This window comes from Quercus robur, chromosome 3 (genome assembly GCF_932294415.1).
Source record: "Quercus robur chromosome 3, dhQueRobu3.1, whole genome shotgun sequence".
Taxonomy (NCBI): domain Eukaryota; kingdom Viridiplantae; phylum Streptophyta; class Magnoliopsida; order Fagales; family Fagaceae; genus Quercus; species Quercus robur.
In genome coordinates this window covers 63,968,279-64,040,149 of record NC_065536.1, presented here as the reverse complement: position 1 = coordinate 64,040,149, position 71,871 = coordinate 63,968,279, and the positions used below count along the sequence as shown (strand labels likewise).

At 38.4% G+C, this 71,871-nt stretch overlaps 5 protein-coding genes and 1 long non-coding RNA gene across 9 annotated transcripts in view; 4 read left to right on the top strand and 2 right to left on the bottom strand.

The window, feature by feature from the left end:
* Positions 1-584, bottom strand: part of LOC126719933 (uncharacterized) — an 825-nt gene extending 241 nt beyond the window's left edge. Inside the window, exon 1 of the mRNA XM_050422432.1 lies at positions 1-584. This exon is cut by the window's left edge and continues 241 nt beyond it. Within this exon, the coding sequence (XP_050278389.1) occupies positions 1-584 (584 nt within the window).
* Positions 585-30,275: 29,691 nt separating this feature from the next.
* On the top strand, positions 30,276-30,827 carry LOC126719932 (uncharacterized). The gene has a single exon (XM_050422431.1). The coding sequence runs from the start codon at positions 30,276-30,278 to the stop codon at positions 30,825-30,827; it is 552 nt and encodes a 183-aa protein (XP_050278388.1).
* Positions 30,828-39,375: 8,548 nt separating this feature from the next.
* Positions 39,376-40,286, top strand: LOC126716446 (uncharacterized). The gene is made up of 3 exons (XR_007652130.1): positions 39,376-39,441; positions 40,006-40,036; positions 40,159-40,286. It is a non-coding gene; the product is annotated as an uncharacterized LOC126716446 (long non-coding RNA).
* A 1,627-nt stretch (positions 40,287-41,913) lies between these two features.
* LOC126718869 (uncharacterized) lies at positions 41,914-44,634 on the top strand. 4 transcript variants are annotated; one of them, XM_050421228.1, is made up of 3 exons: positions 41,988-42,432; positions 42,638-42,820; positions 44,152-44,634. In XM_050421228.1, the coding sequence occupies exons 2-3, from the start codon at positions 42,699-42,701 to the stop codon at positions 44,618-44,620; spliced, it is 591 nt and encodes a 196-aa protein (XP_050277185.1). In that variant the 5' UTR covers positions 41,988-42,432; positions 42,638-42,698; the 3' UTR covers positions 44,621-44,634. The 4 variants fall into 4 exon arrangements, 3 of the variants coding, with proteins under 3 accessions (XP_050277185.1, XP_050277187.1, XP_050277186.1); XM_050421230.1 differs by lacking the exon at positions 42,638-42,820 and adding an exon at positions 43,365-43,426 and having other exon boundaries at positions 41,989-42,432; XR_007653126.1 differs by lacking the exon at positions 42,638-42,820 and having other exon boundaries at positions 41,914-42,432.
* Positions 44,635-45,090: 456 nt separating this feature from the next.
* On the bottom strand, positions 45,091-48,306 carry LOC126719931 (protein FAR1-RELATED SEQUENCE 5-like). The gene is made up of 4 exons (XM_050422429.1): positions 46,128-48,306; positions 45,861-46,022; positions 45,659-45,765; positions 45,091-45,171 (listed from the first exon to the last, which is right to left on the bottom strand). The coding sequence occupies exons 1-4, from the start codon at positions 48,304-48,306 to the stop codon at positions 45,091-45,093; spliced, it is 2,529 nt and encodes an 842-aa protein (XP_050278386.1).
* A 2,570-nt stretch (positions 48,307-50,876) lies between these two features.
* On the top strand, positions 50,877-53,855 carry LOC126718868 (uncharacterized). The gene is made up of 2 exons (XM_050421227.1): positions 50,877-51,007; positions 51,647-53,855. Exon 2 carries the CDS (start codon positions 51,655-51,657, stop codon positions 53,776-53,778), a length of 2,124 nt encoding a protein of 707 aa, XP_050277184.1. The 5' UTR covers positions 50,877-51,007; positions 51,647-51,654; the 3' UTR covers positions 53,779-53,855.
* The last annotated feature ends 18,016 nt before the right edge of the window (positions 53,856-71,871 follow it).

Genomic DNA, 71,871 nt, shown 5'->3' with positions numbered 1-71,871 from the left:
AGCCCCTTGTATAGATCAGGGTACATTACCTCTAATGCGCTGCCCGGGTCTACTAGTACCCTCTTCACATCGAAACCTCTGATTCTCAGCGTAACCACTAAGGCATCGTCGTGAGGTTGGATAGTTCCCCTCTTATCTTCATCCGAGAATCCTAATATTAAAGGGCTTCCCTTTTTAGACCTTTTAAATTCTCTTTCCCTGTCTCCGGCGGAGAGCCGAGCCACGGACAGCACCCTGGAGGGAAATGAGCCGGTTCTTCCTGGAGCGGCGAGGATGACGTGTATCGTCCCTGTGAGAGGTCTTAATAATGCATCTTTTCGAGGCTCTTGCATTGCCTGGCCCATATGACCGCTAGAGGGGTGTAAAAGGTGACATAATTTTCCTTCTCGGACTAGCTGATTCCATAGATTCCTGTAGTCCTCAGTGGTATGCCCATGGTCTTGGTGATAGTGACAATACAGGTTCTGGTTGCGTTTCGAAGGGTCCCCAGCCATTTTTCCTGGCCATCTGAAGAAAGGTTCGTTCTTGACTTTCTCCAGAATTTGCTGTACTGGCTCTCTGAACACGGCATTAACCGTTTGCATGTTGCTTTGTCCAGCCTGTCTCAAAAAATCTCTCCTCGGCTGGTTATGGTTATATCGTTCCGACCTGGAATCACTCCCTTTGGGGGGAACGATCTTTTCCTTTCCCTTTCCTTGTAGCTGATCTTCTTCCACCCTTTTGTACTTGTCAATCCTATCCATCAACTGGTGAACGTTGGCAACGGGTTTACCAGTTAGAGATTTCCTTAAGCCATGCTCGGTGGGAAGACCGCTTTTGAATGTGCTGATGGCGACATCATCGTGGTTTTCATCCAATTCGTTATACATCTCCCAATACCTATCCGAATACGCCTTTAGGATCTCTCCCTCGTGCATGGACAAGGACAATAACGAACTTAGGGGTCGAGGGACTCTGCTATTTGTAATAAAGCGAGAACAAAAAGCCTGAGTGAGCTGCTTATAGGAGCCTATGGAATTCGTTTTCAAGCTGTTGAACCATCTCATCGCTATTGGCCCCAAGCTGGACGGGAAAACTTTGCACATCAGAGCCTCATTTTGGGAGTAGATGGCCATTCTTTGGTAAAACTGGCTCACGTGCTCCACCGGGTCTGCTCGGCCGTTGTAGATGGCAAACGTTGGTTGATTGAAACGTCGGGGTAATTTAGCCCCTTCAATCTTATGCACGAAGGGCGATCTAGAGATCTGATCCAATGCCTTGTTCATGGCATCATTACCCAAACCCTTACTAGATGGGCTCTCATACCTCCGTGCAGGGCGCAACTCCTTCTCGTAAGAAAAAGTTTCACTTAAGGGAGTTCTCGACCTCCGTCTGTAATTGACGTCATCCTCCTCGTTAGAGGATGCATCTGAGCTAGAGGGAGATCGCTTTTGCCGTGCACGGCGCAATTTTCTTTTCAAGTCCTCTATCTCTCATTGCATGGCCTGATGATTGTTTCGCCTTCAGGATACACGACTACCCATTTGGATATGGCTTTGGCTGGTCTGGGTAGTATGTACGCTTCCCTCACGATTCCTTCCATTGCCTGGATTTGTCCCCGGGTTGGGAGGATTATTTTGCCGTTGAGACCCAATAGGTTTCGTCAGTTGAGGGTCAGCTTGGTGGAGATTCTCCTGGTGAGGACCTAATTCTGCCATGCTTAACCGTCGTACTTACTAACACTTAAGTTCTTTCCCACAGACGGCGCCAATTGTAGGGGCACAATTTAGTAACCAAACTCTTGCTATTACAAGACTTGGTCCAAAAAGCCCAACACAATGAATTCTTGTAGAGTATGGGCTAAAGAACTCGGTTTAAGTAAGTTTAAACGGATTGTTGCATGGGTTAAGGGAACACACGAACAAGAACAAATGCCACAGTCTCGAAGGGTCACTAGAAATGATAGGGCTAAAATTTGATTGATAGATACAGATTAGTGCGATAGGATTCCTCTTCATGCTACCGTATTCTCCTCTCTTTTTTCTTATCCCACTCTCTTGGAGGACCTCTACATATTATATAGGCCCTTTCCAGTCATCTAGGCTTTACACTTGTTGATCATCCAAACCCCCACTTGAGCACCTGTCCCATCAGACACCTCTCTCAGTTCTTTGTGAGTTGCGGTAGCCAAGGTAGCACTGTTCAGGGGTCTTCTCCACATTAATGCGGCCAGGAGAGCAGTTGTAATGCATTTAATGTGGTGGTGGCAGCCTTTGCTGAGATATTTCGGGTTTCCTTCCTTTCTACGTATTTAGAAGATGGGCTGTAGTGGCTTGGATGTACCTTTGCTCCGGATTTTCAGTATTCGAGGAGAAATTACTCCTCGAACATGTTTTCTTTTCCCCAGCGTGTCTGAATACGGATTGCTTGAGTCACGTTGGCTCTTCGGATGGGCTGGTGTCCTCGGACGGGCCCAGGGCCCAGCCTGTTATTTTGGGCCAGTCCCCACAAGGGTAATTCCAAAAATTGTGTTGAGGTAGTGACCAATAGATCCAAATTAGTGCACTGGAGAACTGTTAATTTTGTTGTTGAAGTTAGATTGCTACATGCAAGATTTGACCAGCTTAAGTTTGTCAAATTAAGCTGCACATGTCTAGGGATGGCAATTTTTGCCCGACCCACGGGTACCCGGCCCGTTCGACCTTAATAGGTCAGGTTTTACCCGGTCCGATTAGGAATAGGGTCGGGTATGGGTTTTTTTTTAAAAACCCGAAGCGGGTCCGGGTTTTATTAAAAAAATCCGAGACCCAACCCGAAACTCGGCCCAAATAAAAACTCGATACTGTATATTACAAAAATACCCCTCCTATATATATACCCCTATAATCTAACCCTAAATCTAATCTCTCATTTCTTCTGTTCTTCAGCACCAACTCAAAGTTAGAACCCACGCCTCCCTCCCTCCCTCAATCCTCACCCTCACTCCGACAGTGCGAGATCAGCCAACTCTCTCACCGCCGGTCCAACTCTAGCCGCCGTCCCAAGCCTTCGCCGCCGTCCCAAGCTCTCTGTTAGTGTCACCGGTCCCAAGCGCTCTAATATATCTCAACTCTGTTTCATCCTCACCGTCGCCGATCTCACACTGTCGCGCAGTCCTCTGCCCCTCTCATCTCATCTTCCTCGCCCATGGCCACAAGCGTGACACGGCCTCACTCCACCTCGGTCTCCATTTTTTTTTTTTCTGGGTTCAGTTCGCCTCAATCGTGTGAGTTTGTGTTTGTGTTTGTGTTTGTGTTTGTGTTTGTGTTTATGATTTCTGAAAGGGAAAAATGAAAATCATCGTTCTCCATTTTTTTTTTCTGGGTTCAGTTTGCCTCAATCGTGTGAGTTTGTGTTTGTGTTTGTGTTTATGATTTCTGAAAGGGAAAAATGAAAATCATAGATCTGAAATTTGTGTTTGGTTTGTAATTTTGAAAGTGAAAATCATAGATCTGATTAGGCCAAAGAGGATTCCTTTAAAAATAAGTTTAAAACTATATTCTATAAATTTTATTATTTACTCATCTCCATAATTTATATTTTGTGTACTAAAAAGAAAAAAATGCGCAGAGAAATGGGCAATGGCCATTCAAAAAAATTTTTTTTTTTTGGTTGGGCTGCGGATTGGGCCCAAATCTAGCAGGGTTTAACGGGGCCCGGCGGAGGCGGGTCCGGGCCCCGGGAAAAAAACCCGGTTAGTAAACGGGCCGGGTTCGGGCTTCGGGCTAAGACCCGTGGGTCGGGTCCGGATATGAAAAAACTCGGCCCGAACCCGACCCGTTGCCATTCCTACACATGTCTTAGCGAGATGGACTTTGTCAAACTCTTTTCCAAGTTATTTTGGAGAAGGGGATTGGTCCCTTAGGAAGAATTGTCTTGGCATGACTAATTCTATTGTATATTTCTTTCGTGGTCCCTATTTAATATTTTGCTTCGATTCATTTACTAGTTTCTCGAAGATGTTTTCACTTGACTAATGTAAGGTTGAATTTAATCAACCATTTTGTTGGCTTTATTCTGTGCCAAATTTGCTTGTATTTCAGCATTTAGTAACCCTGTATTTAGGTGGGTTTGTTGTAAGGGTAGTGAGTGAGATAGAGTGATTGAATGCTCAAGAGTGTGCAAGAAAACAGAGTCTCGCGGCTGGATCTCGTGGGTGACTCGCGGCTGCAAGCCGCCAGATGCAGCACACGTGCCAAGCATGCCAGAAGGTGAATAGTCATGCTAGCTGGAGCACTACAGGACAAAATAGGACAACTGGCCATACGGTTATCTCGCGACTGGATCTCGCGACTCAGTCAAGTCGCGAGGCCAAGCCACGAGCCAGCCCTGTTTTGAAAAACCTGATGTTTCACATTCCTCTCTCACCCTAGTATATATACCCCTTATACCCACAAAAGAAAGAGAGCTTCCAGAGAGAATTTTGAGAGAAAAACCCTAGAGTAAAACAAGATTGATTCATCTACAATCTTTACATAAGAGTCTCTTCAAATTCCTCAACTCTCTTCCTCTCCATTGTCAAACCCTTGAGAGGCATTTTACCAAAACCTTGTTCTCACCATATTCATTACTGTGAGAGGGCTATTTGGTGTTCTGGGAAGCAGTTAGGAAGGAACCAATCTACATTGGTTGTACTATGGTCAAGTAGCGGAATCCGGGAAACTAGAAAAGAAAAAGGTTCGGCGCAACCTCGTTGGAGCAAGAAGCTTGGAGGGCTTAGGTGCACTAGGTAAATTAGGCTTGGAGGGTCTATTGCTGTCCATGTATCCCAACTACATTTTCTAGTAGATTGTTTACCGCTTGGAAGGCGGCGGAGAGGTTTTATGCTGAGGGCTTTGGTTTCCTCTTCGATAACACATCGCATGTTGTCCTTGTGTTTGCATCTTCCTTTCCTTTTATCTTTGCCTTTTATTATCTGCTATGGGTTGTGATTTTAATTTAGCTTAGATAGTTTTTCCAATTCTGTTTTATAGCTTTTGTTCATTTTCCGCACACTAGTTGTTTGATATAAAGCTTGAATTGGTTAATTTATAAATTGGGGGTCTAAACGTTCAAGAGTGTTTTTACACTAATTGAACTTTCAACTAATACTTTCTACATTCGATATAATTGAATTTGAAGGATTATATAAAACGTAAGGTCCGCCAGTTAGATCCGGTGAAGCTTTTACAATGGTTTGGAGTTTGGATTAAGCTTTTAGAATAGTTAATTTGTTGAAGTTGATTAACAACACTATAAAATAAACCAAGGGGTTGAACAATTTTTTAACAGTCCCTGCCCCACCACACCCTAACCTACCTTTGCTCCCACCCTACTTGGGTCACCCATGGTCCAATACCATACCTCCCTATTGTTAACCTTAATCAAGTTGGTTTATTTTGTTGGCTTCCAATGTCTCCTCATAATTTATAATAATCACTCTTTTTACATTAAAAAAATCTCAAATTATTGTTGCAAAACTACATCATTAAGCCTTTCTAGTTTAAAGGGTCATTTTTCATTATAAGATAAAATATGTGAGTTTTGGCCGATAACTCTTCATATATTAAGAATCCATTTGGAATCTGCTTATTTTGCTAAAACTAAAAACTTTTAGTTGAAAGTACGGTAAATAAAGGTAAAAGTTAGCTGAAATAGTACAATGAGGCCCATGAATAGTACCAAAAAGTGCAATGGGACCTTTAAATAGCAGCAAAAATAAACTGAATAGAAAAATAAGTTGGCAAAAATAATCTTTTCCAAACGGACACTAAAGTGGATATCCCTTAATAGTGAAGATGACTTTTACTAAATGCTAACCACTAACTACATAATAGTTGTTTTGAAAGCTCATAAAAGAAACCAAGAGATATTATATATTTTTTTAAGGCAAAAAAAGAAAATCATTTAATTAATAAGAGATTTCTATCAAAAGTCACCATTTAGAATTAGATAGCTCTCCAATTAAATAAAACTTTGGTTAAAAAAAATTGTGCCATATAACTTTTTTTTTAAAGGCAAAAAAGAAGTGCACACAAAAAAAGCATGGGAAGAAGCCAAAGAAACAATTGTAAAAAAAAAAAAAAAAAAAAAAAAAAAAAAAAAAAAACAAGAAAGAGCATGAAGTTCCAATGAATTAGAGAAAGAGAAGAAAAATACCGAGGTTGAAAAAAGAAATGGAAAAGAAAGCATCAACCGTTGGAGAGAAAAGGAAAAATTCAAAAAAAGAACTGTTCATCTAATCCCTTAAGAATTGCTGCAAGGCGGCGAAACTTAAAAGCGTGCAAAGAAAGAAAAGAAGTCCACTGCCTCCAAGAAAAATCTATAGAATCAACCTATTGGGCCGCCCATTCTTGGGTTTGTTTGTACACTTGCTACATGCAGGTCAAATGTTTCTTTTCAAAACTTGATTGAAGCTTGTAACAATGGACTTAGTTTTATATTTTCAATAGTTGGTCCAACAAGACATGTTCTGGTCCTCATACATGCAAGTAGGACCAAGATGATGAACACCAAGCACCTCTAGTTGGGCTTTCCAATTAAGGTGATACTACGCCAGCTAATTGGGCCGAATTATTACAAGACAATTCTTTGATATGGGAACTGTCTATATGTGCCTACAGATTTTATGACTCGTTCCTATGTGCATGAAGTGGCAAGTGAAGTCTAGTATCATTATCAAACATCTGCAAGTTGAAGTTGTTAAGACTTAAGAATAATAATATTCATGCAGTCTAAGGCTCCTCAGTCGTGCATCAAAATTCAAGTTTCGAGACTTGCTCACTCACCATGTTCAAAGATTATGTATGTGAACAAGTCTCGATGGGAAATTTGTAGAAGTGGAAATTTTGCAACCAATCACAAATCGCCATATTCTCCTTTTTTATGATTCTCTCTGACTCTCTCACACCCTCTCTGACCTCACATGGCAAAACATGCCAAGAATTTCAATTTGGAAAAATTCATTTGTCCATTATAGTAGATGCATGATAGTTATGTCAACAAGCTAGATTTTCACTGCACATGAACCATGTTCAAAGAGATATATAATCTGCTACATTAAAACAGTTTAACAGATAATTGTATCCCTGCAAACCGTTTGGTTATTTTTGTGAACAATCTTAGTATGCCACAGCATGACTAAGAGAGAACCCTTTACAATATGCTGGATGAGAAAGGCTAGTCTACCAATTGTGTAGTCTAATTTTTATGGTGATACAACCAAAGCACCCTTCTTATGAGTGACAATGTTAGGTACTTAGGCCTCAAGTGTATTTTTTGATGCAAAACCTCTTAATTGGAGCATCTGGAAGTCAAATAGACATGGAGGTCTTCAATCTAATCTTTCCATAGGTTTGCCATGAATACCTGAAGCTATTGTTAAAATTCCTATTACATGCCAAATAATGCCTTTGCATTGCCACTAAGGATCACTCATCCGAGTGCTACATTTATAAGGTTCTCGATATTCATTACATGTCCTTCATTTTATCTTTTTGGCAATGAAATATTGTAAATGATTAAGAGTCCATAAGGATCCCTTTAATTATTCTTGAATTAAAATTCTTTGAAATGCAAAGGTAATAGCATATGTCTGATATTGGCAAGAGTTTGGGTATGGGTGCTATGGGTTTTGAGGACCTCAAAAGTTTCTTTTAGTTGGAAAATAAAGTTTTACTTCTTGAGCTGCTCAAATTTTCTTTTAGTTGAGCAATTGGTTAAGAAATAAAGGAATATATTAACATAAAAAGTGAGTTGTACGCTCTCTAGTCTATCCTTTAGAAGACTCTCGCCTCTCAAAATTGATAGTCAATAGAAATCCATCTCACATGAAAGCCTAAGTTGTTTAAATAAAAAATACTGAGTGTCAATTCATCGTTGACAAGCAATTTATCTTAGCAACTTGTGACTTCAATTTTTAGTAGTTAGTATCTCTCATGGTAAGTAGTTAACATTATCCACTAAATTTCTCACACGGCCAAACACCAAACAAATTTCAAAAGGTTTCATTTGGCACCACACTCTACGTACTACTCACTCTAATCAAAGGAGACTCAATCATAATTACGTCTCTAGGAAGGGCAACAAATTCAAGTTCTAGTTCACATCATATGAGTATCAAATTAGATAAATTAGATGAGGAAAATGATGGGGAGTGACTAATATTTTACATAAAGTTGATGCGAAAGATGATGGGGTTACAAAGTTTGTGATGACTATAATAATGGTCTATTGCTCAATGAGGTTGATGATCATACACTTTTAGGATTGCGCGGTGTTACTTTTGTTAGGCATAGAAATTACTAGCTAACATTTTTGTGCTTTTTTAGACTTTTCCTTTTAAGTATGTTGTCATATAACCATGTACATGATGTCTTCATTTTGATCATGGTTATTAAATATCATATTTGTGTATATCTTGTAAATTACATGATTACATGATTATTTTATTAATAATTAATATTAACTTTAGCAAACATTTTAAAAAAAAATAATGTGGGGTTCACTTCAATCAGTCACACACCCTAACATTTCATTGTTTTTTATTTATTTATTTTTTTAATGTGGGCTTCACTTTTTATCATATTATAATATTATATGATTAGTTAATCGCTTCAATCAGATTGGATGGCAAGATTGTTGGGCCAAGCATGGAATCATATTGGGTTGTAGGATTGTTGGGCCAAGCATAGACAATGTAGCGAGAGACTAAATATAGATGTGCAGACCTACTGGTCTAAAGCGGAAAGGGACCTATCAACCCAACTAGTAGAATATAGGCAATGTCTACCATTTGTATTTGTAATTATTATTTTGACAAGGGAGTTGTAATTGTTTTTTATTATTTTCTTGGAGTGTGATATCGTGGGTTGTAATTATTTAATAAATAAATTGAGGGGAAAAAAATAATTAGAGGCCCAAGCCTAAAAAACAAATACACAATGCTATCTATCCAGTTTAACAAAGTTGACCCAACCCATTTAATAAATTGTCATTAAAAAAAAAAAGTATTGGCACCCAGCCTACACTTAACTTAAGGTAGCGATTGAAGAAGAGCAAATAGTAAAGTCTACACCCAACCTTAAGGTAGCCATTGAAAAAGAAAAACAAACACACAATGCTATCTATCCAGACCAACACCCAACCCTTTTAATAAATTGTCATTTAAAAAAAAAAAAAAAGTATAGGCTGGGTGCCTATACTTTACCCTAAGGTAGTCATTGAAGAAAAGCAAACAGTAGAGCCTACACCCAATCCTAAGGTAGCCATTGAAGAATAACAGACAATGATCTAAACATGAGGAAAAGAGAGGTACGGTATATATTGTGTTGCAAGATTGTTGCAATAAAATAGGTAGCCATTGAAGATCATTCCAAAAAAATGATAACATTGAAGGTCTTTCCAAAAAAAGCAAACACAGTAAAGTTTCTTTGGTGATTTAAACATAGGGAAAAAAGAGACACCGTAATTTTTGTTGCAATGACCACTAAATCTTTCACCATCAACATTCCTTAAAATTTAAGAGATTTGTAGTATCCAGTAAAAGGATGACAAGATTACAACTTAGAGTTTAGTATGCTTAATTTTCTTACATTTATCTGATTTATACCCTAGTTTTCAATTTTTCTTATTTTTAATAGAGGAAGATAATCTGAATTTGAAAGTTTGGAACTTTAGAAAAGCTTTGAAGAGTGACGGCACTTATAAAGTAGAAGTTCTAAAGGATTCCACAACTTCTGTAGAAGTGGAGGTTGTTGAGAAGATCGCCCCAAGAGAGGTAAAGTTAAGTTTAGCTCTAGACTTTGCTAGGAGGCATTTAGAAGGCCAAATGATTAAGGAGAAAGGATTTGAGGAGATAATTGAGGAGAAAGACGTTGAGGAGAATATCGAAATTCTTGAGTTCAATTCATTGGATGAGACTGGGCGATTTTTTTTAGGTGTGATTGAAGGTAATATAAACTTTAAAGTGTTACAATTTATTATTTTTAAATTGAAATTCCTTTTTTTAAATTGATTTTTTTTTTTTTATTTGCAGATATAAGGCAAGGAATTGAGGATAAAGTTTTAGACGTTGTTGTTGTCCAAATTTGGAGTAAAAAGTTAGCTGCACCAGTTGTGGAGCTAGAGACCCCTATATTCTACGGCCCTATATTCGACCCAAAGAGTATTGGTCTATATGAAGATAAAATATTGTGAGCAGATGATGAATACCCCTTAGAGTGGTTTTTTTTTTTTTTTTTTTTTTTTTTTGGTGTGTATATATATATATATATATATTGTATATTTTTTTTCTTGTTCACATCTTAGGTTTAAATCAATGAAATCGCTGATTATCTTTTGGAAACATCACTCCCCCATACCTGGCACAGATTTGAAGGATTTCATGTTCAACGATGAAGAGACAAGGGTTTAATTGTTTTCATTCATAATGTGTTTTTTTTTTTTATGATTATTTATTCATAAAGACTCATACTTAGACTACTAAATTGACACAACTTTCACTTCAATTTTACTTCACATGAGGATCCAATAAAATAATTCTTGAATAGGCGAATTTGCAAAGTTGTAGCAAATTAATCTTCATATCATGCTTGTTTTGATACATTGAATTTTTTTATGTAGGTATTTAAGAAATTGCTTATTGAGAAGAGGTAAGGTTATGAAACCATTTGTGTTTTTCAATAACATTTTTCATATTTGGCATATTTTATAACTATAAATAGAATTTTAAAATCAATGTATATGTTATTATCATTTAGGAATGAGATGCAAGAAGCAGCTCATAGCTGTACTATAGTTGACGATGAGGATGATTGTGTAAGTATTATGACAGAAGGTTTTATTATTATTATAGTTCAAAATGATGATATTTTTGTTTATTTGATAGCAGGGATATGTTCGCATACTAGGAAAGTACAGCATTAATCGTCACTCTAAGGTGTCTCTTGATGATTACCGCTTGAAAGACCTCCTCATATAATAGAGGTTCCAACTAATAGGGTCAACCAATGTTTTAGAGAAAGATTCATTAAACTTTGATCAAAGCAATTTTTTGCTTTTTGATAAATTATTTCTAATGAATTCTTACTTACTTTAAAAAAAAAAAAAAAAAAGTTAAAAATTTGCAAACCCATGGAAGTGAAGAAAAAAGTGTTTTCAAAATTTCTAAATTATGGAGACAAGTTGTTTGGGAATGATTTTACAAATGATACCTCTGATGAAATTTTTATGAAGATAAGAAGTTAATAGGATCACTATACCAAAATAAGTCTATTACATCAAGTGTTAATATAACAAAATTAGTATAGTAACATTAAACGTAATTATTTAATATAATTATTTAGTAAATAAACTGAGAGGAAAAATAATAATAATAATAACTAGAGGCCCAAGTCTTAAAAAAGAGATTCACAATGCTATCTACCTAGCCTAACATAATTGTCCCAACCCATTTAATAAATTGTCATAAAAAAAAAAAAAAAAAAGTATAGGCACCCAGCCTACACCTAACTCTAAGATAGCAATTGAAGACGATAAACAGTAAAGTCTACACCCAACTCTAAGGTAGTCATTGAGGAAGAAAAACAAATACACAATGCTATCTACCTAGACCAATAGAGTTGACCCAACCCATTTAAGAAATTGTCATTTAAAAAAAAAAAAAGTATAGGCACCCTGCCTATACTTTAGGCTAAGGTGGTCATATTTTATTATCGTGTAGGAAGAACATAAAAGAAGTGTTTGCTATCTATACTATGGTTGATGCTAAGAATGATTGTGTAAGTATTATTATTATAATTCAAAATTATGATATCATTGTTACTCTTTTCTTGATGGCAAGGATATGTTTGCATACTAGGAAAGTACAGCATTAATTGTTAATCATCACTCTAAGGTGACTCTTGATGATTACCGCTTGGAAGACCTCCCCATATAATAGAGCAGTTCCAACTAATGGGGCCAACTAATGTTTTAGAGACAGAGTCATTAAGCTTTGATCAAAGCAATTTACACTTTTTGGTAAATTATTCATAATGAATTCTTACTTACCTTAAAAAAAGTTAAAATTTGCAAACATTCTAAATTTATAACATTTTTTTTTTTTTTTTTTGAGTAGACACAAACCATGGAAGTGAAGAAAAATGTGATTTCAAAATTTCTATATTATTGGGACAAGTTGTTTGGGAATGATGATACAGATGATACCTCTAATGAAATTTTTATGAAGATGAGAAGTGATTAGGATCACTACACCAAAATAAGTCTATTACATCAACTGCTAATACAACAAAATTAGTATAATTACATCTACAAGTTAAAAGTCATTGCAATAATAACTTAAAACTGGTAAATTATTACATCAATAATAAGTAGTTGTAATAACTTATAATTTTCTGTTACAATAGAGGCTTTAATACAAAATTGCATTAGGAAAATTTGTTGCAATAACTTAAATTAAAGAAATCATTGCAATAACTTGATTCAAATTATTCATGCAATCCATTACAATGAAAATTTCAAAATGATAGCTTATTGCAATGAAGACATCTTTGCAATAACCAAATATCAATTATTTTACAATTTATTGTAATGATAAACATGAAACAATTAACTATTATAACAAAGATATCATTGTAATAACTTGACCTGAATTAGTTTGTCAATTATTTACAATCTATTACTATAGAATTTGTGAAGTAATAGATTATTGCAACAAGAGATTCAAAACAATAAATTGTATTGCAACAAAAATTATACATTGCATTAAAGTTATCATTAAAATATCTAAAATTTATTGCAACGAAATTTTTTATTCTACAAACCTATTACTTCAAATTTTATTGCAACACCTTGCATCAACTATTGCAATGTCCCCAATATCATTGCAATGGTTTTTTTCATTGTAATAAACATTTTTTTGCAGGTATGTATGAAAATAAAGTCCTTGAGGATGTTAAGAAATACCTAAATTTAATTGTTCAGATAAGTTCGAACAATTGTTTTTAGGTTTGATTGAAGGTATGTATCAAATTTATATCAATTACAAAATTACAATTTAGATTTTAATTTATTTTTTTTGCAGATATAGGGCAAGGAATAGCTGATGAAGTGTTAGAATCTATTGTTATCCAAATTTGGAGTAAAATGTTAGTAGCACCTGTTGAAGAATTAGAGATCCCTTTAAGCTATGGCCCACACAGAGATGGTCTAGACCAAAAATTGTAAGTCACACTTTGTTATTTGCTTCGTTGGTGTTTTTTTTTTTTTTGTGTATATATATATTTATTTATATTTGTTTCTTTTTCCTTGCTCACATCATAGGTTTCAATCATTGAAAGCACTGAGTCTCTTTTGGAAACGTCACTCGCGCATACCCGGCATGGATTTAGAGAAATTCATGGTCAACGATGAAGAGACAGGGGTATGTTTGTTTTCATTTATAATTTTTTTTAATGATTATGATTTGATGTAGGACAAATTAGGGATTTGTCTACTTTTATTTGTGGTGGATTTAGGGTTAGGAAAGAAGAAGAATTAGAGAAAAATAAGGGCAGGGAGGTGGAATAGATGGAGAATAAGGTTTAGGAAAACAAAGTTCATCAAAAAGAACATGTTTGGTAGATCTTGCCAATAGAAGGGTAAAAGCAAATGTAACCCTTGGTATTAGAAGGATAACCTAAAAGTAGTAGTTCTGAATTGGAGTTTATGTTTGTTGTAAGGCCTTAGCAGAGGATAACAGTTGCAGCCAAAGGTTCTAAGCTGAGAAAGATTAGGTTTGGAAGGAAAAAGGGCCTCTGAAGCGGAGTGAGAATTAAACACTGAGGAGGGCAGTCTGTTAATTAGAAAAATTGCGGTTCTTACTGAATAGGACCAATGAATGAGAGATAAATTGGCCTGCGACAACATTTAGTGTAGACTCTACAATGTGTCTATGTTTCCATCTGGCCTAAGAACCTTTAGTTGAAAATTGAGTTTCAATGAGAGATTTAAAGTGAATAAAAGTAGGTAGAACTTTCAGATTTAGGTTTTAACAAAAATAGTCAAGTGAATCTGCTGTAATCATTGACAAAGAGCAAATAAAAACAAAATTCATGACTTTCACTTAATGACACATGTCCCTATGAGTTAACTTTAGCTTCCATTGAATTACATGTAGCTTTGGTCATTGTATTACTGTATTTGTATTGTCGTTTCGCCCTATGTCTCTATATATCTCTTTACAAAAGACACATACTTAAACTATGAAATGACATGACTTTCACTTCAATTGGACTTCACATGAGGATCCAATAAAATAGTTCTTGAATAGGCGAATTTGCAAAGTTGTAGCAAATTAAGCTTCCATAACTTCATCATCCTTTTTTTGATACATTTCTTTTTTATATGTAGGTATTTAAGAAATTTCTCATTGAGAAGAGGTAAGGTTATGAGACCATTTTATATTTGGTTCATTTTATAATTATAATTATAATTTTAACATTAATATATAATGTATTATCATTTAGGAAGAATATGCAAGAAGGATTTGATGGCTGTACTATGGTTGATACTAAGAATGATTGTGTAAGTATTATGAGTTATGATAGAAGGTATTATTATTATTATTATTATTATTATTATAGTTTAAAATTATGATTCACTGTTATTTTTTTCATACGGTAGGGATATGTTCGCATATTGGGAAAGTACAGCCCTAAGTATCGCTCTAAGGTGGCTCTTAAGCGTTACCACTTAGAAGACCTCCTCACAACAGAGAGGTTCCAAGTAATGGGACCGACCAATGTCTTAGAAATAGATTCATTCAAATTTGATTTTTTGGTAAATTATTTTTAATAAATTCTTACTTACCTTAAAAAAAATGTTTAAATTTCTAACTTCTTTTTTTTTTGGTGCAGACACAAGCCATGGAAGTAAAGGAAAAGGTGTTTTCAAAATTTCTAAAATATGGAGTCGAGTTGTTTGGGGATGATGATATAGATGATACTTCTGATGAAATTTTTATCAAGATGAGGAGTGAATGGGATTCATTCAAGCTTGGTCTTGTAAAAAAAAAAAAAAGATAATATAGGAGTACATTTTGGAGGTGCTGTGAGGGAAAGGTTTGTTCTTGTTAGATCTTAGCATTAATTGTTTTTTCTCCTTGATTTTTTTTCTGTGCATGTGCTTGGAATGCATACTGAAGTGATTCTAATGGTTTGGTAGGATCATTTGAGCCTTTTTGGTGGAAGAGCAATATATCGTGTTTTTGAACTCTTTTTGATGTTTTTGGGTTGTATTTTGAGATTTTGTTTTTGGTTAAGTGCCTGTATTTACCAGATCCAAAAAGTTAATTTTTAATTCTACTTGGCGTTTGCAGATACACTATGAGTCTATGACAAACTTAGAAAGGTTTGTAGTAATATTGTTTGAAAACAAGAGAGAACGAGAGCGCAAACATGGACTTGAAGCAAGCATGATCAAACTCTAGCAAGAGTCTCTAGGGACTGCCATGGTTCCTCTTTGCCGAAGGAGGCGAAATCTTTGTGACGAGATTCCCCACATCATGATGCTTTACACATGTAGATCTTGATGTTTTATTTTGCGTCCTTCTCAAGTTCTGAAATATTGCTGCTTGTGTATCTTGCAGCCCTTGTAACTAACTTGGTGTTCTCTTATGTTGTTACTTCAATGCTTTTTGCGAAGTTTACCTTATGCTTATCCAGAACATGCTAATGTACCTTTAATTGTTTTGGTGCAAGTGGCATTTGTGATTTTAATGGTTTTTGTTAAACAATCTATTACTTTATTTTTGATGAGTAAGAAAAATTTTATTGAAAAAGATTACTTAATGCAAGATGAATGAAGTACCATAAAAATATGTACAAGAAAGAAAAGTAGAAAAACAATCTACTACTTGTACATTTTTCTAAAAAATTTGTCCAATTACTGGCCAAAAAAAAAAAAAAAAAAACAAATATTGCATCTCAGAACAAGCATTTTAACTTAAACTAGTTTTGTGATTTCTAATATCCTATGTTTCTTCACTTCTTCTCAAAACCAAATGGATGGTTGTTGTATTACTTATTTTTTGAAAGAAGGAAAAGATAAGATGGTTTTTATTTTTTATTATTATTATTTTTATACATTGTTGAGTAGAGCATTTTTTAGCATGATTTTGCAGAAGAAGAGAAAGCAACCGAGCTGAAAGAGCCATCTGTTGATCTTTTGGCTGAAGCACCTACAATATTAGATCTGCTGATCTTTTTTTTTTTTTTGGTGTGTGTGTAGACACAAGCCATGGAAGTGAAAAAAAAATGTGTTTTCAAAATTTCTAAATTATTGGGACAAGTTGTTTGGGAATGATGATAAGAGACTTTACTGGTTGAAATTTTAATTTATTATGGTTAGTTTCCTACGGTTTCTTTTGTTTATGCAATTAAACCTAATAATCAGTAATCACTGCTAATTTACAAATCTGCTATGTATTAGAACTGTTCCGATTTATAAAATAAAAAATAAACAAACAAGCTTTTGGGCTTGGCTTCTAAACAATAATATATGTGCCCAAACACAAATAAAATTGATGTGGATTGGTATTAAAATTTAGGAACTGGTGGACTTTTTAAATGGTATTTGTAGTGTTTAAAAAAAGTTTAATACTCTTTTTTTTTCATATATATATATATATATATATATATATGGATGTCTATTAGGTGGCCACCTTTAGGATTATAAATAACTTCATAACTCCTATAAAAAAATTTGCCTCATTATAATAATTTTCATTTTATAAAAGTTAATAATCTCCATTCATTATAATTCGAAATTGTTATATTTTATAATAACAAAAATATATAGAGATGTTGATACCGTATTTTTTCCGGTTTTAAATTTCGATAGAAGGTTTAGCATTGAAGTAAAGGATTTCATGGTTTTTAATGGTTAAAACTCATTTTTTGCTGATTTTTATGCGGTTGACTAAATTTGATTGAGCTTAAATTGAAATCTAACCTTGTGATTAGATTAATTTAGATGTTATATTTAAAACCATGAAAAATTGTGTAATTTGATTGGTCATGGGCGAAAATCAGACTTGATTTGAATGAGATATCATTGATTGAAATTACTCGTGTTGCATTATTGTTGAAAAAATATGTAATTTTCTATGTAATACGTTCTAAAATTTCAATATGATTTCTATGAAAAATTAATACTAAATATACTATTTGGGTTTCCTTACTATAGCATGCCATTAAGATTTGAGCATCAAATTGATTAAAGAATTTAACTAATTTTCTTAAACTATATGTCCCGTTTTTATCTAGGTCTATTTATTTTGTCATATTTAGTCCTTTTATTTATTAGGAGCATGTGGTTTAATAAGAGGTCAAGTTAATTTCTTTTAATTAATGAGCATGTCAAGCTTTATTCATAGCTAAGATTCTAGGTTCTAATTCAATGCACAAGAATATTAAGGTGACCTTAAAGGGTGACACATCACATTCTTATCTTCTACCATCCTTATTCACATACCTTAAATTGCTAAACCCTATCCTAAACCCTAAGAGCATCTCAAGCCGTCTCTCCAAAATTTTGTATACTTTGGAGAGTGAACATTTCTTTTTATCTTTTAACTACATACTTTTTCAAATACGCTTTTCAATAGATTCTTTATCTTTTATCTATCTCATTCAAATATTATTTCTTCATTCTTTTTTTTTCTTTTTTTTTATACAAGATAGAATTCTACTCTAGCCTAATCTAAGTGTATATGTGTGTGAAGCTCCCTCCTGGAAACTTGAACCCCGGCCCTTGCCCCCCACACTCCACAAGCACTTATACTTGTGGAGTGACCATCTCACCAAGGGAGTGCGGTGGTTTTTTTTTTTTTTTTTTTTAATCTTTCTTTGTTTGTTTTTTCAATCTTCCTTTATTTATTTCTAATAACTATATTTTTTTAAATACCCAACAGCCATATTTTTAAAATCTCCCAACGATAATATTTTTAAATTTTTTCTAATGATATTTTATTAACAAATCTCGTGAATCACTTGTGGTAACGATATAGTGATTTGTAGGTCATCAAATTTTAACTAAAAATCATTATAAAAAAAATAAACTAAAAATGTTATATTCATAATATTTTTCACAACATATTCATAGTAAATCTTATGTGATAAGTTATTGCTGATTCTAATTTGAATTCATCAGTCATTACTAAAATTATTTTTTTTACTCACCAATAACAACCTATCACTTAAAATTTGTTAGGAAAATATTGTAACAAACTTTCTTTTTAATTTCTTATTCTTTATTTTTTTTTCCCGCTCTCTCTATCTTTATTTCTCTCTTAGACAATAACGGCCATTTGACTCCCAAAACAAAGTCAAAAAAGCAAAAACACCAAAAAAATTCTTCCTTTCATACCCAAAGCCTCACAAAAAGCTCCCACCAAAATTTATTTTAATTAATTAATGGACATGTCAAGATTTATTGTGAATCAATTGTTGATTTACAGCTCTGACGGACCCCTTTTTATTAAAATGCGTGGGCCAATGGATGTTGGGCTTATCTGATCCAAGTGAATTCCGCAGTAGTTTTCAGGCTCTATCTCTCTCCAATTATTAACGTCGTGAGTGAAGCGTGAGAATGCTACAAAAACTGAACAACTTGAATTGGTTGGACAAAGGATCAAACCCAAAACCGAAATAACCAAAGCGTTTTGGAAGGTGAACAGTGAAACACTCTGCAGTATTTGAAGATGGTAAAATATAGAGCCTGATGGGCCTACCTTAATGGGCCTGACGGATCGGAACTGGTGGGCCTGTATAAAGATGATCCCCTGCACTTTGAAGGCCCATTGCTGACAGACGTAGTAAGGGCCCATGATCCGAGGTCCCTATCGCCTAGAAAAGCCTTAAGAGCCAAAAATGGAAATCCTTGCTCACCACGCTCAGAGGAATTTGTATTAGAGTCCCACATGGAAAAGATTTGGAAACCAAGAAGAAAAGTCAACCCTTTGCCACTATAAAAGGCCTGCCACCCTCAGAAATCGAGGTACGCTTTAATTGACCCTCTCTACGCTCTAAGTAAAATAAAATAATTCTAACTTGACCGTCGGAGAGCTTTTGGCCGGCACCACACCGGTGCTCTCTGAAGGACTTCTTTCGATTGCATCTGTCGTGCAGGTTCGTTTCGAGTCGCGAGTACGGTGTGACCCATTGGTGACAATTTTCGACGTCATCAGTTGGCGCCGTCTGTGGGAAAAACGATCGTCATAACACATTATCGCTTCTTAGACAAAAGAGTTACATGGTACTCACACGCTCGATGGCAACCACTAACGACGCTCAAGAAGAGGAAGCCCCTACGACTGCCCTTGAGAGACAGGTCCGGACGCTCGCCGCAGCCGTGGAGCGCCTCACCAAACAAAACCACGACCTAGAAGAGCAGCTAAACCAAAAGAGTGCGGCGGTCAATAACCAAGGAGTGGATCAAGAAGGAACCAGCGCTGAAAGGAGGAATCATGACGGACCACAAGAGAGTAACGCCCCGAGCAAACAAGTGCGACGGGACGCCAGCATCCCTTCAGTGACGGATACAGCTCCACAACCCATCATCGCGGAGATGCAGGCGATGAAGGAACAGATGGAAGTACTGATGAACGCTCTCAAGGGGCGAGTGTCCAATGATCTTGACGACCTTGTCAACCGGACTGACTCGCCATTTACGGCAACCGTCAATTCCTTCCCCCTGCCAAGTAAATTCCGCATGCCAAGTATGGATAGTTATGACGGAATCAAGGACCCTCTCGATCACCTAGAGACCTTCAAGACCCTGATGCACCTTCAGGGAGTGGCAGACGCAATTATGTGCAGGGCGTTCCCTACAACCCTAAAGGGCGCAGCAAGGATTTGGTTCAGCCGGCTAACACCAAACTCCATCGGCACCTTCAAGGAGCTGAGCGCTCAATTCACTACGCACTTCATCGGAGGACATCGGTATAAGAAATCCACGGCTTGTTTAATGAATATCAAGCAGAGAGAGGAGGAGACGTTACGGGCCTACATATCACGCTTCAATAAAGAAGCGCTCTCGATCGACGAAGCCGACGACAAGATACTAGTGGCAGCGTTCACGAACGGACTGAAGGGGGGTAAGTTTTTGTTCTCCCTATACAAAAATGACCCAAAGACCATGTCGGAGGTGCTTTACAGGGCCACCAAGTATATGAACGCTGAAGACGCACTATTAGCCCGAGAAGATAGACCCAAGAAAAGAGACAAACAAGAGGATCCCCGACAGGACCAGGGGCGGAAGAAAGGAAGAATGGGAGATCGAAGGGAGGAGAGACGTCCAAAACCCATGGGCGCAAGGTTCACAAGTTTCACCCCGTTGACCACTCCGATAGACCAAGTCCTAATGCAGATTAAGGACGAAGGATCCCTGACGTTTCCGAGAAAGCTGAAGAGTGATCCCAACAGAAGGTCCAGAGACAAATATTGCCGCTTCCATCGTGACCATGGTCACGACACGGCCGATTGCTACGACTTGAAGCAACAAATCGAAGCCCTTATCCGACAAGGGAAGCTGAAGAAGTTCGTCAGCAAGGAGAGAACGGATCAACCCCCACAAGAACAACACCCCCGTCGAGAAAACGAGCGACCAAGACCCCCATTAGGGGACATAAGGATGATAATTGGAGGAACAGCCGCGGCCGGATCGTCGAAAAAGGCTCGCAAAACATACCTTCGGATGGTACAGAATGTCCAGTTGGCGGGTACAGTGCCAAAGATGGCAAGAAGGGAAGGCCCCATTATCGGGTTCTCGGAAGAGGATGCAAGACGCCTACACCATCCACACGACGATGCCCTCGTCGTCACCTTGCGGGCAGGCGACTACAATATCCACCGAGTGTTGGTCGACAACGGTAGTTCGGCCGACATCTTGTATTATCCGGCGTTCCAACAAATGAGGATTGACAGGGAGTAGCTAATACCGACAAACGCCCCGCTCGTTGGTTTCGGAGGGAGTAGAATATTCCCCTTGGGCGCAGTCACGTTATCGGTGACAATAGGAGATTACCCCCAACAAATCACCAAGGACGTAACATTCTTGGTGGTCGATTGCTCGTCAGCCTACAATGCTATTATTGGACGACCCACGCTCAACTCGTGGAAGGCGGCAACATCAACTTACCACCTGATGATCAAGTTCCCAACGGAGTATGGGGTAGAAGAGCTACGCGGAAGTCAAATTGCCGCACGAGAATGCTACGTAGCTATGATGGAGGTGGAAGACCAGATCCAGGCCTTGAACATAGAAGAACACCGAACGACGGCAGAACCTACAGAGAAGCTAGAGGAGATAACTCTCGACAGTTCCAATCCAGACCGAACCACCAAGATCGGAACGCTTGCCAAACCCGCAATCCGTCAAGAGCTCGTAGCTTTCTTGAGAAGCAATAAGGATGTGTTCGCCTGGAGCCATGACAATATGCCAGGAATCGATCCCTCGGTCATGGTACATAAGTTGAATGTGTTGCCCTCATTTCCACCCGTCCGACAAAAGAAGAGAGTATTCGCCCCGGAACGAGACCAAGCAATAGCGGAAGAGGTCCGCAAACTCCAAGAGGCAAGCTTCATCAGGGAAGTCTACTACCCCGATTGGCTGGCGAATGTGGTAATGGTGAAGAAAACGAGCGGCAAATGGCGGATGTGCGTGGACTTCACCGATCTTAACAAAGCATGCCCCAAAGATAGCTATCCCCTTCCAAGGGTCGACATCCTAGTAGACTCGACGGCTCAACACCAATTGCTAAGCTTCATGGATGCTTTCTCGGGTTATAACCAGATCCGCATGCACGAGGACGATCAGGAGAAGACTTCGTTTGTAACCAGTCAAGGACTCTTCTGTTACAAAGTAATGCCATTCGGCCTGAAGAATGCAGGGGCAACATACCAGAGACTAATGAACAAGATGTTCGCACAGCAAATAGGGAGGAATGTCCAAGTCTATGTCGACAACATGCTGGTGAAGAGCCGGAAGGAGGAAGACCACTTGGAAGATCTCAAGGAAACATTCGGCACGCTTCGATCCTACAACATGAAACTCAATCCGGGAAAGTGCGCATTCGGTGTAACGGCAGGCAAATTCCTAGGATTCATGGTATCTCAAAGGGGGATTGAAGCTAACCCGGACAAAATCCGAGCCATAATGGAGATGGCCCCCCCGAGAAACGTGAAGGAAGTACAGAGCCTTAACGGCAAGGTAGCGGCATTGAATAGATTCGTGTCGAGAGCGACGGACAAGTGTTTACCCTTCTTTCGAACATTGAAAAAGTCATTCGAGTGGACGGACGAGTGTCAGCGAGCCTTCGAGGAGTTAAAAACCTATCTATCTTCACCACCTCTACTGAGCCCCTCGCAACCAGGTGAAGAACTCTTCCTCTATTTGGCTGTCTCCCCGGTGGCCGTCAGCGCGGCCTTAATCAGAGAGGAGGACAGGGCACAGAAGCCCGTGTACTACGCCAGCCGGGCGCTCCGCGGTGCCGAGGAAAGATACCAACCTATGGAGAAACTCGCTTTTGCGTTGGTCACGGCGGCTCGCAAGCTCAAGCCCTACTTTCAAGCCCATACCGTGAACGTAATGACCGACAAGCCCTTGCGAAGGGCACTGAGTAATCCCGAAGCCGCGGGTCGACTGACGCTGTGGGCAATAGAATTGAGTGAGTTTGACATCAAGTACCGTCCACGTGTGGCCATTAAAGGACAAGCTGTAGTCGACTTCATAGCAGAGTTTACGCGTGACGGGGACAATGGGGCAGAAGAACCCCCCCAGTGGAACATCTACACCGACGGATCATCCAATAAGCGAGTTGGAGGAGCCGGCATAGTATTGCTGTCACCTGAAGGAGACAAGATTGAATGTATGGTCCGTCTCGACTTCCCCATTACCAACAATGAAGCAGAATACGAAGCGGTGGCAGCAGGACTCGACCTAGCCAAAGCCGCCGGAGCTGAAAGTGTGGTCGTGCATTGCGACTCTCAAGTCGTGACCAATCAAGTAAACGGAGATTATGAATGCAAAGGGGAAAGGTTGAAGAGATATCTTGATCAAGTAAGGGCGAGAGTCGACGGGCTAAAAGCAATGTTCGTCCAGATCCCCAGGGGAGAAAATGAGCTCGCCGATCGGCTAGCCAAAGCCGCTTCAACAGAACATATGATGACACCGGGTAATGTACTTTCCTTTGTTCAAATCTTTCCACTAATAGACCCCGACAACATGCAGGAGATACGCTCCGAAAGAAACTGGACTACGCAGATAACTTCATACTTAAAGGACGAGATATTGCCAGAAGAGAAGGAGGCAGCGAGAAAGCTAAAAGTCCAAGCGGCAAGGTTCGTCTTGATAAAAGACATTCTTTACAAGAGAGGTTTCTCCCGTCCTTATCTAAGATGTCTCGGGGTTGAAGAGGCAGACTACGTAATGAGGGAAGTACACGAAGGAATATGCGGGAACCATTCCGGATCGCGCTCGTTAGTGCACAAACTGGTACGAGCTGGGTATTACTGGCCAACCATGCAGAAGGATGCCGAGTCCTACGTTAAAAGCTGCGACAAATGCCAAAGGTTCAGCAATTTCATCGGACAACCAACTGAGGAGCTAACCCCTATAACGGCTCCATAGCCGTTCGCTCAGTGGGGACTAGATATCATGGGACCTTTCCCAACGGCGGTAAGGCAGCTGAAGTTCTTGGTAGTGGGTATTGACTACTTCACAAAATGGGTAGAGGTGGAAGCCTTGGCCACCATTACAGAAAAAAACATTAGAAGTTTTGTCTGGCGGTGCATCGTATGCAGGTTCGGTATTCCAAGAGTTCTTGTCTCAGATAACGGGAGGCAGTTCGACAACGGCCACTTCCGGGATTTCTGCACTCAGCTAGGAATAAAAAACCACTACTCATCACCCGCCCATCCTCAGGCTAATGGCCAGGTTGAAGTCACGAACCGATCCCTGTTAAAGATTATCAAGACTCGGCTCGAGGGGGCAAAGGGCATATGGCCCGAAGAATTGCCGAGCATACTATGGGCATACAGGACAATGGCGAGGACTCCAACAGGAGAGACGCCATTTCGACTGACATACGGGAGCGAGGCGGTCATCCCAGCAGAAGTTGGACTCACAAGTTACAGGGTTCACAACCATGACGAATGTAGGAATGACGAATCCCTGAGGCTACAGCTGGACCTGATAGATGAGGTCAGGTCGGTGGCGGAGCAAAGGATCGCTAGGTACAAGGATCGCATGTCCAGACATTACAACACCCGGGTCCGACATAGAAACTTCCAAGTTGGAGACCTCGTACTCAGGAAGGTCATGGGTGCAACTAAAGACCCTGCACAGGGAAAACTCGGCCCCAACTGGGAAGGACCTTATAGAGTTACGTCATGGAAAAGGAAAGGAACGTACCACCTGGAGACAACAGATGGAGAGAAGCTGCCACATCCATGGAATGCCGAGCATTTGAGGAAATACTACCAGTAGTAGTGACACGGCAACCAGTTTTTGTTTGAGCTTTTTATAAGTTTCTCTTTTAACTGTCTTTTTGCTACAATTTTGTTGTGCCCTTTTTAAGCCCAAAGGGGGCAGGCAATTTTTTCCTTTACGCATTTCTATAATCAGATATTACTTTGATCTTCTACTTGGATGTCATTATAATTGTCTACAAAACTAACGGAAACTAAATAAAGTCCACAAGATGGACGGATACAAATGCAGTCCACAAGATGGACGGATCATCCTACGGGGATGATAAGATACTACAGGAATAATCATTCAAGTCCACAAGATGGACGGATATAAATGCAGTCCACAAGATGGACGGATCGCCCTACAAGGACGATCGCCCTCAATCCACAAAATTGACGGACACAAAATGTCCACAAGATGGACGGATCACCCCACAAGGACGATCACTGTCGGTCCATAAAACGGACAAACCCAAAATAAAGTCCACAAGATGGACGGATCATCCTACAAGGATAGTAGCCAAAGTCCACAAGATGGACGGACCATCCCACAGGGATGATGACTCAAGTCCACAAGGTGGACGGATACAATCGAAAGTCCACAAGACGGACGGATCGTCCTACAAGGACGATCACTGTGAGTCCTTAAATGGACGGACATAAAATAAAGTCCACAAGGCCGACGGGCCATCCCACAGGGATGATGACATCCTACAGGGATGATAACTCAAGTCCACAAGGTGGAGGGAGATAATGGAAGAACATGCAAGCGAAGTGGACGGACCACTGACTACGTTAAAATTTTTACAAGTCCATTAAATAGGCATTACATTTAAAAAGTGATGTACAACGCCACAAAGTGGACGGGTCCTCATAATGAACCTCTAAAAATAGACGGAAAAGGAAAATCCTCACGGATGTAAATGCTCAATCAACACAAGATAACAAGTCTGCAATGTGGACGGAGTATCACAGATAAACAAATATTCTCACAAAAATCCTTCCTCAAGAAGGAGGACGAACCTTTAAACAAAGTACCAAACAATGATAGAAAGCATATATGAACATTAAGCCAAAAGCCCTAAAGGCAAGCATTTAATACAACTAAAGAGGACGGATTGTTCTGAAATGTAAATAAATAAATTAAAAAAAAAAAAAAAAAAAAAAGGACGGATTGTTCTCAAAATAAATTACATAGACATTAATCTTTCTTTTGCTCAGCGACTTGGACATCCTTCGACGGGACGGACTCTCCGTCTCCTTGAGCAGCGTCTTCGCCAAAGAGGTCCTCCGTATTTTCGGAGGCGACGGGGAGGGCAGAAGTCTGGGCTTGGTCCTCAAGTTTGACCATTGACAAATCCAGCTCTGGATAGGCCTTCTTGACTTGACGGAGAGAATCATCGAAGCCTTGAAGGAAAGAATCTGACAGCTCGCCCAAGCAGGTCTCTGAGCTTCGGTACTCCTCGACGGCTACCTCTTTCACATGACGGATCTCTTCCTTGAGTTCTTTGATCTCCGCCTCCCTTTTCTCTATGACCGTCAGCGCAGAGGCCGTCTTCTCCTCCAGCTCCTTCCTTGCCTTCTCAGAAAGCTCCAGCTTCTTCTCCATCTTGGACCTCCATTTATGGAGTTGTCCGAGCTCTTCCTCCGTCTGCTCCGCCTTCGCACGCACCCGGTCCAAGGTACTCTCACGGTTGAGACACCGGTCCAGTAGTCCCTTCATCATGACCAAGGACTGCGAATAGAAAAGAGACCGTCACATAATGTAAATAACAAAGAAAAAGAAAAATAAACCTATTTGACGGACATAACCAACCTGAGCGACGGCAAAGAGGCCCGTCTCCCCCATGGCCTCCGTCAAGTGGTTTCCAAGATCTTCATAGTCTTTCGCCGTGATGATGGACGACAGCTTCTCCAATGCATACTTGGAGTCGTCGCGGAGAAGGGAAGGAGGTCTCTCTTGCTTACCGTCTGGGGCTGTCATCAATCCTTTACCCGTCCCCTGCTTAGCTGGGGTGACGGTCTTGTTACCCTCAGCCATTAAACCGACCACAGGTTCAAGAGAGACCTTTGGTTGCTTAAATGGACGGTCGGATTTTGATGTCGGTTTCCTCTTAGGGGCTGAAGCCGACACCTTAGGTACCACCTCGCCGGATTCCCTCTTCTTAACGGCTTGGGATTTGATCAAAGCTCTCCTTTTTGCGTCTTTCATCTCTGCAAATAATGACGGATGAAATTAAAACTAAGTAAAGTCAGTTAAATGGTAAAGTAAAGTTGACGGGCTTACGTCTATGAACTCGCTCGTCGTATCTAATTGCCTCTTGGGTGGGCTCAGGACCGTCGCAGTACCAATGTATGGTCCTCGGGTTCACCAACTTAGCCCAAGTCCTTTCCTCTGGCGTAGTTTTCCTGCAAATCTTTTCAAGGAAACTAAACTCCTCAAGGTTGACTTGTGGGCGCCGTCTACCTGCAGAGAAAGACGATCAAGATATACACATAAAAATGGACGGATACGAAAAGCTTTACAAAATTAAGATGGATGCATACACGATTGATTTATTACTGCCCAAGTTGTGTCGACGGGCATGTACTCCGTCTCCCCTGGATGGCTCATCCATCTGTCACCCTCCAGGAAGAAGTAGCGACTCTTCCAGTCTCTATTTGAGTCTGGGGTCTCAAAGATCACCTTCAACAAGGGGCTCCGACTAGCAAAACTATACATCCCCCTTGATCCAGAAATCTCGTCTGGACGATAACAGTGAAGAAATTCACGGACCGTCAGTTTCCTTTCCTCATCCGACATTGCACCGTAAAGAATCTCCATGGCTATGAAGACCCTCCAGGCGTTAGGGGATATCTGGGTGACGGACAACCCCAGATACTGTAAAAGTTCCCTATGAAGTGTAGAAAGCGGGAATCGAAGTCCAGCCTTCAACGCCTGCTCGTACACTCCGACACCGTCTACCCCTTCATAGTAACACTTCTCCGACGGGTATGGTAGACGGATGGAAACATAGTCCGGGATTTGGAAGTTGGTTTTGAAGGTGCTGAAATGTTTCTCCCTGATGACGAATGTAAACCTATGCACTGTCCACTCTGGCAACATGATGAACTGCCTTAGTCCATCAGCACCTACAACGGACTCCAGTGCTTGATCCCCGTTGTCATCAGAACCCTCTATTTCAACTATCACCACATCCTCATTTGTTGAGGATGAAGAGGAGGCAGACAGACTCCTATCTTCGTCGGGGCTCTCTTGGTCTTTATGACCGGACGGGTATACATCCTCGTATTCCGTCCCATCACGAACCACCGACTGGTTACTTGACGCACTAGACATTTCCTACAATTGACAATGAAACCTAAGACCGACGAGTTTGAAAGTATTGACGGGTATGGAAAGCCTAACAACAATGCATGGACGGAAATGTAACTTGACTATAGTATATTAGAAGTACTTACCAAAGTTAGCAGAGGAGAGGTGACGGTTGGTGTAATCAGTAGATGCTCGTCCTCGACGGATTACTCTGACAAGGTTGACGGCTTCACTCTGACAAATGATTTCTGAGTGAAAATTGAAAAATGAGAGAGTGAGGCGCCTTATATATATAGGAGATGCACGGAAGACGAAGCGACGCTTCGATCCTATACAACGGCCATTCAGAGAGTGACACGTGGCATGCTTAATAAATGCTGACAACCTGTCAGTACGTACCAACAGATTTGTACCCGTCATGTAACCGTCAACTTGATGAATCTTCCTCTGACGGGTTGATCCATCTGGAACCGTTGTCCTATCTTGCATGAATCCGTTATAAAATGCCCGTCATACCCATACGTAAGGATCGTCACCCCATTGATCCTTTGACCTAAAAGGTGACGGACCATTGGGGTGAAGGGGGCAACTGAAGATGGTAAAATATAAAGCCTGATGGGCCTACCTTAATGGGCCTGACGGATCGGAACTGGTGGGCCTGTATAAAGATGATCCCTTGCACTTTGAAGGCCCATTGCTGACAGACGTAGTAAGGGCCCATGATCCGAGGTCCCTATCGCCTAGAAAAGCCTTAAGAGCCAAAAATGGAAATCCTTGCTCACCACGCTCAGAGGAATTTGTATTAGAGTCCCACATGGAAAAGATTTGGAAACCAAGAAGAAAAGTCAACCCTTTGCCACTATAAAAGGCCTGCCACCCTCAGAAATCGAGGTACGCTTTAATTGACCCTCTCTACGCTCTAAGTAAAATAAAATAATTCTAACTTGACCGTCGGAGAGCTTTTGGCCGGCACCACACCGGTGCTCTCTGAAGGACTTCTTTCGATTGCATCTGTCGTGCAGGTTCGTTTCGAGTCGCGAGTACGGTGTGACCCATTGGTGACAATTTTCGACGTCATCAGTATTGATCTCGGCTGTGTTGATATTGAAGATATCTATAGTACTGCCTTTCACAGCATTATCTTTGCGAACAAGCAGAAATCCTTCTTTGATGAGTGGATTATAAATTTTATGAGGAAGATGATAAAAATAATGGTCCGTTAGAGCTGATAAACCAGGAACTGTGAAGACGGGAGTGGCGGGTCCTATATTTTTGCCTCCCTCATTGATCTCTGCAGAATAATAATGTGCCACGGTTTCTGATCCAGCATACTTTCTAGTTTCTCTGTAGCATATCAGGATTCGGCTCGTGCAGGTGTGCTGATGATGACAACGCTGTTGTTGTTCTTCTTCTTCATGGTAGCTAGATAAGGATAAGCGGCGGAGGATTTGTTTTACAAGGGAAGTAGTACAAGCAGTAGCAGTAGCAGTAGCAGTAGCAGTGGTGGTCGTCTTCAACTTCAACTTCAATAACGCCCTTAGAGACATCACCCTCTGTTGTTTGTGTGGTGTCAGCGGCGCTAGACATATAGGGATTATCAATTTCGTTTTTTAGGTTTCAAATGTAAGAGCTTAGTCCTAACATTTAATTATTGTGTTGCATAAAAAATGATTGATGTGGCTAATTAATTATTAAAATAAGGGTTGGTGATGGAAATTTGATTGATGTGTGGCGACATAGGTGGCTGCCTGATCTTAATCACAGTAAGATTATCTCTCCCAGAACTGATTCTTCAGTTCATCGAGTTTGTGATTTGTTCTTCCCTGATACAAGAGTTTGGGACCCGGGTCGTCTTGAGAGCTGTTTAATTCCGTGGGAGGCAGACTTGGTGAGGAGGATTCAAGTATGTGAGGATGGGGTAGAAGACACTCTGATTTGGCCTCTAACTAGTGATGGGGATTATAGTGTTAGGAGTGCTTACCGAATGCTAGTATCTACTGAATCTATTCTTCAGCCGAGCTCATCAGTTTCGGGTAATACTAGGTTGGTGTGGAAGAAAATTTGGAAGATGAGAGTTCCTAATAAGATCCGGCACTTTATTCGGCGCGCTGCAATGGATTCTTTGCCTACGAAACAGAATTTAAAAGCTCGGCATATCCCAATTGATGAGGATTGTGATGGGTGTGGTGAGCATTCGGAGTCGATTGTGCACTGCTTATGGCTCTGTGATCAGGTGTGATCAGTATGGATGTCGCTCCAGGATTTTCGGTCTTTGGTTCATAAGAAGTTTCGGACCTTTTATGAATTATTGGAGGAAGTTCTCAGTACGAAGTCGAATAGGAAGGTAGCTCTGTTCGTCACTATGGCATGGTGTTTATGGCAGCGTCGAAACCATGAGGGAACGTCAGCCATCTTAGCAGCTTCATGAGCTGGGTGAACATGCTCAAAGAATGGTTGATGAATTTTGGAACGTGAATTCAAAGGAGCATGGTGCGTCTATCCCTCGTCCGGTGGTTCGCTGGTCTCCTCCGCCTGAGGATTGTTTCAAAATAAATTTTGATGCAGCTTATTTTGAGGATTCGGGTTTAGCAGGTATTGGTGTAGTTTGTCGAGATCATTCCGGGCAAGCTATTGCGGCACTATGTCATAATTTGGGCAAGGTGCAGTCAGCTGAGATGGCTAAAGCTTTGGCAGCTCGAAGGGCTGTGATTTTCGCCATGGAGATGAGTTTGTTTGACATTATTGTTGAAGGTGACTACCTTACTGTTATTCAGGCTTTGCTGCGTGTTGGCCCATGTCCTCTGCTGTTTGGCCATATCATTGATGAGACAAAAAGACTTGGTGGAGTATTACGAAGTTGTATATTACAACATGTCAGGAGGGATGGGAATAGATTAGCTCACAGTTTAGCTAAAAAAGCAGTTTTATCTGCAGATCTTGAGGTTTGGGTAGAAGACTTACCCAAGGACGTGGATGTTGTTTTCCAGTCGGATCTTTCTTGAGTTTGGTTTTTGTTTCGTTTTTTTTTTTTTGTAGTTCGTATTTTTATTAATAAAATTTCGCTTACCTTTTTCTCAAAAAAAAATTATTAAAATAAAATTTTAAAAAATATATTTTTTAATGCCACAAAAATTTAAATTAATTTAAAGAATTTTTTGTAATTACAAATAGGGTAAAATATTAGTTTGGCCTTAAACTTTATCAAAAGTTTTTACCTATTTCGTTCATTCATTTCATTTCGGTCCATTTCGATCCATTACGTCCAATTCTGTCTATTCGATTCATTTGGTCTACTTTGCTTCAATTGGTCTAATTCGGTCTATTTTTATTCATTTCAGTCCATTTCACCACTTTGGTTCAATTCGGTCTATTTTAGACTAATTATACCTTAAATTAAGTCTTTTTATAGTTTACCTTTTTAGTTTTTTGCTATTAAAAAAAAAATCATTTCTTTTTTCCTTAATTTTTTGGTTGAAAAGTATGAAATTTTGTTCTATTTGAGCTAAAAAAAAAAAACAGGCATTAGAAATTAAAGATATAAGCTCTAAAAAAAATAAAAATTATAAATATTCAAAATATTACCTTAAACTAAAATTTCAATAATATAGGCATTATATGTAGGGTCACAATTTACAGCCTAAGCCCAAAATGTATGGAGTCTTGGTCCAATGAGCCAAATACAATAAATTTGTAGAGAATGAGTCAAATAACTAGGTCCTAATGAGTTGGACAACGGCTAGTATTGAATTGCATGACGATCAAATACAAATAAAGGATGCTGATATCAATAAACTTTCAGTCCGAGGAGGTTAAACCTGTATATAATGATCATTATTAGATATCGGAATGATTTAGATTGCTATACTATTTTTTCTCTCTATTTTCCGATCCCCTTCTCATGGAGGGTCTCTCACATTATATAGCCCTTTTTAGGCCATCTTGATCCTACATTTGTTGATCATTTGAGTCCTCACTTGAGTGCCCATCCCATCAGACACCCCTTTCAGCCTTCTGTGAGTTGTGGTAGCCAAGGCATCACTGTTCAGAGGTCTTCTCCACATAAATGCAGCCAGAAAAGTAGTTGTAATGCATTTAATGCGGTGGTAGTAGTTGTTCCTTAGATATTTTGAGATTTCTTCTTTCTCATATGTTTATGAGGCACATTCCTATCGCTAGAACCTTTTGGAGGGTCACTCTAATTGCTAGAATACACACTTGAGCTACATTCGTCGCGTCCGAGGAGGTATTCCTCCTCGAATCACCTTTCATCCATTCCCCGTTTATGAGACTTTAACTAGGGATCCCTTAATAACTATTTGTCTCTTCTCGGACTTATCAATTGTTTCGGGTGAAACCCAAATCCCAATATATGATCTTGGACCCTTAGCCCTACAATAGCCCCTCAAAATTCCGATTTTTCCCTCTTATCCGAGGAGAAAAAGTGGGGTTTTGACTTTTAAGGGATAAGACCCACTAATCCTTTGATTCACACATGTGGGAATGCGGTTTTACATGCCTCATAATTGTCACTGACGCTTCGTAGCCCACGAGGCGCCATTAATTACTCCAGGCGGCTTTATGTCCCCCGCATCCAATGGTGAGGCGCTAATCCAACGGTTGACATTTTTCCTAGAATTTTGAATGGGAGTATTCCCACTTACTTTCTCCCTCTATATAAAGCCTTGAGGGAAATCATTTTTCTCTTTTCTTCAAAAACTTTCAAGTGCTCCAAAAAATTCCTACACCTCGCCTCACGAAACACTCTAACTTCCTGAGTCTCCATAGCTATTTCTTGTAAGAAGTCTTCACGAATCTTTCTAGAAGTTTCAAAGATTTAGCAAATGTGTTCCCGTAAGTCTTTCATTTCTTTATATTCTTTTTTCTTCTCGGCCTTTTTCTTTTTAGAAACCTTTCTCTTTGTCATTTCTGGTCACTTAGATGGGTAGGTTTAAGCACCTAGTAGATTCGCCAGCCGGTATGGAAGGTTTTAAGGCCAAATACCAGATCCCACAAGGAGTGGGTTTAGAATATTGTCCTTCGGACCGGATACTCACTGACAGAGAGACGGGTGAAGTCGTTATTTCCATGATTACTTTTATAGAGGGAGGAATGACACTTCCTATGGGTAGGATAACCAGGGATTATTTGCTTAACCACAGATTGACCCCCTACTAGTGTGCCACCAATATGTTCCGAGTTTTAGGGTGCGTAGATGCTCTAAACGACGTTGCTCACATGGCACGACGTTGCTCACTTGTACGAGTGTCATTCCCTTTTCGGGGGATATTACCTCAAATCTCGGTCCGACGAGGTGAGGTTGATATCGTGCCTCCCTAAGTCCAACAAAGGCTTGAAGGATGATTATTTGGTCGTTTCCGGGAATGGCATGACGGTCTTCACTGCCCAGTTAGGGCAGGAACACCAGGTGGGTACTCTAGGATCAGGTCCCTCGGCCGAGATCTTAGTCTTCTGAACTTTCCCTTTACTTGCTTTTAGTTATTTGGTTTCTCGGATTAACCACAATTCCCTTTCGAATGTTTTGCAAATAAAGATCACGTTGCCCTGAAGATCAGTTTGGTCAATGTTCAAGCTCTTAATTACCTCCTAAGGTCGGAGATTTTTGTGAGTGAAGACGGACAGTTACGGGCTGCTCATCTGATTTTGGACTACGAGCCGCTATCCCGCATCTTCCAGGACATAGGGCAGGCAATAAGGGCCGGGAGTCCCAGATTGGCTCGGATTGACGTCTCCAAGCCGGCATTTCTAGCTCGGAGAGACCTTCCACCCGTTCAGCCGCCCGTTCAGCGTATTCTTCAAGGGGTAGCCGCTCCGAGAAAGGAGATAGATTCCACTCACTCATCCCTTGAAACTGAGATTGATCAATTTCGTTTTAACGAGGAAGGTGAAGTGCTAACAAGGCCAGTAGAGCTCTCAGACTCTGACGCTGATCTTGACCGATTCTCCTTGGCACATTCTCCGAGATGTCCCCAAGGTACAAGTTCCTGCCAGCCTCCCTCCTTCTCCCCCGCGCCCACTGACCTTAGATTGCAGGCTAATCCAAATCTGAGGAGGAAAAGTACAGTTGATGATTTGGAGGAGGGCGAGGTTGGTCCTCAGAAGGGGGTCAAACAGTAGAAGAAGGCCAAAGAGCCTAAGGATAAGAGGACCAAGTCCGTGGACAGCCGAGATGAGGCTGCAGTGCGAAGGGGGCAGCATACTTAGTCCCCTCGGCTCGAGCTAGATGGTGCTCCCATTTCTTGGGACGCCACGCTTTGGGAGTCCTAGAGGGGACAGGCTACATACCTCGCCGAGGCCTTGTAGCAGCCCCTTCTCCTCCCCCAAGATATGGACGGGCTCAGGAATACCAAGCAGCCGGACCTCTTCATGTCATTGATGAGGGACCTTGCGATGGTAAACCAAACATCCTTCATCGTATGAATTTTAGACTCTATGTTCACTTACATGTTGCCTATGTTTTAATAATCCTTCCACTACCTTTATGCAGGTTACCCAGCAAATCTATATGGCCAAGGAGTGGGTTAGGAACGCCCGAGAGGAGGTGAATGCTGAGGTCCAGTCCCGCCTTGTGGCTGAAAAAGTTGTTGGAGCCCTTAGGTAGGAGAAAGAGGGCTTGTCCGAAAATGTTAAAGAGGCTATCCAGGCTCGTGACAGTGCCGTGGTGGGCCTGAAGACCACGGAAAGGCAGGCTGAGGATATGCACCAGAAGCTACACGTAATAGAAATAAACCTGGCCACCGAGAAGCAAGCAGTCTTAGATCTCAAGGCACAACTGCAGCAAGCCAAGGAGGCGGCTCAGGTGGCCAGGGAAGCAGCTGAGGCCGCGGTGAAGGCATCCTATGAGCGAGGGGTGCTGGATACGAAGACCAGGCTGACTGAGGAGGTAGCTGTGGTTTGCAGGGACTACTGCACCGAGTCTTGGGGAGTGGTGATGGACCGGGCAGGAGTCCCTACAGACTCTGAGCTGAGGAAGGCCAAGAATATCTTCTTCCCAGAGGATATTTGAGAGATTCCTGAGTCGGACCCTCCTTCCGAAAAGCTCCTTCCTGCCCAGGCCGCCCTTCTTGACACCGACATTCCTGAGGGGGCAGGAGTGGATAAGGAAGCTCAGCCACCAACGAAGGATAAGCCATTCGAGGACTCCCTCTCAATCAGGGATGTAGTCTTGTAGGCCAAGGACGCGGAATCTAAGTCCAAAGCTAATGGTGCTCATTCCGAGGCTGCTGATCCCAAGAAAGATCCCCTCAAAGACGAGGCCTAGAATTCTAGATGTAGGATTTTCTTTTGTAACTCTATTTTTGTTTTCCATTCCTGTGGCTTCTGCCACTACTTGTAATATAAATTTCCTTTAAGTTAATGAATGAACTTTTTCTTCTATTCCTTGGGTTTTTACTTTCATTGCTTTTAATTTTATTGTTATTATAAATAAGCCTAAACAATTGTTGCTCCATTTCCAACAGTAATTCATTATTCGTATTTCAAGAAATCTAACTAAGTGTCAACAAGATAGAGATATTTTACATTCGTGATACGAATTAGCTCTTACATAGTGAATGTTGGGTCTGGAGGGAGTAAGAAATATACCTTGTAACTTACGTTCTGTCTAACACTTATAAAGGTGTTCTTTAAGTGTCAAAAGTAGTTAATTTCCCCTTAGCCTATGGTCCGAAGAACCATGCAAGATTTAGGTTCTGTTGAATAGATGTCAAAAGTTATTAATTTCCCCTAAGCATGTGGTCCGAGGAGCCATACAAGGCTTAGGTTCTGGTTAACACTTGAGTAAATGTCAAAAGTTAGTAATTTCCCTTAAGCCTATGGTCCGAGGAGCCATGCAGGGCTTAGGTTCTGTTTAACACTTGAGTAAATGTCAAAAGTTATTAATTTCCCCTAAGCCTATGGTCTGAGGAGCCATACAGGGCTTAGGTTCTATTTAACACTTGAGTAAATGTCAAAAGTTATTAATTTCCCTTAAGCCTGTGGTCCAAGGAGCCATGCAGGGTTTAGGTTCTATTTAACACTTGAGTAAATGTCAAAAGTTATTAATTTCCCCTAAGCCTGTGATCTGAGAAGCCATGCAGGACTTAGGTTCTGTTTAACACTTGAGTAAATTGAGAGACAAGAAGCACGAAGCCTTTATACAACAAAAGAACTTATTGAGAAAGGAAACTTTCATTAATAATAGTATCTTTTCAGGTTGTTTACATTCCAAGGGCGTGGTATTACATGCTCATCTAAATCTTCTAGAAAATATGCCCCAATACCAGCCACTGAGGTGATGCGATATGGTCCTTCCCAATTTGGTCCTAGCTTTCCCCATGCTGGATTTTTTGCAATGCCCAGAACTTTCCTCAACACTAAGTCCCCAGGCACTAGTAGCCTCAGCTTTACTTTGGCACCATAACCTTGCTTGAGTTTGTGTTGGTAGTACGCCAGTTGGACCATTGCCCTTTCCCTTCTTTCTTCAATAAGATCTAAGCTTTTCTCTAGCAACCCATTGTTGCTATTCGGGCAGAATGAGCTGGTTTTTAGTGTTGGAAAGCTCGTTTCTAGATGAATAACAGCCTCGGCCCCGTAAGTCATCGAAAAGGGGGTCTCTCCTGTTGATCTGCGAGGTGTGGTTTGCTACGTCCACAAGACGTGTGGCAGTTCTTCCACCCATCTTCCCTTTGCGTCATCTAACCTCTTCTTAAGTCCGTTCACTATGACCTTGTTAACAGCCTCGACTTGCCCATTCCCCTGGGGGTAGGCTGTGGTAGAATATCTATTAGTCATTCCCAGTTCGCTGCAGTACCTCCTGAAGGCCTTACTATCGAACTGAAGACCATTGTCGGAGATGAGGAATTGAGGGACCCCGAACTAGGTAACAATGTTTTTCCAGACAAACTTTTTGGCGTCCACATCTCTGATGTTCGATAAAGGTTCAACTTCAACCCATTTAGTAAAGTAGTCAATGCCGATGAGCAGATATCTTTTGTTCCCTACTGGCTTGGGAAAGGGTCCGACGATATCCAAGCCCCACTAAGCAAATGGCCAAGGGCTGGACAGTGGATTGAGGATCCCTCCTGGCTAATGTATGTTTGGCACAAACCTCTGACACTGGTCACACTTTTTCACGTATTCATGTGCTTCTTTCTGCATGTTTGGCCACCAGTAGCCTTGGGTGATGGCCCTATGAGATAAGAACCCACCTCCTGTGTGGCTTCCACAAATCCCTTCGTGTAATTCCTCCAGGTTAGTTCTGAGACCTCAGGGTGTACGCAGAGCAAGTATGGTCCAGAAAAGGACCATTTATACAGCTTCTGGTCCTCGGATAACCAGAACCAACGAGCTTTTCTCTGTATCTTATCGACCTCGGTCTTCTCTTCAGGCAAGATGTCAAAGCATGGAAATATAGTGTGGAAGGCAAAGATAAATCATTTGTAAATTTAAATTGTAAAAGTATATTTGTTGCAATTAAAGATTATGCACTGTGCAGTGGACAATTTATTCCATCAATGTTGTTGAGGTTCTATCAGCTTTTGGAATTAGTAATAACTGCCCACAGAAGCTTAGACCTAAGTACCTGAAATTTTAAGTTATTCTAATAATTATTATATCATATGAGGAAGTTGTAAGCCCATAAATTGGTTGTTTTTCATATTCTTGGGCATTGTGGATTTGTTGCTACTTGCTGGTGATTAACAAATTGTGCTTATAAATCATATGAGAACTGTGTTTGCTGCTTTATTATGAAAATTTTAAAGCATGGTTTGCTACACAATAAATTTATCTCAAGGAAAAAAATTATCATGAGGTCTCTCACAAGATAGGTTGTCATGAATTCTCCCCCTTTAGGAAAGATTTTGCATGACTTATAATAGTTTGGGGCAAGGTAAGCCCCACGGGGTGGTACAATTGATTAGGGACCACGCTTCATAAAGTGGAGGTCACTAGTTCAAATCCCCTTCTGCTTCTCCTTGGGACAAAAACTCACTAATGAACAAGTAAAGAAGAAACAGTTTGGGGGTGAAGTAAAACATTCAAAGCCCTCATGCCTCATGTGGGATTGATAAAAAAAAAAAATTGATCTTCCTTCATAAAAAAAGTATTTATTAAAAGATCTACTAATTTTGACTAGAGTGAATGGTTTTGTGGGTCCATTTGAGGATTTCTTTTGCTGAAATTCTATCAATGGAATGCACTGTTAAGTTTTAAATGTTCATAATCCCCAAAAGTGTGGGAGAGCTCATAGGAAGAGGGATGAGGGTCCCCTTATTATATGTTTTATCATGATGGATCCATTATTTATGTTTTGTTATTTTAAAGCGTCTGTTGGATGATCAATTGTATTAATGTTTCTTATGTTTAAATAAGGTTTCTTTGTCTTCTTAGTTCAGATGATTTTGAAGAGCGGACTTAGCAAGAATGCTCTGGAGGAGCTGTCATCTGAAAAATGTTTTGATGATCGCATGCCCCACATTTGCAATATCCTCCGGTTTGCCTTGCTTAAAAAGGACCAGTCTTTCATGGCAATTGGTGGTCAATGGAATCCTGCTGATGGTGTTGACCCATCTGTTGATGATATCTCTTCAATTCATACAGTCCATAGGTTTGCGCTGACTGATGTTTGTTGTAGAGGATGTCTAGAAATGATGTTCTTCAAATGGCCGCCTGAAGTTATTTTTTCTTTTTAGATATGCAAAAGATGTCACTCCACTTGATTTGCAGAACTGCCGTCATTGGAATCATTTTCTTGAGGTAGAATTTTCTTTCGATGATTGTTACATTTATTAGGACCACTTCAGTTAGTTTGAATTTTTGTTACAACAGTGAACATACTCGTTGTGGCTTTTATAGCTTTTTTCAATAGGCCTTTTCGGTTATCTAAGGTGGCTGACATTGGAATGGAATTTCTTCAAGGCTCTGCTTTATGTTTGAGCTGTTTTCTTATTGAGATCTTCGCTTTATGAATTAGTAGAAGATGGTTTAATTGTCAAAACGTACACTATATCATTAAATTAGCCTAAGTATATTTTCACTAACAACAGGGATATTTCCCCAAACATTACATTTACATCTAAATTCTTGGCTACTTTCATAAAATAATTTGTACCCAATGCTTCCACTTTTACAGGGTCTAGAAGAGGTGATTGGTCGGTAGCCTTATCCCCATTTCTTTGGAGTCTTGGCTACTTCAATATGTAATATTTTACCGTACAGGTTCAAACTCCTTGTTTATAACTTTATAGGTATCATCTTTTTCGACCAAAAAAGCAAAAAACGTTTTTCTTTGGTTATGATGCTGACGAGAAAGTGCAATATATTGTGTTTTTGGACTCTTTTGATGCTTCTGGGTTGTATTTAGAGACTTTGTTTTTGGTTACGTGCCTGTATTTACCGGATCCAGAAAGTTAATTTTTAATTCTTCTTGGCGTTTGCAGATACACTATGACAGACTTGGCAAGGATGGACTTTTAAGCCATAAGGTCACCGTACTGTTTGTTCCAGATTTGTCTGAATGTCTCCCTTCTTTGAATGCATGGAGAGACCAATGGGCAATGGCTTGCTCACAAGAAGGCTGTTGCAGAGAGAGAGCGCCAACTTTCTTTGAAAAAAGAGGTCTGTAATTATATTATCTGAAACTTTTTTTGATCAGTTTTACTCATGCTCAAGTTTGTTGCCAAAAGACATCTAATTCACACACTGGCAGAGACAAACACAAAATATGTACATGTAGTCATGCGCATATGTAGATACATGGACATATATCTGTTCTGAGATTGAGTGAAGATCAAATTCAGTTGTTGAAAACATTGTTACTCGTGCACTTTGAGTGTGATGGTTGTTGTCAATTCCAATCAACTCAATTCTGAAAGGAAATTTGAGCATGGAGCTGTATTTGTAGCAATCAACCTGGAAAGAACTTGATATCTGGTTCTCATGATATGGACATGTAACTGAAAAGTGGGTTGGTCAAAATATCTCTAGATTCCGGACACAACGTTGCTGAATTCACCCCATTAAAGTCTTAATACCAATTACATTGGGTTATCTATTATTTAACATTCTGGCTCTATTTAGAGCAACATTAGTGCTCAACGTTTGGCAATCATGTCTATTCTTGCCTAGATCTTTTGAATTTGCTGCTTTCTTCTTACTAATATAATGCTTTATTCTTTTCAGAGGTCTAGAGAGAAGAAAGATGGGCTGAAAGGTAACTTGTTGTGCATGGTCTCATTTTATTTGATCTCTCTTTTTTTCTTATGTTTTTCATCAGTTACCAAATTGATTTTTTTTTTTTTTTGGGGGGGGGGGGGGGGGGGTGTTGTAATTTAGATAAGGAAAAGGATTCCTCAAAAGATGTCAAAAGACTAGACAAATCAGAAAAAAAGAAAGAGTCCACATCCTCTGGACAAGCAGAAGATTCTATCAAAAAGGAGAAAAATGGAAATGGAATGAAAAGGGTGATTGGATGAGAAGGATAGTTGACAGAAGAACGTAAATTCAGAGATACCTGATCAACAGGATAAATTGGTTGCTCCCACTAAGACATTTGTAAGAAAAAAGATGGAAAAAAAAGGTTCCAGCAGGAAAAACTGCTCAGAATGACAGATCCAAGCAGTGCTGCAGTTGTGGAAGGTACCAGTGTAAAAACAACTGTGAAGAAAAAAATAATTAAGAGGATAGCTAAAAAAATGGTCTCTGGTTTGGAATCCAGTGATGGGGTTCCTGGAACTAATAAAGATGCTGATGGGAATGAAATAAAGGCTGTTCAGGCAGTGCATGAAACCAAAAACACGGAGATGCAAGTAGCAGATGATTAGAGTGGTAAGGAGCAACTGTTGTCTTTCAGGTTGAAGATATGAGGTTGATCATCCACAACTTGGGGAAGTTCCTCTCACACAGGGATGTGAAGGTGAAAAAACCTGTTATTCAATTACTGTTCCATATTTGATACTTTTTGGGTTTTGTCCATATTTTCTATTTTTAATTCCTTGCTTGATATTTTTGTGTTGATTGTCTGGTAGCTAATGTATCTCATGCATCAGGAACTTGTGCAAAGTGCATTGTTAGAGAGCAACACCGGTAGGGGATGACCGCATTCTTTACAATAAGCTAGTGCGAATGTCTGTTATTTGAGATTGGAAGGGTCTACATGTTTTCTTGAAAATGAATTTCAGTATGACATTGCCTTATTATGGCCCTTGAAAGGGGACAGATTCTTACAAGGTTTTGGTTTGGAATTGGATTGTTGTCCTCTATTTGATTTCTTTTAATGCCTGTCAAAAAATAAAAATGAAACATTTGTTAGTACTGCTTTTTATTTTTTAGTCCAAGTGAGAATTTCAATTTACAACTATAAAAAGTTAGGGACGTGTTCTAACTTCGAACTTTTACCTCCAATGAAATGTGATTCTTAATCTCATGCCTTAATATAAGGAGGAAAAAGCTATAATGGATTTGGTGATTTATATCCTCAACTCAAGCCACACCCTTGCAAGTAGCAACAAGTTGCTTCGGCCCTTAGGAAAACGTCTTCTCCTATCAACAAGTTTATAGATTTCTTTGCTAATAAACTTTGGCCTTGAAATTAGCTAGGGTAACAAAAAGGAGCAAATATAATGATAAAACTACCATGCATAGTCTACATTGTTAGCTTTCCTGATTGTGAGAATAAATCCTTTTCTAAAAAAAATTTCATTCAATGTCAATTTTGCCTCATGGATCTATAGGTGTACAATTGTTGAACAATAAATATTTAAAAAATTATGTTTATAAAATGCATAATTTTTCCACTACTTTTGTTCTTAAATTAAATGCGTTACTAATCATTTTATTTTAAAATGATTGCATTATAAATCAATTAGTGTGTTCACCAATGAGTTTATTGTTCTTATCTTTTATGAAAAAATAAACAAACATTTATAATCTAATTTAGCCACGAAGCCGAAGGCCTCCTATTCCTTTGGGACCTCAAGAATCCAGAGCCAAAGCATTAGAGGAGGGAGTCCTCTTTGCTTGGAATGTGGGAGAAAGTATATTGTGTTTCAGAAACTCCAGCTCAGCACACATGTGGAGTTTCTAAGACCAATGAAAATTTGACAAATGGATTAAATATTACAGCTCATCACCAAAGGTTATTTAAAATAAAAAAACACAAATACTCTAAATTTTCAAAGCCCGCCGATTCAAAACAACACTTCCCCTTTTTTTGAAAATCAAAATTTTCTATCTCTGCTCTCTCACTACTCTCTTCCAAACCTCCATAGCCACTGCCCACTGCCTAGCATCGTTGCCAGAGCTACGCTGCCGGACATATACAGTTTTGAAAATACCAAATTTCACTATCCCGCCACTCTTCCGTTTCCCATTCTCCAAAATAGCAAATCTCATCTCTCTCTGTTTCTCTCGCACCACCATACCACATCGGCACCTCCATCTTCCCTCTCTCAACTCTTAACCTTGACAGCCACTGCCTAGCATCGCCGATCATCACCAGTTCTGACGAGACTGACCTTTGTTTCGTCAGAAAACGCCTAAAATTGTTGCTCCGTTGTCTCCAACCACAAAGTTTTCTTCACTGCTTTCAACTTCTGACTTTGCAAGAAGGTTTTCTCCTCACTTTTTTTTTCATTTTATTTTATGAATTTTCTGTTTACATATGTGTCTTGATTTTCATTTCCAAAAAAATTGACATACAAGTTCTTATGTAGTCTTATGTAGAAAGGAAACTTGTACTGTTTGATAAAATGCTTCAGTGAGTATAGATGTGCTAATATACAGTAAAAGGGTTTTTTTTTTTCATTGGTGGAAGATGCGTTGGTGATCGTTTGAAGGTGTTGTTCTATGGAGGAACCTAAAGAGGTGGGACATTTATGTTGTTCACTGGTGAGGATGAAATTTGTGGAGTAGATAACGTAGAGCATGGAGACGATGAGGAAGAACCAAATGAGGGTGTTTCTCAAGCCTATTTGTGGTCTCATTTGGTACCAATGTGGTAACTTTTTGTCAGTGTCTTCAACTTTGATGTTCTTGCTTCCCATGCTTTCAGTTCAAGGTGTGGCCAAGGAGAGGAGAAAGGTTGGGTTGAGAATTGTTCGGATCTAAGAGATGGTGAGAGAGGCATGGTATTTAAAGTATGTTAAGGAATGGAACAAAAGTTTGAACGCGGATAACATAAAGACATGGCTGAAGTTTGCATCTTTGGTGGAACTATGGAAGCCTTATGATTTGTGAACTGTGATTGTGATTAATCTGAGGCCATTAGTTTTTTGCATTCATATGAATTTATGAACCATTGAATTGGTTATGATTTGGAATAAAATTTTGTACAACACATTCCTTGCAATTTTTATTATTATACAAATATGATAGAGGGAAGATGGAGGTGCTAGTGAGTGGTGACTGACTAGCACCACTCAAAAAATTGCTCTTTTAGATTAGATTAAAATTGTTATTTTTCTTTCTTCCAATATTGAAGTTATTAGTACAATCTTGTTTTGGGGTTGTACATATTTCTCATCTTTATATTTTTATTGTAGTAATAAAGAAAGGGACAAAATAAGATTGGGCTGCCTAGATTAACAATGATGGTTCCTTCCAGGTAATATATGACGCTACTGTAGTCAAACTTTGTGCTGGTCACTAAGATGAAGTCAGTTCATATATTGCTTGTAGTGTACTTTATTACTTGCATATAGTCTAAGTCTATATTGCCTTAGATTTAAATAAAGAGGAATTTGGTACATTTTGTTTGATACCTTTGGATTATATCAACATCAATCATGTTTATTATTGGCTTTATATACCTTGCTTTTTTTGTTTTGCATCATGGCACCATGTGGTGCCAGTTGTTGTTATGGAACCTTTGCTAATTGTTTTTGGTATGTTGCTTATATTGTTACTAAATCAAATTGTGTATGAGTTTGGAATTGATCGCTAAGAAAGTTTGAGAAAACTAAGAAAATTTGAGAAAATAAGGGGACTGTGTTTTAAATTCTTTGCTTGAGTTTGCAAACAAAGCTCTATGGAGGATTACTCCAACTTGTGGAATTGCTAAGATGTGCTTTGTACTTGGTTTTGATGGTAATAGATAATGGTAGATTATATTGACTGAATTTGAAGATGGATTCCTACTTTAATTATACTATGCTCACTTTGGAATATTTCCATTGGGATATATTCTTGCTAACTATGCAACTTGGAGATTTTGTTAGATTTGCATATGCTAGAATTAATCATATTAAATGTGCTCAGTTATGCATTTTGACAGAATCATTGTTTCTTTATATGCAATTGAATGACACTTTTTTTTCAAAACTTTTTTAGGTGGTGGTCTAGTTCTGTCAGTCAGAGCATGGGAGGGCATTGGGATTTGATTATCAAAATCTCAAGAGCCAAAGCAAGAAGAAGTGGCAGATCAGGTCTAGCATATGAAGCTATTACCCCTCAAGGATTGACCATTTTCAAGGGGGGTGCAAGTTGTGCAGCAGCAACAGCAGTTGAAGCAACTCAAGAAGCTCTAGTGGAGGCAACGTTGATAGCTAAAACTTTTGGTTTTGTTAGAATTTTGTTTCTGTTTAGTAGGAAAGGCATAGTGAAGGCTCATAACTTGAAATATCCGAATGGTTGGAAGGATAGTACCATAGTTGCTGATATTGTGGCCCTTCAACAGCAGAATTTTGTGTGTAAAGCTGTTTTTGTTCCTAGGGTCATTATAAGCCCAGTGTATAAGTTAGGTAGCCTAGCAACCAAAAATCCCGGACACCACAGTTCGGTGCACCCAACTTTATTGTAATTTGCTGCTGTTGTTTTTCTATTGTTATAAAAAAAAAAAAAAAAAAAAAAAAAAAACTCTTATTTTTATATACAAATCAATCTCAAATAAATAATGAACATGTCTATTAATGAGATATATGAAATAATAAATGAAGTTTTAAAGATATGACTATAAAAATGACTAAAATTGTACCAATGCTAAACTTGCTATAACTCAATCATGCCTTGATCCCACTAATCAGGTCAGCAGCAAACCTACTATGAGAAGCTCAAATAAATTTCATGTGATATCTTACAACTATAATATGGTTACATAACTGAAACTGCATTTTAAAAGGATACTTCTCCTTATAAAGGTATATGGCATTGGCTTCCATTTATTAAACCAATCTGGAAGTTCGAAATCAACAGGATTCCCAAGCAAGAGCAACAATCACAATAACACCATTATCCTCATTTTTCACCATCAATATATTTCTTGTAAACACACTATATCATTCCCTTAACTGGAACAATATAACACTTGCAATAATCTAGCATTGCAATTCCACCACCATGCACATATAGAAACTAACATATAAGAATAAAAAGTACTCTTGCATTAAAAACTTTTATTATTTGCATATAATTAGTCTTAACTAGAAGTTACTCAAACATATACAAAATCTATCATGTTTGAGTAATTTCATTCATTACAAAAGCTTTACAAAATGACAGCTATAATTAGTGTTTGGCTATGCAATCCCTTGTCCAAATTTTTAGCTATGTTATCTATAAAATTTTCAAGTCAAATATACTATCTAAGAGGTTCCTCCACTGTGCAATAATGACCAAAATGTTGTCCAAAAAACTCTCCAAAGATGCTGTCCATGAGCTGTGCAGTATATTGTCCAAAATACTATCCAAAAGAGTTGTTCTTCATACTTCAGAAATTTGTAGTAGGGCCCTAAAAAAAAGAGAACAATATTAGGGCAAAAAAAAAAAAAAAAAAAAAACAAAAGCACATATTAAAGCTTCTCCCCCTCTAACATAAAAAGTTTAAGGTTATAGAATGTACTTGATTCAAGTGTGACATTGAGGTGCTTTCTTGAAACATTCTTGTAGAGTTAATCATTGGATAAGCAACAAACATTTCCAGGGGAAAGAATGATGTTTGAACATCTTCTATATAAAAAGAAAAGAAAAACAGTAACAAATGATTAAGCTCAACAAGCAAAAATAAGAAAAAATAAAAATTGAAATACTAGTTTTGTACTTACCATGTATCATAGAAATAGCTTCTGAAGCTTGTGAAGTGATTGTATCTTTCACTTTTCTTATGTTCCGTTTTTTCGAATGATTTTCTTGTAGCTTTGTTGTAGAGCTAACCATAGGATTAGCAATAGACATCTCCGGGAGAAGAAATGATGATTGAACATTTTCTTTAAAAAAAAAAGAAAAAAAGAGAGACGAAGTAAGAACATACAATTAAACTCAACAAGCAAAAAATAAGAAAAAGAAAGCTTGAGTGCTAATTTTGTACTTACCATGTACCATAGAAATAGTTTTTGGAGCTTTTGAAGTGGTTGCATCTTTCACTTTCTTTTTTCTTTGCTTCTTTTCCAGTTGACTTTTGATTCTAAAATTGGTTATTACTTTCTTTCTCACATATGGCGGATCAAGGATTGGTCTCTTACCATCTAAGAAAGGTTGCACATCATCATCATGTATGAGATCTTGAGGACATTTTTTACCAACATCTTCCACCTTATTTGTATCTGCTGAACTCTTTTCAAGCTTGCATAATAGCTCACTTAGACTATCCATTGCAATTTTGGTCCCATGATCAGTTAATGCAGCCTTATCACAACATTTATACCACAAAAGACTTAAGTTACTCATACGCAATACATGAGTCGATTTCTCATTTGATTTAAATGAATCAACAGAGCAACACAACCCTTTCTTGGCATCTTTTGTCCATCTACTTGATATATATTTGTCGAGTATATTATTCACATTATTCACAAGAAAAACCCTTAAAGCATGACAACATAACAACCCCAAAGTCTCAAATAATTTGCAATCACAACAAATACTTAATTCAGCCCGGTTAAAATGCACAATATGAATCCTTCTACTCTCCCCACTACTTAGTGAATATGTAAAGTTATCCTCACAATGATTAGTTTCAACACAATTCAATCCCATACCTGAATTAAACTCTTCTTCAAACATTCCAAACAAAGCAAGAGTATAAACTTTAGCAGCATGACTTAAAATGCCTCCATGCTTATGAACTTTCCTAGGTGCACCATTCTTACAACGAAAATCTTCATTTATTTCATCTTGTCGCATTTGTACTGCCTTTTCCTCATAAAATTTAATAACTTCAATAAGAGGCATAGATGTTTTCATAATTCGATGAAAAACACTATTTGTACTTTCACTTCTTTGGGTAGACTTCATCTTTGCAGAAAAGAAATTGAGATTGAAAGTTGGGCACCACTTTTCTCGAATTTGGTATAACCTGTCCAGCCATGTATTGTTCTTTAAATTATGCATCTCAATCATTTTGCTCCAAGTTGACTCAAACTCCATTTCATTTGAACACCCACCGTATAAGCAATGATTAAATCTTTGATTGAAATCTGGAACACCATAGATTCCAACAAGATTTTTTTGAGCATTTTTACTAATATGCCATAAACAAAGTCGATGACGAGGCTCATTGAAAACCATATTAATAGCATTTGCCATTGCTTGGTCTTGATCTGTAAAAATAGATTTCGGTTGTCGACCTCCCATTGCAGTCAAAAAAGTCTCAAACAACCAAATAAATGATTGAGTTGTCTCATCTGATAAAAAAGCACAACCAAACAAAACATTGTTCCAATGATGATTGATTCCCACAAATGGTGCACAGATTAAGTTGTACTTATTGGTTCGATAAGTGGTATCAAATATAACAACATCCCCAAAAGAGTCATAATCTACTTTTGATCTACCATCTCTCCAAAAGAAATTTGCAATTCTATTATCTTGGTCTACTTGCACCGAATAAAAAAACATTGGATCTTCACTTTGCTTTTCTTTGAAATGATTAATAATACTTTGCCCATCACCAGCTTCCATAATTTCTTTTCTTTTTGTTTGCACAAAATTATGACAATCTCGCTTAGAAAACCCAACATTATTTGCACCACCAAGTTCTTTTGACAAAAATGAGTAAGACTTTGTTGCTTTTATACCCGAACTAACCATTGTGCTAATTATATTCCCATGAGCAGGTAGCACCTTCCTTCCTGATCTCAAATTACATCTTTCTTCTGGAGTTGCAAATTCATGATTGTGTGTGTCATTAAAGTGTGAAACACTCCAAATATCATTTTTTACATCAAACCGGATCCTAGCACGACAACCCGTTCTTACATCTAAATTATGATACTTTTTAACATTAGAAGGGTCTTCAAACTCTTTAAAACCTTGTTTTGAACACACAAATTCTCGTTGCCTAATAACACCATTATATTCTCGTTTAACCGCTTTTCGAATGCTAAATCCCCTTTTTAAAGCATACTCATTATAAAGGTTATATGCTTCTTCTTCAGACCTCACTTGCATTCCAATTTTAATTTCATCACATTCACCCAAAATTACATTTTCAAACTTTTCCCTTTTATCATTGTCCCCAACAGCAACAAAAGCATTTTTTGAAAAATCCATGACTAGTCGAACCTAATCATGGAAAAAAAAGATATGTTGAATGAACATGATGAAAAGATGACTATAAATATACATAAATCACATTAAAACTCAAGTGGGCTTTATACTAATTATCAAAATATCATAATTTTCCATAATAAATCAACCAAAGACTTAATCTAAGAAAATGACAAAAGATAGATTAAATACCTCAGAGGAGACTCTTAGTACGAAACTATTTATTAAAATCAATTCCTTCAACAAAAACAACAGAACAAAAGCAATGCATCCATCCCTACACCATGAAAAAAAAAAAAAAAAAACTATTACAAGGAATGAAAAAAAATTGTGAAAATTCTAAGAGTGGTAGTCTTCAAAAGTGACTCAAAGATAATCATTGAGTCTTTATGGGAAGAAAGTGAAATACCTACTACAATTTGTAATATTATTGAGGGGATTCGGCAGAAGTTATAAGACTTCAAAAGCGTGCAAGTGAACCACGTCAAGCGGAAAGATAATCATAACTTGGCACAACATGCTAATGATGTTTTTGACTAGATAACTTGGATAGAGAAAAATCGTAATATGATTGAGTTTTCTTTGACTCAAGATGTACTATTTTTTATTTTCTTCTTAAAAAAATTACAACTTTTTTATTTAAAAAAAAAAAAGAAAAAAAAATCAGCGATGAATCAAAAGTGGCCAGCACAAAAAATCTTTATATAATAATAAATAATATATTTTTAAAATTAAAAAAAAAAAGTACTTTTAAAACTTGTCTACATATAATACTTATCCAATTATAAATTAAAGAAAAAACCCTACTAACCACGGGTTAAAAGCCCTAGGAATTGCTGCGAAGAGTGCAAAGGAAGAAAAGAAGTCCACTGCCTCCAAGAAAAGTCTAGAATCGGGCTCTACTGCTCAGAACTCAATCTATTGGGCCGCTCATCCTTGCTTGGGTTTGCTTGCAATAATGGACTTAGTTTTATATTTTCAATAGTTGGCCCAACAATACTTGTTTTGGTCCTTGTACATGCAAGTAGAACCAAGATGATGAACACCAAGCACCTCTAGCTGGGTTTTCCAATTGGGCCGAATTATTACAAGACAATTCTTTGATATGGGAACTGTCTATGTGTGCCTTCCGATTCTATGACATGTTCCTATGTGCATGCAGTGGCAAGTTAAGTCTAGTATCATTATGAAACATTAGCAAGTTGTTAAGACTTAAGAATAATAATAGGTGAAACTATAATATTAGTCCCTCAAGTTTACTCTGTAGGGATAATTGGTCTCTTAAGTTTGAAGTGAGCACACTTCGTTTTTTCAGTTTTAAAACTAAGGTATATTAGTCTTTTTTTTTTCTTTTTTTCTTTTTTTTGTCATTACTAGTGTTACATATGTGGCTAAAAAAAGTACGAATCAATAACTTGGCAATTATTTTAATGATGTGACAATTTTTTAAGTAAAAAATTAATAAAATCAATTTACACATTAAAAAAAAAAAAAAATTGACCCATTCTAATTCAAGTCTCAATCCTAACCCGATACCAAATTAAAACTCATCTGCAATCTAATTCACAAACCCATAAGAGAGAGAGAGAGATCGAACAGTTCCAAGCTAGCCATTATCTTTCAGAGCAAAGACAAAGAGCTCAATATCGATCACGGAGGAGATGAAGAAGAAGAAGAAGATGATGAGGACGACTACAGTATTCGCAACCAAGGTCGGCCCAAGGCCTAGGCAACTTAGGACTAGGCCTAAGGCCCCAAAACCAAAAAAGAAATTCCCTACTAAAAAAAGGCCCCATCCCCCTCCATAAAGGCCCAAAATTTTATAAAAATATAACATTTTTAAATAATTAGTACTTTTTTTAAGAGTAATGTTAAAGATACCACAAATTTTACTATAGGTTTAAGTTTAAGTTTAGCCGACATGTCACCAATCACATAAAACAGTAATTCAAACACAAATAAATTAAGATGTTGAAATTCATCAATTAAAGTCATTATCACGTTATATTGTGAACATTTTGTAGTATCTTTAGTATTTTTCTTTTTCGTTTCTAACAAGGCTTCCAAAATAGGAGACCAATAGAAATTTAAACCAATTGAAGCCCTAAAATGCATCCAAAAGAAATGCTGCAAATGTGATAGATCATCAATGATTAATCTCCTCTAAATAATTTGAGATCTTAATTTTTGTAAACTAATCACCTATAAAGCCACACACCAAATAATATTTATTTATCTCTTTCTCTTAAAAAGAATATATAAAATTAAAATTTAGATTACAATTATACTTAACTATGCATAGTCATATATTTAAGTTAAAATAAGTTTCTTTTTTAGATAAATAATTTTTTTTAATTCTTTTTGTTTAAATTTATGGTTTAACTATGATATTCAATCATCGGAATGAAATTAACCTTAATTTAATTAGTATTATACATCAATTACTATATTTACATCAAATTAGTCTTAATTTAATTAGTGTTATATAAATTTATTTAATTAATATTTACATATAAAAGTTTCATATAAAATTTTCGCTGCGCCCCAAATTTTGTTGGGCCGGTACTGTTCGCAACAACTGGATGAAACAATTACGTATTATTTAGAAAAATTAATACTCAGCCGTGCAAAGCTAAACCCAACGCCGCTTCAACGAAAGAAGTCGCCGGATATTCTCCACCCCCACTAGTCAACAGTCAACAAGGTTCTCTCTTTCTTTGAGTTCATATTATCTATACTTTGATGGGTAAAAATTTCTAGGCCAAGTAAAATTATATTTAGCTGTTTCCTTTCGTAGAATGTGATGCTTTAAGATTCTTGTGAAATTTTGTATTGGGCTTTTGAGTTTTGATGCTGGCGTCTTTTCCAAACTTAGGCTCGACGGCGACGGCAATGTTTGGTGTTTTTATTTTCACTGGTTTTTTTGCTCTCCAAAAAAAAAAAAAAAAAAGTTAGTAGCTATGATATTGGTGCGGTCGGTTTCGGTTTAGTCATAAGGGTGAGGTCTTGGTTTATTCATGTCCTGCTGGGTGAGTGTTTAAATTACAAATTTGAAAAAAAAAAAAAATTAATATATTATATTTTGAACTCTAGTGGAGATTTTACCAATTCTCTGTTGCAACCTTAACAAAGTGAACAATAAAGTCTGCTGTGGATTCTAAATTTCTAATTGGTAGCTTTGATATCTTCTTCTTTTGCTTTAAACCTATTCTTTTGGAAGTTTGCAGTTCTGGAATTGTCTATCACACATAATTTCATATTATGTTAGTTGTATTATGATCCAGCATTTTCTTTTAATATATCTGATTCAATGTCTTTTGATCCTAAACTAATTTTTCTTCAGGTAGTAATATGAGTCAGCTTGGTTTTTCACTCTTTCGCATCTCTATCAAAAGGACTGGTTTAAGAAACATTTCTGGAGTGTTGTCTTTAAGGTGCTTTTTTTCTTGTCCTAGCTCAGCAGAATTAAATCCTTCTCCATTTCGACTGCTTGGACCTCCAGAAATCTCTCATTCAACAGTTAATGCGACCCCAGGTCTAGTTGATACCCAAGACTTCTTCTCTGATGAAAAACTACTTCGGGAGAAATGCTATCTTAGATCACGTGATCCGTGTTTTCAATTTTATGAAAAGCGTAGAAAAATTAAAGCAGTTGATAGTCTGGTGAACTATTTGGAGAATTCTTGGTACCACTGTCCACATACTACCCTCAAACTCATTTGCCTCCTGAGGAACACTAGTTATTTTGGAAACCTAAGAAGAGAGGAGTTCTTTGTGGCAGCTATGTGGCTCCACCAATACCACCCTAAAACGTTAGCGTGCAATGTGAAAACATTTGCCAAATTTGGGTGTTTGAAAGACTTGCTGGAAATCCTCTGTCGGATTGTCAATAGTGGCATCCCAAAACATACATATATCATGGACAGCGAAGGACTTGAAAGGAGAGAGGGAATTTCAAGAAGGATAAAGAAAAATATGAGAAGCAAAATACTTATAAGGATAAAGATGAGAAGGAAAAATATGAAGGTTGTGAAGGATAAGACAAAGACTAAGAAAGAGAAGTCAACATATTTGAGAATGGTAAAAAGAAATATGATGTTAAAAGAGGACTTTGAGAAGAGATTGAAGGCTCTGAAGGATAGGACGAATGCTGAGAAAATGAGAAAGGAGAAAATAAATATGATGGTAAAAAAAGCCATTCGGCGGTACAATTACGATAAAAATTACCGTTTCTTATATGATCGGATTTCTGATCTCTTTGCCAAGCTACTTAAGGCTGATCTTGAGCACTTGAATTCTGGGCAGACAGCAAAAATTAGTTTGGCTTCAAAATGGTGCCCTTCTCTTTACTCTTCTTATGATTATTCAACTTTATTTTGTGAGAGTGTTGCCAGGAGGCTTTTCCCTTATGATTCTTGTCCTGAATACAAAGGGATCAATGAGGCTCACTATGTTTACAGAGTTCGAAACCGTTTACAAAAAGAAGTTCTTGTCCCACTTCGCAAAGCCTTAGAGTTACCGGAAATTTACATGAGTGCCAATCAATGGAACTTACTTCCATACGATCGAATCTCATCTGTTGCCTTCAAAACTTACAAGCGTGCATTCTATAAGCATGACCGAGAAAGGTTTTTGCAGTACCTTCAAAATGTGCAGTGCCTTGAAATGCCAAAAACCACTGCCAAGGATTTACTTCCTCATGAGATATTAAAACTTTTTCAGTACGCTAATGGTCATGAAGTTGCTGAACTGCAATGGAAAAGGATGCTGGATGCTTTCTCTAAGAATGGGAAATTTGTCAATTGCATTTCAACGTTTAACAGTAATGATTGGACAGATGAATTCTGCTGTGGCTTTACATTGATGACTTCTGAACTCTGTGCAAGCCCTTGGAAGGGAAAGGTCCTTAAGTACAGTGATAATCCTGAGGTGGTGAGCATCAAGGGAGATGATCTTCAGTCAAGGATAAATTTTTGTAGACTAAATAATGTCGTGAGCCCAAAAGGAGATGGTAATGATACTAAACCATGGGGCCTGCTGCTATTATCATTCTTGGATAAAATTTTGGAAACTGCAATAGACCTGAATGTGAGAAAACAGGACATGATCAAAAGGGTTTTCATGTTTGAAGGTAAACGCCCTAATTGTGCGTCTAGTTGCCATTATGAAAGCTGTTGTGGGGATCATGATTGTGGCTGGAGAAAGAACTATGAAGCAATGAAGGAGAAGTTTGAAGTGAATGGGTATGTGATGCCCCAAATTACGCATTGGGAATGGGACATGACTTGCATGAGTAAATTTGGACTGAAATATCCGGAAGTGATATCATTTGAAGGTGGTCTGACACACATAAGAGGACTCTTCAAGACAAGTTTCAGATTTTTTGTGGAGGGAGATGGAACCCTGAATTTAAGAGCTATGATGGATTCGGAGATTTGCAGTGCAGATGACCCAGAACTTTTAGTGCACGATTGATTTTATTTTATTTTATAATTTTGTTACTCTCTTTTTAGCTAGACAGTCGTTTGTGTTAGTAAATTTTCATAGGTAATTTTCATTATCTATTCTATTTTAAGTAACTTATCTAAAAATATTATCTATTCTATTTTAAGTAGGTTCTATGGATTTTGTCTGATGCATTATTATCCTGCTATTTTAAGTAGGCTCTTAAAACTTGAACTTGAGTTCAATAGATTATGCCTAAACTTGTGTAGCTTCAATATATCAAGACATTGCATTGGAAGTATGCAAGTAGTTTCGAAATTGGCTCTTAGTTCAAGAACTTGACAAGTCTTTCAGAGAGTCAATTAGATGGCATATTTCGTGAACCAAATTTTTTTTTTTTTTTTAAGAGATCATAATGAAGATAACTGCTAAAGAGTTTAGGAGGGTTAGCTTTACAGAGTTCCAAAAGATTTATTAAGCCAAAAGGTAGCCATATAATTTTTTGAAGCTTTGAGTTGCTAGTTGCCTTGGTTCTTTGAGAATTCTTGGGTGGACAACATGAAAAATAGCTTTAGTCCCTTGAGACTGAAGCCTTCTTATCATGTATCTATGTTTTACTCCTAGCGGTCCAAATGGCTCTGCCTTCATGATGAGGTTCCGCATCATCAAAAAGAGAGAGAGAGAGATTGAAGCCTTCCAATGTCATAGACCAAAGTCTCGACCTTCCATTTTCTTACTTCTCTGTTGCACATTGATTCATTTTCAATCTCCAACAGTAAACCAGAATTGTCTTGCTTTCATTTGGACTTCTCTCTGATTGCATACAATATACAGCTTGTTTTCCTCATTAACTCATTTGATGGCACCTAGCAAATACTCTTACCCAAGCTTGACTTCTCTGTTGCACATTGATTCATTTTTTTGTCTCCAACAGTAAACCTGAATTGTCTTGCTTTCATTTGAACATCTCTCTGATTGCATACAACATACAGCTTGTTTTCCTCATTAACTTATTTGATGGCACTTAGCAAATACTCCTACCCAAGCTTGACTTTGTTACATAAGCTATCCCCCCATCTCTTAGTTTTTGTTTTTTATTTTTTTTGGTTGTTGTACATGACTTATTCAAAATGTCATAATAAGTACACATAGTTGATTTTTTAACCGTCACACAGTGGATTAAAGAAAATTTCCTCCAAATCAATTTATAAACTTTTTCCATAAATATATAAAAAGATTTATTCCTTATACTCATCTTGAAACAAATAATAAATTCAATAATTCCAAATTGATTGTAAATTAAGTAAGTCAACATTAGGAGTGTGCATTTAACCCACCAATTCAAGGTGGAACTAGTGAGGGACAGTTTTCTAAAATAATAATAATAGTAGTATATATTTCTAAATAATATTTAAAAGGTTTGGCTAAAAGAAATATATTTGACCCTAAGTTGAATAAAAAAATTATATTTGTTAGTATTTTGAAACTTAGTTTTGATAAAAATTTGAATACTGGGCTTAATTGTGTGTATTACAATTATTAATTAAATAATGTGCTTAAATACTTGCATAAAAACCTTTTTTAAAAATTTAATTAGGCATGACAAAATGGCTGTAGCCTGACAATCCAAACTAACCCAACGTTGGGCTGAGTTGGTTAGAGCTATTGTTGATGGCTACTTTTGTTAAAAACCCAATAAGCCCGTACAAATTAAGGGCCATCTGCTTTTAAGCCTACTATCTCTATCTACAACATTTTATTTTGTCCAAGACCATGTATTTTGTTTAGGATATCGAAGGACTTCGGTTTGGAGAGTAAAGAATGAGCCTATTTGGGCTTACTCATGGACCCAAACTTGAGCTTTACATAGTGAGTTGCCAATGTAGTTGTCAAGATTGTATGATATGTACTGTATCATGTACCAAATATTTTGTATTGTAAGGGTGTATTAGAAGTGCTCAAGAATTGTATGATATACAGGCGTGTATCGTAAAAATTGAATCAAATCGTATTGTATCATATGAATCAAACAATACATGAACATATGGTTTAAATTGGAGTTTTTACTAAAATTTCAACTCAAATGTTTTTTTTACTTTTTTTTAAAAATAAAATTATTGAGCTACTACTACTTTAGCCCAATACAACAACCTGGCTTGAGTTCCCCATCTCACCTGTTCCATTAAAAATTTAGCCAACACCTTATTTTTTACTATTCAACATATAAAATTATTGGATATAAAAGTTTGGTAATTGCAACAATTCCGTTCAATATCTTTTTATTAGATGTAAATTTTGACAAATCCATCGTTGGATGACATTTTCTTCTTATATCCTCTATATTTACAAATTTTTTAGAATATTAAAGATCAATAGCTATGTCATCAATCAAAAGTTTAAAATTTTCAATTTTTGTAAACTAAAATTATACATAAAAAATAAGTTTATGGATTGAATAGTAAATAAAATTTGGTTGACACGAAATTTGTTGTGCATGTTAAGAATATAAAGAACATGTAATTTAACGGTTAAATTTTTAAAATATGTAGTCTTTTTATTTTTTTTAGTGGGAGTTGTATTTTGTAGCCAAACTTTGTATAGTTTAAGGGTGATTTTTACTTTTTTTAAATAATAAATAAATAAAACTCCTGTCTTGGTTGATTTTTACTATTTACTATTCCTTGGATTTTTTTTTTTTTTACAAAAAACAATAAATATACACATTCTCATTAATGTGTCTATGTGTATGGGTTCAAGTTACACTTGATGTAACTCTAAGTTATATTACATTACTCAATATATTTTTATTGAATGCAAATTTTAACAAATCTCATGTTGGATTAGATTTTATTCTTATACTCTAGATGCTTGCAAAATTTTAAGGTAATCTAAGATCAAGAGCTATGTCATTATTCAAATATTTAAAAATCAAGTTTTGTATTTAAAACTATGCATATATAAAAGATGTGTATCTCAATCAAACTGCAAATATTATTCGATTGACACAAAACTTGAAATGTGGTTATGAACATAAAAAACATATAATCCAACCATGAAAATTTGAAATATTTCAAATGATCTTGATAACTGTATTGACATATCTCTCCCTCTTTATTTTTTTGGATACTGTGATTTGTAGGCACCAAGCCACCAAATGGCTAATGTGAATAATAAAAAAAGCGGTTTGGATCACCCGTAATGTTCGGTAGCTAATTTACACAGTGTTTATCAAAAAAAAATTTGGTAACTTTTATATCTTCTCAATATATTTCAATATATTAAGAGGATTCAAAAAGTTAGTTATGCCTTTAAAAAATATCAAAAATACCCCTAAGCTGATTAGATAATCCTTATTCTTAAAAAATAAAAAATAAGGTTAAAATTGTAATTCAACAAAGAGTTTAAAAAAAAAAAAAAAAAAAACTACCCCAAAAACTTTTTTCCTAAAAATTAGCACATTCTCTATTTTTTTTAAAAAAAAGTACACTCTTTATTTAAATATATCCCATCCACGTTTGATAATTATTTCCTAAAAAGTAGTACACACTAAATCCAGTAGTTTACTTTATTTCAAATCCTAAATTTTAGTTTCTTAAAAATCTATTCTTGTGTAACCTCACTAACTATAAATAAATTCAAATTGAAAAATTACATTAAACTTTAAAATAAAATATATAAAAAAATCTTATCACATGTGCAGAGTGATGAGGCTAGTGTTAAATAAATGTGTGGCAAATAGCTAAAAGCTGGCTTCTTTTTCAAAAAAGATAAATGTTAGATTATTTTGAGAAAAAAAAAAAAAGAACAAAACAATTTTTTTTTTTTTTTGGCCAAATGCACACCCATTCCTTTCAAACTTTTCCCTCATTGTTATAAGTTACTGTTATCGTAGAGAATATATATTGATGATGCCGTAAAAATCACCAGTGAGCTACACGATCCTCGCACACTCGAAACAGTCACCTATAATAAGAAAGATAACAAAGAGCACCGGTGTGGTACCGGCCAAATACCCTCCAAAGGTTAAGTTAGAATTATTCTCACCACTCTAGAATGCTAGAGAATGGTTAATTATGCGTACCTTGATTTGTGAGGGTATTGAGGGTTTTTATAGTAATAGAAGGTTGACATCTCTTCCTTGGTGTAAAAGTCTTTTCCTTATAGGAATCCTCTTGAATACTCCCAAACGTGATGTACAAGACATTTTCTTATAGAGAAGATCTCCATTAATGCGCGCATCTTCCGAAATCCTCTTTGTGCTAGGATTCCATTTACCTTAAGATTCTATGGTGGCTAAGTGTGTGTCGCGAGTATTTCCCATCTAAGGTTTCTGGCTGCCATATGGGTGCTCGATCCGTCCATAACAGACCTTGCACGCGTTAGGCCCATCCTCTATCGACCCACGGATGTGGAACCGTCAAGCCCATTTCATGGAAATCCGTCAACCTAGATTTTTACCCTCTTCAGTTGCCCCTTCACCCCATGGGTCCGTCATCTTTGAGCGGAAGGACCCATGGGGTGACAGTTCAAGGTTCAGGGGATGACAGTTCAAAGGCCTGTGGGTCGACGGCTTCAATACGGATTCCGTGAACTATGCCCACCCATGACAGGTTGTCTGGAAGCCACTTATGATGCATGACACATGTTGCTCTTTCATTGGATATTTTCTCAGATCAAAGCGTCGCTTCGTCTTCTGTGCACTTCCTCTATAAATATCACTCTTCTTTTCTCATTTTTCCATTTTCCGTTGAAACGCACTGTCAGAGTGCTTTTGTCATCCTTGTCAAAGACCACTCTGTTCAGTTGCTGTATCCGTCATCAACGCCCTTCTTCCGTTAACTCACTAACTTGGTAAGTACTTTCTTTTTCACAAGTCTTTTTTTACCCTCAAATACACTCTTTTTATTTTCCTAGACTTTATACCCCCGTCTCCCCTTCTAGACCCGTCAGAGTTTTAGGCTTTATTGTTACGTGTAGGTAATGTCTAGTGCATCAAGTAACTAGTCAATTGTTCATGACGGGACGGATTACGAGGAAGTATACTCGTCAGGTCACAAAGGCCAAGAGAGTCCAAGCGAAGAAAGGAATCCATTCGCCTCTTCCCCGTCCTCAATAGAGGAGGATATGGAGATAGCTGACCCAGAGGGTTCTGATGACGGCGAGGAACAACCAATAAAGTCCGTCGTAGGTGTTGATGGATTCATCATACTATCGGAGTGGACGGTGAATGATTTTAGGTCTACCATCAAGGAGAAACACTTCAACACTCTTAGGGCCAATTACCAAATTCCAGATAACATCACAATCCATCTATCCTATAAGTCATAGAAATGCTACTATGAAGGGATAAAAGATGTCGGTGTGTAAGAACAGATGCTAAAGGCAGGACTTAGGTTTCCACTGAGCTCCCTTCACCGTGAGCTTCTTAAATACCTAGGTCTGTCCATCAACCAAGTATCCCCAAACACCTGGAGGGTCTTTATAGCAATGGAGATCCTGTACGGTGCCATGTCAAATGGTGCTAGGAGGCTGACGGTGCAGGAATTCCTTCACTGCTACCATCCAAATGAAATCGACAAATCAAAGGGGATATATAGTTTTGTGCCTAGAAGTCCGTTGTTAAAGGTTATATTTGAAACCCCCGACTCCAATAGGGACTGGAAGAGCCATTACTTCTTCCTAGAGGGTGACGAGTGGATGTGTCGTCCAGGGGACACGAAACACATGCTCGTCGATACGACTTGGGGCATATTGCCTCCGTCCAGTATGCACCCATCCTAGTGTGTGAACTCTTTACATAACCGTTCAGTTTATTATAATTTCTTCAACACTTTTAACAATCTTCTTCTTTGCAGTTCGACGGCGTCCACAATTTGAACTTGAGGAGTTCAGCTTTCTTGAGAGAATTTTGGCCAAGACCAAGCCGGAGGAAAGGACTTGGGCCAAACTAGTCACACTTGATACCATCCATTGGTATTGTGACGGTCCTAAACCAACGCCAGCAGCCGTTAAATACGACGCTAGAATTCGCAAACGTAAGTCTGCTGTCCTCATTCTATTTGAACGGCTTCTATTTTTATCTTAGTAACTAACTTCATCCGTCCACTTCTATAGAAATGGACAGCGCTAAGAGGAGGACAATGACTAAGGCACAGGCTACTAAGAAAAAGGAGACCGGCCAAGCAATCCGTCCACAAAAAGGAAGCAGCCGTCCAAAGGGGACTGTTCTCCTAAGAAACCTAAGGTCCTTTTGGAGTCCGTTGTAGGGCTAATGGCTAAGGGTGTAAAGATGGTCACCCCAGCGAAGTATGGGGCTAGCAAAGGCACTACAAAGGCTTCGTCCACTAGTCTAGAGAAGCCACCCGTCCTCTTCCGTGAAGACTCCAAATATGCCTTGGAGTAGCTTTCATCCATCATAATGTCGGAGGATTATGAAGACTTAGGCAATCACTCCACGGAAGCAATGGGGTAGACTGGTCTTTTTGCAATCGCTCAGGTAATCCAGCCCGTCGACTTTTCGTTCGTCCTTTCCACTTGGCTTTCCATCTAACCCTTTTTTTTGTGTTTCAGGCCATGATTACGATGAAAGGGTTGATGGGATGGTGTCTTACCCATGAGACCGCCTTGGAGCGTGTGCAGGCAAAGGCAGAGATGACGAAGGATGAATTGAGTCAACTCAAAAACTGGAAATCCAAAATGGAGAAGAAGTTTGATCTTTCGGAGAAGGTGAGGGAGGAGCACGAGTAGATGATGGAAGAGGTGAAGAAGGCCATTGAAAGACCTGAAGAATCAGCTCCGTCAGGCCAAGGAAGTGGCGGTCTGTGAATACCGTGACTTCGATGCCTTGCTATCCGAGTTAGGGGACTCATATCTTGAGGGTTTTGATGACGCTCTCCGTCAAGAAAAGAAGGCCTACCCTAACCTAGACGTGTCCAACATCAAAGTTGATGATCAAGGCCAAACATCCATCATGCCCATCGCCTCGGAGAACACCGAGGATCTTTTTGTTGAAGATGCAGCTCAAGGCGACGGAGAGTCAACCCAGGCGTAAAATGCTCAAGGTCAAGTCCAACCTGTAGGTGATGATGCCCGTCAGCTTGAACAGGAGAAGGATGCCAACATTCAAGAATTGTAGTTTTTTTTTTTTTTTTTTTTTTTTTTTTTTTTAAGTTGGGAGAACAATCCTATAATTTTATCCGTCAAGTTGGAAGAACAATTTTTAATTTTATCTATCGTCATTCTTCCTTGTTGAACAATTTCCTTTAAGGATTTTATATTTTTACCCGTCAATGATATTTATTTTGCTTAATGGCTTACTCCGTAGGTTTTTTTAATGGGTTCGTCCATTTTATATGTTTTAGTGAAATTTCCATCCTCTTTGGGTGGACCGTCCACTTTATGGACTTGGTTAAATTTTCATTCTTCATGGATGAACCGTCCACATTATGGATGATCCGTCCACTTTATAGACTTGGTAGAACTTTTATCCTTTATGGATGAATCGTCCACTTTATGGACTTAATAAACTTTTTCATCCTTCATGGATGAAATGTCTATATTATGGACTTAGTAGAATTTTCATCCATTATGGATGCCCCGTTCGCTTTATGGACTTTGCTTTCATCTGTCTTGGACGATCCGTCCACTTTATGGACTGTTTCTCATCCTTCATGGATGATCCGTCCACTTTATAGACTTTGCTCTATCCCCTTTGTGGACTTAATAAGAATTTTCATCCTCTTTGGATGATCTGTCCACTTTGTGAACTTTATTTTATACCCGTCCACTTTTTGGACTTTAAGAATTTTCATCCTCCTAGGATGATCCGTCCAGTTTATGGACTTTGTGAGAATTCAAGTAGAAAAACATAGTTGTGTCTGAATATTCCTCTTAAAAAACCATGCGTTTGTAGAAAAAAACCTACCCCCTTAGGCTTAAAAAGATACATAAAGTGTTGTAGCAAAAAATTGTCTAAGAAAAACTAGAAATTGTAGCAAAACTAAATAAACTGGGAAATTGGGGAGCGTCGTTGTTCTTCATGTTATCTCTACTGGTAGTATTTCCGTAGATGCTCCGTGTTCCATAGGTGCTGCAGCTTTCGTCCATCCAGCGTCTCGAGGTGGTAGGTGCCCTTCCTCTGCCATGATGCGATCCTGTAGGGTCCTTCCCAGTTAGGGCCGAGTTTTCCTTGTGAAGGATCTCTAGTAGCGCCCATTACCTTCCGTAGTACAAGATCTCCAACCTAAAAATCTCTATGCCTAACATTGGAGTTGTAGTGTTTCGTCATGAGATTCTGATATCATGCTAACCTTTGCTCTGTTGTCGCCCAGACTTTGTCCACCAGGTCGAGCTGAAAGCACATGGCCTCTTCGTTCTTATCCTCGTCGTAGTTCTCCACCCGATAGCTTGTGAGCCCTACTTCTGCTGGGATGACAATGTCACTTCCGTATGCTTGTCGAAACAGCGTTTCTTTAGTGGGTGTTCTTGCTGTAGTTCGGTATGCCTACAGAATGCTTGGTAGCTCGTCCGACCAGATGCCTTTTGCCCCCTCAAGCCAAGTCTTGATGATCTTAAGCAAGAATCAGTTCGTGACTTCAACTTGCCCATTGGCCTGTGGGTGTACGGGCAATGAGTAGTGATTCTTGATACCTAGCTCTGAACAGAAGCCCTAAATACGCTGTTGTCGAATTACTTTCCGTTGTCGGAGACAAGTACTATGGATATCCTGTACCTGCGGATGATATTCCTCCAAACAAAATTTCGAATATTCTTCTCCGTGATAATGGCTAGGGCTTCTACTTCCATCCATTTAGTAAAGTAGTCGATACCAACTACCAAAAACTTTAGCTGCCTAACTGTTGTCAGGAAGGGGCCCATGATATCTAGTACCCATCAAGCGAATGGCCAAGGGGCCGTCATGGGGGTTAACTCTTCGGACGGTTGCTTGATGAAATTACTACCTTTGACACTTGTCGCAAGCCTTGACATAAGCTTGTGCGTCATTCAGCATTATAGGCCAATAGTATCCTACTCGGATCAACTTGTGCACTAATGACCGTGCCCCCAAGTGGTTTCCGCAGATACCCTCATGGACTTCTCTCATTATGTAATCAACTTTCTCATGGCTTAAACACCTCAGGTACGATCGAATCCTCTTTTGTATAAGACATCTTTTATCAGCACAAATCGTGATGCTTGGACCTTCAACTTCCTAGCAGCATCTTTCCCGTCTGGTAACACACCAGTTTTCAAGTAGGATATCAATGGCATAGTCCAATTGCTTTCAGAATCTACTTCTTGCACATTCGTTCCGTCATCAATAAGTGAAGAGACTTGAACAAATGACAATACCTATTCGGGGACAAGCATAAATTCTGCGAAGACAGCTTTTGCTAGATGGTCGACACATTCGTTTTCCTCCTTTGGGGTTTGAACGAATCTATCTTCAAGGCTGTTGATTTGATTCTTCACCTCTTCTAGATACCTCTTCATCGTTTCATTCTTGCATTCGTAGCTGCCATTAATCTGACTTGTTACCACCTAGGAGTCGCAATGTACGACCATGTTTTCAACACCTGCTGCCTTTGAAAGGTCTAGCCCTGCCACCAATGCTTCATCTTCGGCCTCGTTGTTGGTCGTGGGGAGGTCCAGTCAGATCATGCACTCGATCTTATCCCCCTCTGGGGTTTGTATTACCACACCGGCCCCTCCTGCTCGTCTATTGGAAGATCCATACGTGTGGATGCTCTATTGTGCGGCGATTTTTTCCCCCTTCCCTTCCGATTGAGCAAATTTGGCGATGAAGTCAGCCACAGCTTGCCCTTTTATCATAGTTCACGGGCGGTACTGTATATCAAATTCACTCAGGTCTACTACCCACAAAGCCATCCGTCCGGTAGCCTCAGGGCTACTCATGGCTCTTCTCAGGGGACGATCCGTCAAGACTATAATGGTATGTGCTTGGAAGTACGACTTGAGCTTTCGCACCGCAATTACTAGCGTGAAGACCAATTTCTCCATTTGGGGGTACCTCTCTTCTGCTCCTCGGAACGCCCTGCTTATAAAGTAAACAGGTCTTTGAGATCCATCTTCCTCTCTTACAAAGGCCGCGCTGACCGCTGCTTGCGAAACTGCTAAGTAAAGGTAGAGTTCTTCCCCTGGTTTGGACGGGTTAAGTAATGGCGGAGATGAAAGGTATTTCTTCAAATCTTCAAAGGCCTTCTGGCACTTGTCCGTCCACTCGAATGATTTTCTCATAGTGCGGAATAAGGGTAGACAGTTGTCCGTCGCTTTCAAGACGAACCTGTTCAAGACTGCAATTTTGCCATTCAATCTTTGCACCTCCTTGACCGTCCTCGGTGGTTCTAACTCCATTATGGCATGTATCTTCTCTAGGTTAACCTTTATACCTCTTTGGGATACCATGGATCCTAAGTATTTCCCTGCCGTCACTCCGAATGTGCACTTGTTTGGATTCAGCTTCATGTTATATGAATGGAGGGTGTCAAAGGTCTCCCAGAGGTCGTCTAGGTGATCATCTTCGCGCAGGCTCTTCACTAATATGTCATCAATGTAAACTTGCACGTTCCTTCCAATCTAGCACGCGAACATTTTGTTCATTAATCTTTGGTATGTCTCCCCAGCATTTTTGAGTCCGAATGGCATCACCTTACAGCAAAACAGTCCCTGGCTGGTCACAATAAAGGTCTTCTCTTGATCGGCTTCTTCCATTTTGATCTGGTTGTAGCGGAGAAAGTCCATGAAACTTAAAAGCTAGTGTCTCGCAATTGAGTCTACCAAAGTATCTATCCGTTGGAATGGATAGTTGTTTTTAGGGCAAGCCTTATTAAGGTCTGTGAAATCTACACACATCCTCCATTTTCCATTGGCCTTTTTAACCATGACCACGTTTGTCAACCAATTGGGGTAGTATACTTCTCTGATAAAGTCTACCTCAAGTAATTTTTGAACTTCCTCGGCTATGGCTTTGTCCCGCTTCTGAGCGAACACTAGTTTCTTTTTTCGGATTGGAGGGAATGAAGGCGACACATTTAGCTTGTGAACTATGATTAAGGGGTCAATCCTCGGCATGTCCTCGTGACTCCAGGCGAACACGTCTTGATTATCTCTTAGGAATGCCATGAGCACTTAGTGTACCAGCCAACTGGCCAGTGTGCCAATTCTAGTTGTCCTTTCTAGCCTTGTCTCATTAAGGGTCACCTCTTCTAGTTCCTCAACCGACTCCGCTACTGCTCTTTGTTCTCCTATGCATATCGTTTGCTGTTGATCCTCCATCTCTAACATAGCAATATAGCATTCTTGCGCTGCCACTTGATTTTTGCGCAGTTCCCCTACTTCGTAATCCGTCAGGAATTTAATCATCAAATGGTAGGTTGAAGTTATTGCCTTCTAGAAATTGAGAGTGGGTTGTCCGAGAATGGCATTGTAGGTGGACGAGCAGTCGACTACGAGGAATATTACATCCCTAGTGATCTGCTGAGGGTAGTCACCCGCCGTCATAGATAATGTGATCGCGCCCAGGGAGAACACCCTTGTTACTTCAAAACCAACGAGAGGGGTGTTCGTTGGGATCAATCATTCCCTATCAATCCTCATTTGCTGGAATACCGAGTAGTATAGGATGTCCGCCAAGCTGCCGTTGTCGACTAAGACCCGGTGCATGTTGTAATCCCCTACTTGTAGGCTAACTACAAGTGCATCGTTATACGGGTGGTGAAGTCTCCGAGCATCTTCTTTTGAGAATCCAATGACGGGGTTATCGATCTATGACATTTTAGGTACGGAGCCTGTAAGTTAGACGCTATGGACCATTCTGAGGTAGGTTTTGCAGGCTTTTTTGGAAGACCCGGCAGTGGTTGTGCCCTCTACGATCATTCTTATGTCCTCTATAGGTGGTCTAGGGCGCTCGTTTTCCCTTCGTGGAGCTTGCTCTTGGGGTGGACCAGTTCTTTCCTTACTAATGAACCTCTATAGCTTCCCCTGTCTTATAAGAGCCTCAATCTGCTGTTTCAGATCGTAGCAGTCGGCTGTGTCATGCCCGTGGTCACGGTGGAAGCGGCAGTACTTGTCCCTTGGCCTCTTACTAGGATCTCCTTTCAGCTTACCGGGGAACGTTAGGGCTCCTTCGTCTTTGATCTGCATTAAGACTTGATCTATCGGGGCAGTTAATGGGGTGAAGCTCGTGAACTTCCCAGTGGGGGGTTTAAAGCGTCTATCATCCTGTTGTTCTATGGTTCTAGCCATCTTTCACCCCCTATCCTGCCATGTGTCCTCCTGTCTTTCCCTCTTTCTAGGCTTTTCCTCGCGGGCCAGCAATGCATCCTCCACGTTCATGTATTTGGTGGCCCTATAAAGCACACCCAACATGGTCTTTAGGTCGTTCTTATATAGAGAAAATAAGAACTTACCCTTCCGTAACCCATTAGTGAATGCTACTATGAGTATCTTGTCATCTGCTTCATCAATTGAAAAGGCCTCCTTGTTGAAACGAGTTATGTAGAACCTCAGCGTCTCGTCCTCTCGCTACTTAATGTTCATCAGACACACAGTAGATTTCTTGTATTTATGCCCTCCAATGAAGTGCGAAGTGAACTGGGCACTAAGCTCCTTGAAAGTACTGATGGAGTTAGGCGTCAACCGACTGAACTAGATTCTTGCAGTACCCTTCAGTGTCATAGGGAAGGCCCTACACATAATTTCGTCCACAACTCCTTGAAGGTGCATTAAGGTCTCAAAGGTCTCCAGGTGATTTAGAGGGTCCTTGACCCCATCGTAACTATCTATCTACGGCATGTGAAACTTATACGATAGAGGGAAGGAATTGACGAAGGCAGTGAACAGTGAGTCGGTTCGGTTGACTAGGTCATCAACATCGCTGGACACTCGTCCCTTAAGGGCGTTCATTATAACTTCCATCTGTTCCTTCATCGCCTACATCTCCGCAACAATAGGTGGCAGAACTGTATCCATGAGAGATGGGTGGCTTATATTTTGTCGCTCTAGTCTGCTTGGGACGTTACTACCCTCTAGCCCCTCTTGATTCCTTCGCTTGGCACTGGTACCTTCTTGGTCCTCTTCCTAATTACCATGCCCTGCCTTTTGGCATAGTTGTTCTTCCAAAACCTGGTTTTGCTTAGTGAGGCGCTCCACGACTGAGATTAGAGTTTGCACTTGTCTTTCAAGAGCAGTTGGGCGCGGCTCATCTCCCTGAATGTTATTGGTGGTGGTCGCCATCAAGCGAGTAAGAATCATGCAACTCTTAATCCGGGAAGTGTTTGTTATGGCTTACAAGACTCGCGTCCCCACAGACGACGCCAACTGATGATGCCGTAAAAATCACCAGTAAGCTACAAGATCCTCGCACGCTCAAAACAGTCACCTGCAATAAGAAAGATAACCTAACAGAGAGCACCGGTATGGTGCCGGCCAAATACCCTCCAAAGATCAAGTTAGAATTGTTCTTACCAGTCTAGAATGCTAGAAAAGGATTAATTATGCGTACTTTGATTTGTAAGGGTATTGGGGTTTTTATAGTAGTAGAAGGTTGACATCTCTTCCTTGGTGTAGAAGTCTTTTCCTTATAGGAATCCTCTTGAATACTCCCAAATGTGATGGACAAGACATTTCCTTATAGAGAAGATCTTCATTAATGCGCATATCTTCCGGAATCCTCTTTGTGCTAGGATTCTATTTACCTTGGGATTCTATGGTGGCTAAGTGTGTGTCACAAGAATTTTCCATCTAGGACTTCTAGCTGCCATGTGGGTGCTCGATCCATCCATAACAGACCTTGCACGCGTTGGGCCTGTCCTGTATCGGCCTACGGATATGGAACCGTCAAGTCCATTTCATGGAGATCCGTCAACCTAGATTTTTACCCTCTTCATATATATATATTACTTAAAACTTTTTTTTTTGAGAGAATATATTACTTAAAACTTAGTACGGAAGATATCATCACAACGTGCTTCTAACAACAAATCTTGGGTTAAATGTCCTGAACCACTTGAGTGTACCATAGTCGATCCATGTTGGCTCTCGACAGAACTGAATTTGGGGTCTTAGCATGCAGAGTCCATCCAATTACACTAGAAGCAACAATAGCCAAGGTTAATCTATCTACTTCAGGAAATTAAAAGAAATTTAATATTATGTCATATTTATGAGAGGACAATCCACAAGGAGATGAAGGTAAAATTTTTGATATAAATATGTGATTTTGGGTTACTACCATTGCCATAAGTTATTTTATTTGTAGCTCATGTTATTAAGAGGAAGCAGGGGATGGATTAGTTGGGCTGCCATTAGTAACCTTGAGATCCAAAAGATGAGAGGGCAACAAAAACAACCTAGTAGACCTAATGTGAAAATAATTTGTATATAAGATTTGGGCAAAAATACCACTTTTGGTTTCTAAATTTGGAGTCACAATTAATTTGATCCTTACATTTTCGTAGCAATTGATTTGATCCCTATTATTTTCAGGGAAAAAAAAAAGGTTGTTTAGCCTTAATTTTTGAACTATATAGCCAAACAATCCACTTTTCAAACTATGTGGCAAAATACTCTTGTTTTGGAACTCCAAAATTGCTAATGTCGAGTTCTAATATTTTTAAGTGGAACTCAACATTCCTAATATTGAGTTTTGCACAAAATTTTCAAAAAATTTAAATGACAAAATATGCATAGCTAATGTTGAGTTTGAGTTCCACACAGAACTCGACATTAGCAATGTCGAGTTTCCAAACATGCGTATTTTGCTACATAGTTCGAAAATGGGTTGTTTGGTAAACTAGTTCAAAATCAAGGTTAAATAGTCATTTGCTCATGTTATTTTCAACTTGCAACTAAATTGTTGTCTGTCATTAATTCACTAACAGAAAATGCTTACGTACAGTCAGTGTGCATTGTTGGCACACTCGAGTCTTATGATACTTAAATAATAATGAAAAAGATTTATTGTTATTGAAAATGCCACATCGGCTAAAAAAATGTTTTTTAAAAAATAAAATAAAATAATATTGGCTCTCTCTCTCTCTCTCTCTCTCTCTCAATTGTTCATGCCTCTCAACACAATCAAAGCAATTCAAATTCCAAAAAATTAAACAATTAATCAATCAAAAAATTGAAGCAAATATTGTCAAAGACATCAATGCCTTCTTGAAAACTCAATCTATCTCTCCCTAAAGTTTCATAAATTGTCCATTCTAAAATTCATATCAATTTTATCATCCAAATTGCAAAGATTAATTGTCTTCTTCTACTACTCCAACGGTTTCTTTTCTTGTAGATTCTAGTTCTAGGGTTTTATTAGTATTATTTTTTGTTTTAGTGCTCTGTAACTTGGAAGTTAGAATATGACCACGATGGATAAGTCATAAGTCATAAGTCATAAATTATGGAATGGACCGAGTGACATAAGTCATAAATTAGCTGATGTGGCATTTTTTACTGTCAATAATTTTTATTTATTTATTTAAGTAGCCACATAAGCCTCACGTGTGCTAGCACTACACACCATTTGTCACATAAGCATTTTCCATTAGCGAGTTAACAAGGCAGGGACCAAATTGATTGCATCTTCCGTCTCATTTCATGGAGGCAGCAACATTCCTTCATTCATGCTATGCTAATGATATACATTACTGGCTGATTGTGCGATATTTCATCACAAAGTTAACCGTTGTAAAAAGTTTTAAGGGATGAGTAGCTTGATCCAATTTCTCCAGTTATTCCATATAAGGATAAATGGTTAGATTAGATAGCTCATGTATCTCTGTTTGGTTGTTGCAAAAATGGTAATAGTTATAAGAATCCAAAACTATCTCCATTACAAGTAACCTTCCAACTAACAAGAAAACAATATTGACAAAGAAAAAGAAAGGGATTAAAAAAAAGGAACAAGGTCATTTCAATTCTCTATTCATGTATGCAAGTTTGTGAGTCAACATTACAGAATTGCCCTGTAAATGTAGGTATATGACTGTATGTACTATCTTCCTCAACTTATATAGGCTAGTAATTCATTACAATAAGAAGACAACACAATAAGTTGAATGACTGGGTTTTCAAGAGACTTCACACCTTAGATTGATCCTCAACAACAGAAGATTTTAATGTTACAATAGAAACTGCTTCAACAAGGTGGGAAAAGGTGTAATATAGCAACTGCCTTGGATCTAAAGTCCTAACTTTACAAGGATCTATTCCTAAGAACACTACCATCTACTTTGTCTGGTTGTTCTGCTTTGTCTGCCTTCATATATGAAATAGGTACGCAACTCTGACCATTATTGTGCAGAAAAGAAATCCTTTCTATGATACCATACTGTATTGATAAAAAACAAGAAAAACATACGTTTTAGTATTTTACCATTTTTAAAATGTTATTATACATACTCTCATATATGATCAAAACGTACAGAAATTGTGACTCAATTTTTGGTTGGAAATTGTGACTTATTAAGTCACAATTTTGGTGCATTTTGAGAGTGTATATAAAGGGATGTGCATAATAAGTACCACCATTTTTAAAACAAATAAAATAATAAAGAAAGCATTCAAAATTGTTGAGAATTTTTTTTCCTATTTTTTGTTGTATAAAAATAGTTTTTGTTCCCACAACTGTAGATTCTCAAATGAACTAAATGTGTGGTTCATAACTCTAGTGTGCAGTGCGAAAACATACTGCATTCATGAAAATGTGAAGCTCACCACTTTCATTCCATAGGTATACAGTTTACTAATACAGGTAACGAAAAACCATTCTCTGTTTTGCTCCGATAGTATGAAATTATTAGATTTACAAGAGCAATTAACATACACAACCAAACCTTCTATCTCCATATTTATGAAATAGGTAAAATACCTTAGATCCTTGGACAAAAAATAGCTTAGATCTTCAATCTCCAAATGTCTGGTGTTTTCGTGAGAATGTAAGGTTCAGTCAATAAAATAGTACATAATAAAACATATCACATACAAAAGACAAAGTCCTGAGGACTGGTCTTCCAAGATCATCATTAAGACTTAGCACTAACAAATGGTCACCATTTGACATTTAACTGAGCAAAGAGAGATAACAAAGAATCAGAAACGACCCATAAGCTTATTTGCCATCTTTAAATGGTTAGCCATGTTAGATTAGACTTTGTGCACTTCTGTTAAAACATTTTTCTGTATATACAAGCTATTAGCTTAGTAACTTACTTGCCCTTATTAATACTTGTTTGTCCTCGAGCTCTTTGGCATCCTTAGGCGTGGCTCATGGCCCAATACCCTTATCTGAGTATCTTATCCCCACATCACTAATTGTTGTTGAATATTACTAATTGTTTGAATATTAGTAACTATTAAAACATTTTTCTGTAGATAAAAGCTATTATATCAAAGGCTTCAATCTCAAGGGACAAAAGCTATTTTTTCTGTTGTCCACCCAAGAATTCTCAAAAAACCAAGGCAACACATAGCTTCAAAAACAAAAATTTATATGGATACCTTTTTAGCTTAATAAATCTTTTGGCACTCTGTAATGCAAAACCTCCTTAAACTCTTTAGTTGTTATCTTCCTTACAATCTTAAAAAATATATATATATAACTAATTGAAATATCACGAGATATACTTTCTAATTACTCCCTCACAAACTTGTCAAGTTCTATAACTAAGTGTTAATTTCAAAACTATATGCATGCCTCCAATGCAATGTCTTGATATTTTGAAGCTCCATGAGTTTAGACATAATCAATTTAAATCCACTGAAATTCACTCGATTCATACGTGAGAGAGAGAGAGAGAGAGAGAGAACACACACACACACACATCAGAGCCTGGGGTTTTGAATACTAGAGGTTAAGGAACAGAGATACATGGAAGAATGCTTGCCCAAATCGGAGAAGTATCCAAAAAAAGGAGAGATCGGGTCTGAATTCATACCCACAAACAACGGTTCACATACACAAAAAATACACAACACCCAAACAGCTCAAGGATCACAAACCCCACCCCAAAAACACTAGAAAATTCAACAAAACCCACCTCTTCTCAAACCCAAACCCATCATTAGCGAGACCAACAAACAAAAAACCACCACCACTAATAAAAA

Excerpts from the sequence above, each read along its gene's own strand:
- LOC126719932 (XM_050422431.1), top strand. The coding sequence starts at position 30,276 with ATGGTTGATGAATTTTGGAACGTGAATTCAAAGGAGCATGGTGCGTCT.
- LOC126719931 (XM_050422429.1), bottom strand. The coding sequence starts at position 48,306 with ATGGATTTTTCAAAAAATGCTTTTGTTGCTGTTGGGGACAATGATAAA. Across the intron at positions 46,023-46,127 it reads AACTATTTCTATGGTACATG|AAAATGTTCAATCATCATTT; the intron begins GTAAGTACAAAA and ends TTTTTTTTAAAG. Across the intron at positions 45,766-45,860 it reads AGCTATTTCTATGATACATG|AAGATGTTCAAACATCATTC; the intron begins GTAAGTACAAAA and ends CTTTTTATATAG.
- LOC126718868 (XM_050421227.1), top strand. The coding sequence starts at position 51,655 with ATGAGTCAGCTTGGTTTTTCACTCTTTCGCATCTCTATCAAAAGGACT.
- LOC126718869 (XM_050421228.1), top strand. The coding sequence starts at position 42,699 with ATGTTGTTCACTGGTGAGGATGAAATTTGTGGAGTAGATAACGTAGAG. Across the intron at positions 42,821-44,151 it reads TCTCATTTGGTACCAATGTG|GTGGTGGTCTAGTTCTGTCA; the intron begins GTAACTTTTTGT and ends AAACTTTTTTAG.